This window comes from Danio rerio, chromosome 4 (genome assembly GCF_049306965.1).
Source record: "Danio rerio strain Tuebingen ecotype United States chromosome 4, GRCz12tu, whole genome shotgun sequence".
In the NCBI taxonomy this organism is placed as follows: Eukaryota; Metazoa; Chordata; class Actinopteri; order Cypriniformes; family Danionidae; genus Danio; species Danio rerio.
This window is the reverse complement of record NC_133179.1, coordinates 8480017-8552105: the sequence shown is the minus strand read 5'-3', so window position 1 is coordinate 8552105 and position 72089 is coordinate 8480017. Positions and strand designations below refer to the sequence as shown.

The following is a 72089-nucleotide window of genomic DNA, read 5'->3' as shown; positions in this document are numbered from 1 at the left end:
TGATAACAGACTATATGATAATGTTAAACATCTTGTTTTTGTAGAATCTAAGAACAGTTTAACTTGCTTTATGTTCAAGAGCTGCATTGTTTTTACATACTGTCCATTTTTAAAGGACCTCTGTTCTTAGTCTGTTTGAAGCACTCTACTTAGGGTGCTTTCACTCTTAGACATTTGTTTTGGAACCTGGCATGTTTGCCCCCTTTTTCTGTGGTTCGTTTGGCATATGTGATTTCAGCAATTGCCCTCTGATCTGCACCAAAACAATCGGTCCGAGATCGCCTGGATGAGGTGGTCTCGGTTCATTTGAAACTAACTCTAGAGCAGATTTATTGTAGCAAGAAAGCAATACGATCCATCGAACTAACGAATCAGGCTATCACACTGTATTATGGTTATGTAATCAGGATATATAGTTATATGAAGAGAGAATGATGAGTAGGACAGGATGTCATTCCTACTGATAAATGTGCTTTTCATGTCAAATATAAAAGTAACCGCATGCTGAACTATTAACGAGAGCTGTTTAGTCATTAGGAAAATTGACCAAACTTGGTCTTCGTTTATCTGTTATTTCTCTATATTGTAAAATCCATAATGCCTAATTGTAGCTTACGCCTGTGTATGAGAAAGTCCTATTTCTGATTTATATTTGGTGACTATGTCTGTGGGTGTCATCATTGCTCATCATCATAAATTAAAATAAGGACGCGGGACTCTGAAAAAATGACTTGTTTTAGCTATTTTGGTCTGTTTAGAAAGTTTGCCTCGGGAAAGTGAATCACACCAAGAACAAAAAGCAACATTGTCACAATTTGAATCCCCGTTTTGGAACAAAACAATCGATCTACAGGTGTGAAAGCTCCCTAAGATTTGATTTCAATAGGCCCCTCCTTAAAATCCCTAAGTGCTTTGATTGGCCTGCTTGACTCAGTGTGTTGTGATTGGCTGACCAGCTTGACTCCGAACACCTTAAGTGTGTCATAAATGTAACACCTTTGCCATAATCATGAGTTTTAGCTTCCAAAGGTTTCAATACAGTGTAAACACAAATGTTTTATATTGAAATCGGAATCCATATGATTTCGATCATGTAAAGTTTTGATTAGTCAGTAGGATTTTTTTTTTCACTTAGATTTTTCTCACCTCTAGCATCAGCAACTTTGAATCTGTTTTTGTCACATGCCTTAATATTTCTATATATGTTTGTGTTTTTTTTCCATGGTCTTCCAGCAACCAGCACTTTATCAGCACAGAGCGCCCCTTCTGTGTACCCAGCCCAGCAGGCCTTCCTGGCCCCCGGGGGGATGATGGATGGGGGGAGCAGCCCTCTGCTGCAGTCTTTCAAACCCTCGCCCTCCAATGACAACCTGTGCTCCACTTTCACCAGTGACGCCACGCTCTCTGCGCCCAGTCTCTGTGTAACCTCGCAAGGTAAAAATAAAGAGACCTAACACAACACAGCCCTCGCTTGATCCTGAGCTTTTTCTACTTGTTTTTTAATCCACTCCAAGTAGCACATATTAAAATAAAGTGACATTAGGAGACACTTTAAATGCAAGCAAAAATATTCAAAAAATAGAGATATTTAAATCACATTCTCAGTTTATGATTTATAGTTATGTGTTTATAGTTTGTGTATTGTTAATTACATTTAATTTTACTTAAATTCAATTATTTTATATTTATTACAATTAAATTGCAATAACAATTTAAGTTTTTTTTTTTTTTACAATTAAATCATTGTATTTACAATAAAATGTAAATAATGGTAAACTTCTCATCACATATTTCTTTCTAAATGTTATATAAAAAAGTTGTTCATTTTAAAATATCAAAAAATATCCATGTCTTTAGATACATGTTTAAATAAATTTTGTTCACATTAAATTTTGTGATACTTTTGTTCACAATAAAATACTAAAAAGGAGCTATGTATTTAGATGGATATTTATAGAAGTTTTTAGAAATCAATATTTAGTGGAATACCCACTTCAAATTATACATTAAATTATAGATTATATTGAATTTATAGGGAAAATATAATTAAATAAATACAGCTCTACATGTACTTATTTCCAATCCATGTCTTTAGATAGATATTTATGTTAATTTTGTTCATGTTGTATTTTATGAACGTTTTGCTCTCATTAAAATACCAAAAAGGTGCCATGTCTTTAAATATACATACTTATATAAAAATATTTAGACTGCACAATGACTAAGAAATCAATATTTGGTGGAATAACCACTACAAATTATACATTTAATTAAAGATTAAATCGATTACATGGGGGAAATATAATAAATTAAAGCTCTAAATATATTTATTTCCAATCCAAATGTATGTATACAGTGGTCCCTCACTATAACGCCATTCACTTTTCAAGATCTAGCAGTTTTGCAGATTTGACACGCAATTTGACATGCTTTTTTTCTACAGCGAGTTGTGTTCTGCGTCCTGATTAGTGCATTGTGTTCTGCATCCTGAGTGGCTGTAGACTATTGTAAATCAATCTATTCGTGCCGTGTCTCCTGTATAGTACGTAATGCGTTCAGCTTGCCAAATTCACATAAATCTTCGATCGCTAGTAGTACTCTGACTCTAAAGTGCTGTACTGTATGTTTGCAAGTTTTTCCCCATAATGTCGACGAAACCGTCAAAGGCACCTGCAGTAGCACCCAAAAGGCAAATGAAGATGCTAAACATCGCACTAAACTTTTTACTTCTGCGCACGCTACAGAAAGGTAGAAGTTACGTGGATGTAGGGCATCATTACAGAATAATTAAATGAAGATCAAATGGTTTTGATCTTTTATTTCATTCTATAATACTGAGCTTATTTTTCTACGAAGGTTGGAGCTTTGAGAGTGTGAGAAAGTGTGAGCATGTTAATGCCTGTCTGAACCCGAAAATAAATGAAAGACACTTAGAAAATTATCATTTTGAGACCAGGCATGATCAAACTGTCGAAGATGTCGAATTGGACATTCTAGGTTGACTCATTTGTATTTGTAACGAAGCACCACCTAAATGTCATTACTGCCAGGCTGCTCTTACCATGAAACAAAATTTTGTTGGAATGTGGAAGTTTGCATACAATTAGGCAAAAATAGGGAGTGTATTGATGGATATTTTAAAAAATCTACCACCAGGAAGATTTCTAAATTATTTATTAGAAAATTTGACCTGAAAAATCAAATTTAAAACTGAGTATATTTTTGTGTGAATTGTATTTATTTGATTTTATATATTTGTCTAAGTAACTTAAAATTATAATACGAATTTGTTTTTATCATGTAATATTTTATGTATGTCCATTTTGCCATGAAATAGCCATAAGTTGCTGATGTGGCAATAAATTAATAATAAATTTATTAATTAAATTAGATTAATTGAATTAATAAATAATGCCTGTCTGGAAAGTCTATAAAGTGATAAATTAATAATAAATAAATAAATGAATGAATGAATGAATGAATGAATGAATGATTAATTAATGCCTGTCTGAGAAAAGTCTATAAAGTGTGTAGTGTGGGGTTTTACAGCCCTAAAACATTTATAATAAAATAAATCTAGAAAAATTGATCTGAGTGCTTTGCGGATTTCACCTATCACAGGTTTTTTTTTTTTTAACGTTACTCCCGCGAATAACGAGGGACCACTGTATATCGATTTTAAGGAGGAAAATATAATAAAACAAATAAAGCTCTAAATGTGTTCATTTTTAAACCAAATAAATGTATATAGAAGAAGAAGAGACAGCAGTCTTTTAGTTTATTTTAGTCTTTCCAAACAATTGGTGTATGACTCAAATTAAACTCAAATTTTCTCTTAATTCAATTTTAATTAATAAAGGTTGGCTTTGTCCATTTGTTTTTACATAAAGCAAGTCTTTCATCTTTAAAAAAAAAAAATACTTCAGCTTGAATCTCCACACTGTGGAGTTCTCACAAAACAATCCTCTAATAGTTGCTGGTGTTTGGTGTATCAACCCTATTGGTGGTGGTACAGTACATGTGAATCAAACCTCGACGCAGGAATCTGCTTTTTGGGCATCTGAGAAAGCGCACGCTTTGATTTGATGACGCTCCAGGGCTGATGCTTGAGGCCACTTTTCCTCCCCTCCTCCTCCGCGCACCTCCTCCCTCCTCCCTCCTCCACCTCCGTCACTCTATCTATCTCTGTCAGGAATTCATGGCTTACTGACCTCTGTGACCATTCTCACTGTGTATTCGTGTACGTTTCCTTTACTTCTCTCTCTTTCTCTCTCTTTGCTCCATCTGTTTCTCTCTCTGTCTCTTTTCCATCTCTCTCTCTCTCTCTCTCTTTCCCTCTTTTTGTACCACAGGCTGTGTAAAGTTCAGCTGTGGCTCGGAGAGAGTGACCTTCAAACCAGGTGGCAGGAGGACGCGTTTTCTGAGTACGCCCTGCTTGGCTCTTTGTGTGTAACGCTTTTTTCTTTTTGTCTCTTTCCTACAATGTCATGTGATTTAGTTCTTGATGCCGCTGATTGGCTGAACATCTCAGACATTGTGTCGTGGGTATTAAAAAGCACTAGTGTGCATCGCTGTTATCACTCGTATCCCATCATTCTCTAGTTTAACCTAAGGAGGTCTGATAATTATTTCTAATCGACGGTGGTAATTTGTTTAAAGATTTTCTATATCGTTTTATTGCTTAAGTTTGGTTTAACAGTAACAAAATGACTAATCAGTTAAAATGTTAATTACATGCTGCATTTGACGGTGTTCTAAAGATATATGGCTTGTAGATTAAAAAATAAATAAATATTAAATAACATCATCTGTTGTATTTATAGGTACTTATTCTCATGTGCAGGGAAACGACATTACTTGCCTAACATTACATGTATATAATGTACTTTACATTAACAGAACAGTAGATGAATTCATTAATATTATTGTAGGTAAATATGGTTGCATGTGCTAAAATTGTTTAATCATTTTATGCTGTATAAGTCTATATTTGTTATTTTATAACTGAAAATGTAATGCGTTTATCCAAAACGTTAGCCTAGAATAATAATTATATATAAATATATTAAAATATTTGATAGTTGCAGTGTTATTTTAATATTGATTTTTTTATACTTACATTTATTCAAATGTATTAATTTTCAGCTTGTTTTAGTCATGTAGTTTTTATATCTTTATATATTTGGAATAGTTTTGAGTGTTTCTCAGTGTCAGCTTTAGTTTTTGTTTTAAATTCTAAGCTTGTTTTAGTTAGTGGTCAACTAAAAGTTTCTAACTTCAATTTTTAAATCTAATATTTACATTTTATTTTAGATTTCAGTTTCGATTACTAAAAGATACATACAATTATTACTTATGTTTTGTTGTCATTAACATAACTTTTTCACCTATTGTTTCATGCTGTATACATCAGTATTTGTTATTTATCAAATATGAAATGCATTTATCCAAAATGTTAACCTAGATTTATAAATGTTAAAATATTTTATAGTTGCAATAATATTAACTTTTAAAATGTATTCAACATGTTAACAAATTGATGTTTATTTATATCTTTATATATCAGGAATATTTTTTGAGTGTTTTTCAGTGTCAGCTTTAGTCATTTTTTAAACCCTAAGCTTATTTTAGTTTGTGGTCAACTAAAAGTTTCTAACTTAATTTTTTTTATTCAATATTTACATTTTATTTTAGATTTCAGTTTCAATTCCTAAAAGTTGCATACAAGTATTACTTTTTGTTTTGGGGTCATTAACATGACATTTTCACTCATAATTCCATGCTGTATAAATCAGTATTTGTTATTTTCTAAATAAATATGAAATGCATTTCCACCAAACGTTAACCTTCATTAATAAATGTAAACATATTTTATAGTTGCAATGATATTTTAGGATTGTTTATTTACTTTAAAAATGTATTTTAAAAATGTAAACAATTTTGTTTATTTTATATATTTATATATTTGGAATATTTTTTTCAGTGTTTTTCTGTGTCAGCTTTAGTTACTTTTCTAAACCCTAAGCTTGTTTTAGTTAGTGGTCAACTAAAAGTTTCTAACTTCAATTTTTTAAATCTAATATTTACATTTATTTTAGATTTTAGTTTCAATTACTAAAAGTTACATACAATTATTACTTTTTGTTTTGGGGTCATTAACATGGTCATTAACAGGTGTCAAAGGCGGTTCCTAGAGGGCCGCAGCTCTGCACAGTTTAGTTTCAACCCTTATTAAACACCCTTATTCAAACTAATTGAGTCCTTTTGGCTTGTTTGAAACCTACAGGTAAGTGTGTTGAAGCAGTGTTGGAACTAAACTGTGCAGAGCTGCGGTCCTCCAGGAACTGGATTTTACACCTGTCACTTAAACAGTAAAAATTTCTAATGTGTTTTGGCCGTTTATTTATTCAATAGCAGCAGTTTTTAATAACAATACAGTTTTTGTCTCCATATAAACTACAAAAATTCACTTCTATGGAAAAGTTGATATCAGTTTAGCGAGCTGTTTGAGTACATGACAACTAAACAACACTGATATGAACCTATAGTGTTTCCTCAGAAACATTATTATGATCACATTATAATGACAAGTCAATCAATCAGACTTTCCGGCACTGAAACATGCAGAGTCAACCTCCGACTTACTATTCTCATTTCCTCATATTAATTACCTAATAATCAACACACACTTTTCTATTAAAAAGGCTGACAGAAAGACTAATGATTGACCTAATTAAATAAACGACTGCATCCATCTTACAATCTGCTCAGTTTCCCTTTTAGTTTAACTATTTATTTTTATTTAAGTAAAAGAAGAAGCTCAGCAAAGGTACTTTCACACACCATCTCCTCAGCAGCCTTCCTTTACTCTCACAATGTGATGTCTTTGACCACAGACCACCGATATTCACAATCACAACAGAGCTTTCCTCCGCTGACCCCCTCCTTCACGTTTTTTTGCAAATACAGTACCAATGTATGAACAGCCATCAGGACTTGAAGTCAGATTTTAGCCTAGCATGTTCTGATACACTCCCATAATGCACTGTGTTGGACGTGGCATTACTGTAACCACTGATTCTCTCCAATCCCACCGTTCTCTCCATGCTTCAGGGAAGATGGTGAAAAAAGTCTGCCCCTGCAACCAACTCTGTAGTAATTATCTCTCTTTTTTACATCCTCCCACACTCCTTCCCTCTCTCTCTCTCCTGTCCGTCATCTCTCGCTTCATGTCCTGTGGCCTGTTGAAGCTGTTTTTTCCACTACGCTCTCAGGCTGACTTGAGCATTTCTTCCCTGTGATGACCCATTCATGTGTTTTATAAGTGTGGCATGTCGGTTGCGCGTCCTAAATGAATCTCCTTTTCAAGTTGGATAAAAAAATGCAGCCTGAAATCAATTAGTGATGCACAATATTGGATTTTTTCAGATATCTGATAAACCGATATTTATGTGATGACCCATTCATGTGTTGTATAAGTGTGGCATGTCGCTTGCATATCCTAAATGAAGGTTCTTTTCAAGCTGTATAAAAACACAGTCGTAACTGAGTAATAGATGCGCAAAATTGGGTTTTTACCAAAATCTGATAAACCGATATTTATATAATGACCTATTTATGTTTTATAAGTGCGGCATGACACTTGCACATCCTAAATAACACTCCTTCTCAGGTCAGATAAAATGTAATCTTAAATCAGTTAGAGCTGCACATTATTGGATTTTTGCCAGTATCCGATAAACCGATATTTTTGTGATGATGACCTATTCATGTGTTGTATAAGTGTGGCATATCACTTGCACATCCTAAATAAAATTTCTTCTCAAATTAGATAAATACGCAATCTTTAATCAATTAGGGGTAATCAGTAATGGATTTTTGCTGATATCTGATAAAAACTCCTTTACAAATTAGATAAATACGCAATCTTTAATCAATTAAGTATGCACAATGTTGGATTTTTGCCGATATTCGATACACCGATATTTATGTGATGACACATTCATGTTTTATAGAAGTGTGACATGTCACTTGCACATCCTAAATCAAACTTCGTAACTTAGATAAAAGCGCAATCTCAAATGAATTAGGGATGCACAATATTGGATTTTTGCCGATATCCGATAAACCGATATTCATGTGATGACCCATTCATGTGTTTTATAAGTGTGGCATGTCACTTGCACATATTAAATAAAAGTTCTTCTCAAATTAGATTAAAAACGCAATCTTAAATCAAGTAGGGATGCACAGTCTTAGATTTTTGCAGATATTCGATAAACCGATATGCATGTGATGACCCATTCATGTGTTTTATAAGTGTAGCATGCCACTTGCGCATCCTAAATCAAAATTTCCTCTTAACTTAGATAAAAACACAATCTTAAATAAATTAAGGATGCACAATATTGGATTTTTGCCGATATCCGATACACCGATATTTATGTGATGACCCATTCATGTGTTTTATAAGTGTGGCATGTCACTTGCACATCCTTAATGAAAGTTCTTCTCAAATTAGATTAAAAACACAATCTTACATCAAGTAGGGATGCACAGTCTTGGATTTTTGCAGATATTCGATAAACCGATATGCATGTGATGACCCATTAATGTGTTTTATAAGTGTGGCATGTCACTTGCACATCCTAAATCAAATCCTTAAATTCTTTTTAAAAATGCAATCTTAAATGTATTAGAGATGCACAATATTGCATTTTTGTCGATATCCGATAAATCGATATTTATGAATCCTTTTGGCCGATAACTGATTTCGATACCAATAGTTTTTGGGGTTTGTGTGTTTTTGGGTCAATTAAAAGTTTATATCACTTTTTTTAAGTACCAATTCTCACTATTAACTAGTCTCACTATTAACTAGCTTATTGTCTGTTTATTATTAAAATATTTGGCTGTTTATTAATTCAGATAAACTACATATTATGCTTGATTTTATTATACATCCATAATCCTACCCAATGCTTAAACTCAACTACTACCATAACTGCTAATTGTCAGCAAATAAAGGGGTTCAGTAAGCTAAAAGACATAGTTAATGGCTTTTTAATAGTAAAAATTGCATCTTAAATTTTCTATTTGACAGTCCTAAACAATTAGTCTAAACCACAATACAAGTAATTCACCTCAAGAATGCCCTGATCTTACTGCTAGCGCTCCTGGTGGACAATTAAGTTACTGCAGGCTCATTTTCAACACTTCATCTTATTGACAAGCCATCATTTTCCATATTTGGTCATTTTGCCGATTTATCAAGCATTCTGATAATATTGTGCATCCCTAAAGTAAGGCATTTACTGAACTTGCATGTGTTGTAATGATCGTCACTCTCGGCTGCGCAACGACGCCGCACTCAGCCTAATGCACTCTAAATGGACCCGTCTGAGCTCTCATCCCATTACAAACACAAGCCTCAGACTCCCTCCTGCACTCCTGCTTATCCCCTTAAGACTCATCCCGCTTACTGCACATCGACCTCATCCTGTTGAAATGGAGCTTCTCGCCCATTACCAGGGAATAATGAGGCCTGGCTGATTTTCTCCCTCGCTGTGCACAAGGCTTAATCACTGTACAAATGCGCAAGCCGCCGTATTGAGCTCACGCTTGGCACTTATAACAGTGGGTTTCCGCAGATGGGATATGAAGACGCTGTCATATTATTGAACCAAGTGAATGGAGGTCATCCAGTAAATGCTGAAGTCAAGCTGTGTGTGTGGAGCTTTTCCCTTACTCCATTTCCAACAGGTGGTGCTGCTGCTGCTGCATAGCCATTTCAATCTGTAGACGGCAAATCTATAGGTTTAGATATTTATTCTAACATTATTATTATTATTATTATCATTATTATCATTATTATTATTATCATTATTATTATTAATATTAATATCATTATTATTGTTATTAATATTATTATTATCATTATTATTATTATTATTATTATTATTATTTTGGCCAATTATTTGCACCTAATATATATATTTTAATTAATATTATATTAAAATAAATTTGTTATACTAATGTATTTTTATTTAGATCATTCTAATTTATTTGCTCGCTTTTTAACTATATCTTAAAGTTGCAGTCCAATATTCATATAAATAAAAAGTATATATTATAAATAATATATACAAAACCCACAACAAATTCCATCACACCTACTGTACATACACTTCAGTTTTGATACTTTTCCATCAGTGGAAATGCAATCAGATCAATTTGAGTACCGGCTTTGGCACCAGCACCAGCATGGTTGAAAAGGAGTTGCTCTCTTTCAAAGCATGGCTTGCCCTGAGCTTTATCGCCCAAAAATACCTTTTGGTGCTTTATCCTCTGCGCGATGTGTCACCCTTCTGTTGCTGCCTTCAGGAAAGGGCCGTGTTTACCATCCTAACAGGTCTTATATGTGTCACCGGGTGGCTGCCTGGGTAGTTGGCAAGATATTTTAAGTAACCATGCAAGATTTGACTTTGAAAATGTGCTCTCTTTTTTTTTTTTCTTCTCATCAGTTTCATTTTTGACTTACAGTTCCTCTCTAAATGCATCAGCTCTTTGTTACTCAACACACATGCATAGACAAATGGACCAATCAGCCTATAGCAGTGCATGTTGAAAGACTGTAATCTCTTAGTCATGACAGTGAAGTGTCTAATGAAGGAGCTGAGGCATTCCCACTCATTTTTGCCAATTTATCATCATTTAACACAGCTACTTTTGCTAAATAAGTACCATATAATCTTCACTGCAATGCTTGGTGTTCAGAAAGAGGCTTATTTAATGCTCTGATGCTCAAGATACTAGTGCTTATCAAACATATCTGAATAGCAGCTGTCAAATCTGTTTAGCCTCCTCCATGAATTTTGAGTCATTGCAGTTCATTTGAAACTAATACCAGAGCTTATAGTGAATCCTTTTGCCGTTTCAACAGCCTTTTGCTCCCTCTTGTGTTGCAAGAACGCAAGCAAGCATGTTAATGAAGTCCATGCTGAAGCAGAGCACTGCGATTGTGCTGTAATGGAAAGTCAGAGATGGTGTTTTAACGCTGTCATCGTGACCTGTTTTGCAGGTTGGAGTCAGAGTGATAAAAGTGTCACTTTAGCCTCAGAGCGGACGCCCAGGTGCTCGATAGGGCCTCACTGCCATGACTTTTGTTTTTATATATACACATGACATTATATATGCAGTTGTGCTCCGATGTTTTGCATACCCTTTGCATAATCTGTATTAAATGTTTAAGATTTCATTCAACTCTATTTAAAAGAAGGTTAAAAAGGCTTAATTTACAGTCGAAGGGCTTCAAATTGTTAAAATATGTGTACTTTTAAATTTAAGACTTCATAGCTTTAAATGATGCATGCACTGCAAAAAAAATGTTTTAAGATGATTTATTTCAGAGCAAATTTGAAGATCATTTATAGCTTTTCATCTGAGGAACTGAACTAAATAAATTGTATGCTTCAACAAGAAGAGACTACAGAACAGGGGTGCCCAAACTTTTTGTTAATAAGTGTCAAAAACCAAACTTCAATTGAGGCTAGTGGGCTGAAGGTAATTATAGTTGACTTGTAATTTCCAAATTTATTTTATAATGTTAAAAATGACTAGAAAACATTGTTTTATATTAACTAATAAAGTTTTATATATATATATATATATATATATATATATATATATATATATATATATATATATATATATATATATATATTATTACAGTAAAAACGAAACCTCGTTTATAACAAAATTACACCAGTTTTTGCCTTGATTTGCTAGTCGATGTCTTCTGTGTAGTCAATCTGTTGAGTGGCAGTATTTGCATTTATAAATATGTAAAAATAATAAATAAAAATATTAAATAATAAATAAAAGAAACAAAAAAGGTTATGTCAAATTAGAAAATGTACTCTCCCCCACCCCCTCCCTCGATTTTTCTGTTAGATGCGATGGTGGGCCAAATCAAAGGTTACAATGCGCTAACTTTCGCCCGCGGTTCCTACTTTAAGCATCTCTGCCATAGAATAAACACTGGACTTTTGTTATGAACAGTAGTAATTCCTTTTAAAAAGGTCTAAAATCTTCAAACCCACTAAAAACAGCGAGAGTTTTATTTTGTTGATCTCTAGAACCTGTATAAAAAATGTATATTGTTACATTACATCATTAACCTGTAATACAAGTATATTGTTTGGGCAAAGTAGCTGAAATTGATTAATTGTTAGGGTTTGTTTCTCAGATTGCAGATTTAGCTCTACGTCTGCATGATTTGAGAGAATCTGTGCTTCAGAATAAGCAAAAAAAAAAATAAGTACAAAGCTTTTACAGGTTTTAAATTAATTATTATTAATAAACAATATGAAAATGTTTTTAGAAAAATAAAGTATTTTTATTTTAATTACATAAAGATACATGTATTTTAAATCATTTCAATTTATTAGTTAGATTATTAAACTAAATTTTAAAGCAGTAATACAATATTTAAATAATGAAAAAATAAAAATAAAGAGAGTTGAAATGTAATGCCAGATAACTCAGAATCAGGCTAAACCAGGGTAAAAATAAAAATATGTAATCTCCTTTTGGACATTTAGCAGATTATGCAAGGTATGTGTAAAGTAACGAGAGTAACTGTATATGAAAACATACATGCACACATTGATATAGTCTGTGAGCTTCAGATGGTATCAGCTGTTTTAATGTGACCTTCGTTCAAATGACTTTCTTTTTATAATCGTATTTTCTCTTTCTCTTTTCCTCCTTGCTCAGGGACGAGCAGCACCAACACGGTGGCAGGACCCGGTCAGAACCAAAGCCAGCCACCCGTCTCTCAGTCTCAGAGCTGCAAGGGCATGTTCACAGACGAGCTGCACAAACTGGTGGACAACTGGGCCCGGGACGCCATGAACCTATCACAGGGCAAGAGAGGCTCCAAACACCAACAGCAAGTGGTTCCTCAGGGCCACAGCTACGAAGTAAGCCTTTTATAGAGATGTGCTTTTCTTTTTTCTTTTTATTCACAGTCGCTTAGGAGTGATACATAATATTCTGCATTAATTTGCAACATGTTTAATAGATATTGACTGTTTTAAAATGATTGAAATGGTCAATTTCAAATGGTTTTGAGTTTAATTCATTATTCTGTGATGATTTCAACAATGAGTATAAGATTGTAGAGATGGGACTTTTGTGTTTGGGCAGTAATTAATTTTCATTATAGCTCATGTTTAGGCGGTCATTTGGAGTTTTCATTTTATAATGCAGCCAGCGACCCCCAAAATAACAATGTGTGACTCGTGACACCCCCAATGTGCTGTAAGCGTGATTATAAATATACAAATCTTGCACACCTTGACCTGTATTTATTGCCGTATAAGTGTCAGAAAGTTTCAGGTTGTGTTGTAAAATTTTCTATATAAAGGGCCAAAAAAACAAATATAATTGAGAGCTGTGGGCTGAAGGTAAATATATCAAACTAAATTCAATTAAATTTGCCACAGGTAATTTCCTAATTTATTTAATAATAGTTTAAAATAAACTGAAAACATTACTTTAAACTATATTGACTAATGCAGTATAACTTTTCAAATGATAACTTAATGCAATCAAAACATAATCACATTTATAACACAATGGAGTTCAATTCTGACTACACTAAACATCGAAACATCCCCATCATTCTTCATCAAATTCATTCATCATCCATTACATTTAAACAAAACCTCATTAATTTACGCCATTTAATTCAAACACTTAATTTCAGTTTAGCCTTTAACAACTAAACACTGAAACATCTCCATCATCCTATCTTCTCTGATGGCCAAATCAAAGAATACCAAGGGCCAACTTTATAGGTACACAAGCTCTCACCGGGGTGGTACCTTTTCAAAAGGGACACATTTGTACTTGAAGGGTCCATATTGGTACGAAAGTATATATTAGTACCTGCAAATTTTAAGAGGAACCCTTGTATTTTTTAGGCACTAATATGAACCCTTGAGGTATTAACATGGCCCTTTTAAGTACAAATTTGTACCTTATGAAAAGGTACCACCCCAGTGACAGTTTGTGTACCATTATTTTTGAGAGTGTAGTTTGGACATCAGTAATCTAATGTAAACACCTCAGAAGTTGCAATCCAAATAATAGAAGCTGACTTTTTATTTGCATGTGGATTTTTTTAATGTAACTATTAACCACTATTTTTATGTTCTATAGACCTTTTTCATGGCTGCTGCATGGAGGGCGTCTTTCGGTAGAATGCTAAAAACTTCCGTTCACAGCGTGTACAACTGGTAATTTGCGCCCCGAAAATGGGTTTCAATGACGTTTTTAATGGATAACAGAGTGTTTTTGTGACACACAACTTAGAAATGTGTCTGTTAAAGCCGTTACAATCTGTCACATGTGGTTCAAGCGCGTCAGAAATACGAAAAAAACGTTCTCCTAGTTCACATGTCTGCCGTCAGAAATACAGTGTGTGTTCCCGGCCTGTCAGCTGCTAGCTCAGCGGCTCTTTAACACACACACAAATGCACACACACACACACAAACACACACACACACACACAGAGAGAGAGAGAAAGCAAACCAGAGTACTGGTATGTAACTTAACAGGTATGAAAGTCGTGCAATTTACAAAAATGACCAATAAAAGTCTGTTATTGATACTCTGCTGGCTGATTTGCTGTTCATTCTAATCGCGAGCCGTTTGTGTTTTATATCGTGTGTTGTTGTTTTTTTATTTATTTTTTTTTATTAGAATATGCAAAAATCATACAAATACAAGAAAAAGATCAACAAATAACAAATACAAAGCAACGAAACAAAAACAAAACAAAAACAACAACAATATAGTCATGTACTGGTATGTGCTTGGGTGTGTGCGTGTGAGTGTGTGTATGCATGTAAAGGTAACTTGGTGGACAGGTCAGAGTACATACATAAGGGACAATAACAGTCAATAAATGAAGCAAGTGTCACAGATATAGATAAAACATATAGAAAGAAACCAGTCAGAGGTAGGGAGTAACAACAATGCATATTAATGTATGATAGTAAAAATGAGAGTAAAAAAAAGAAAGAAAGGACAACAGTAATAAATGACAACAATAATAATAAATCACAAGTGCTACACCAACTACTACTACAGCTTCTACTACAGCCACAACCACGACTACTACTACTACAATGTCTACTAATACTGATACTACTACCACTACTGATACTACTATAGCGTTTGCTACAACTAATACAACAACGTCTACTACTACTACTGCTACTACTACTACTACCACCACCACAATCACTTCTACTACATCTACATCAACAACATCTATCGTGTGTTGTTTTTACCACGGTTTGTGTTTTTCTGTCATTTCGAAATGACACTAGCCTATATTTTCACTTTGTCACAGTTATTCAATCAGTGTGTCAGTGGCACAGTACAGGCTACATGTGTGTGTCAAACATTTTGGTGAATTACATTTGTTTGGGCTAATTATATATTTGAAATAAAGAGAAAATGTTGACTTTAGCGATGTCAAGGCTTCATTTAAACTGCAGAAGATGCCGTCTGACAACGAGGGGAAAACGCCTCACAGCAACTGTTTTCCATCCTATTAGATCGCATTTCTTTAAATGATCAGTCCAGGAGATGCTGCTGATGGACAACAGTATTAGTTCAAAGAGGATAAAACCAGGTAAAATAGATTAAAACTATAGTTTCAAAGCTGTCCAAATGTGACTGTTTACACGCATCAGCTGCCGACCGGAAGTTCTTCGCATTCTCCTTGCGCATACACGCAAAGCATAATGGGTAATTTTGCGTTACAAGAAAAAGGTCTATAGGTTATGAATAAAATATGCTCATTCTAATAGTGTTTAAAATTGAATTGAATTGCAAATGAATTATATCCCCACCTTCATTGTCCCGACCCCCACTTTAGGTACCACTGATATAATGCAAATAAAATACCAGCATAGTTGCTTAGATTCCAAATTTGTTTGTAAAACATCACTACATTTTATACTTTCTGTATAAACTCAGACCTTAAGTCCTGCCTTTCTCTAAATTCTTAATTTCTTTTCTCTTCAGATGGTTCCTCCAGTAAACATGGGCCGTAAGTACTCAGCTCCGGGTCAGCTGTGCCCAAGCATCGCTTCAACTCTGAGCGGCCATCCACCAATGCCCAACACTCCCGCTACCTCTCTAGGAGCTCGGAAGGGCTCCTTGTGTCCCACGCCGCAGTACGGCTACCCCTCCGCACCTTACAGCGCCCAGTGGGCTGGAGCGGCCACGCACACCCAGGCCGGTCTGCTGGCCACCTCACAACCCCTGGGCCAATATCCCCAGGTGCCCACCCCTTTACAGACCTTCCACATCAGCACTTTGCAAAAGTCAGTCAGCCACCCGGGCGGACCCAATCTGAAGAGCACGTAGGGCAGGGCCTAGCCGCGCCAGGCCTATAATAACTGTTGGGGATTGAGGCAAGGGTAGGGGTGCAGACTGAAAGTGGGTCTGGGCAAGCATCCTGCATGCTCACAAATATGCCACGGGGATGATGCAAGGGATAAGAGAAGACGAAAACAAAGCAACGGACACTTGAGTGCAATGTTACGTGGCCAAAGAAGGTGTGACCATTTTTGCATCCTTCACCAAACATTTGTCAAGGGGTTTGACTTGTGTTTTCAGACCGAATGAATGCCACCTCCATCCATCCATCTGTGATATAAGCATTCAGAGGTGGGGTGGGTGATGGTGAGTGGCGAAGAGATGAATCTAGGTGTCCTTGTTCCCCTCTTGCCCAAATACCCCCTTTGCTGCAATGCCATGGAATAATGCAATAATTACTTAAAGTGGTAGAAAAGCCCATTTAAAAACACAGGAAGTGGCCTTCATTAGATAAAACAAACACAAAAATAAGAGAATCCATGTACAGGTTTGCTTTGTTTTTAAGGTTACGAGGGTTTTGATTCCATTCATTAGGTTGGCTGGTGTGGTTTTCTTTCCTTATGCCCTTCGAGCCGGCCTTGTGTAGCAGTACGTTTAAGGGTCGTTTGTTTTGTCATGTTCAGAGGCCTTTCAGCTGCCCTCATGGTTTGTGCTACAAAGCTTCTACAACAGCTCCCCAGCATGCTTTGCAGCACTTTCACATGCCTACCGTCCTTTTCCGTGTATGTTTTTTTTTTACTGGCTACACCATGTGTAATTAGTTGGATCGAGCTTTGCGTATGAAACTGGGGATCGCTTCTGACACATGTACTGCCCTGAAGGCCTGTGAAGCTTTCAATCTACGACTAACGTAACAGCTTTTTTCTAAACATGGCAGCATTAGGGGCGGATTTAGCTCGATCGAGACATTCAAATAAGAAGTCGTGTTCTGTACGGACCTGTATTTACTCATCAGTTTTTGATGTTGAAACACTGTGATTATTATAAATGTTGTTGGACAACATTAGATTAAAAGAAAAGTAGACAAAAACGTAAACAACAATGAAATTTTGCGGAGGGTTTTGGATATATTCGCGTTCATGAGATGTAAGGCTAGCTATTTCATTATTCACATCTTATTGGAGACACTTTAATCCTTCCCCCCTTTGTACTTCCTTTGTATTATTATCATTAGATAAATGTGAATGTAAAATGGATTCAATTAATGTACTTGAAGAAACGAATCTTTCCCTTTTTCCCTACGCCCGATGAGCTTTCTGAAGATTCTAGTGCCTTGCTTTTCTTTATTTAAAAGTTTCTTTTTGCTTCTGGGGTTGATTTTTAAGGCAGCGGAGAGTCTCAAATTGGTTGAAGTGCTGGCCTTCGGACTCCGCAGAAGATGAATATGAATATTTTGTGGGAACGAGGTGTTGAATGAGTGGCGTTTTGACCATTTAATGGCGCAGTCCTACTCTCAAAAAAGCTGCACAAAACACCAGCCATTACATAGCATCCAAAGGCTGCTTGAGAGTTGAGTTTAGATGCTTAGCATGAAGCGTGCATATCAACAGCGCACAACTTTCGTGTAAACCTTCGACAAAAGTGGTGTTTCTGTTTTCCAGATGGATTCATAAGCAGTGTGAGCAGTTCTTGTGAAAGGTGAGGGATCGAGATAGAAAGGCAGGACGGGGAAAGTTAGCATGCATGGGGACGCAGTATGTTGTAAGTATTTCAAAACCTCCAATAGCTAGATGTTTTTGCAGCACTATTCAATCGGTTTTGACGCCATCCAGTGTCAAAGCCCATCCGATATGTGCAGAGAGGCATGTTTTTTACTCATTTAGCAACAGGTGTGACAGCAAGACGAGTGTTAAAAGGACCAGAAAGGTGAGAAGAGACGGTTAGCATCCCTCACCAACACAAGAACAAGCCAAAACACGACTAATACTCGCAGATTTTTCTGTTTGTTGTCGGCAATCCACATTTTTTAACTCACACTGCTCATATAACGCCACTGTACTGGCAACAGCCTTCGGTTTTACGGCAGATCAGTAGCTTCTTTCTTTGTAGCAATCAATCAAATCACTCTTGTAAATGCTTTAGTCTATTCGAAATGCTTAACCTGCAATGTCAAAACTACCTTATTAGCGTTGTTAAACCGTGCAGATGATTAGAGAACGGTCCTGATTCACCGGAAAACACATGTACAGCTCCTTTTGGGGTACAGAAACGTAGTGAAGATGCTCTTAACTACTGAAAGGACTTAGATTACAACTTGTTACGTACTGCTTAGCGTGCCGTCTGCGTGAAACAACCTGGTACAGGAACTTCACTTTAGGTCAACTGTACAGTTTAGATTTTCAGCTGGCTCTCTGTGTTTAGAGAATACCTTTATCTCTTGCTTTGTACACACCGCTTTACCCCACTTTACGTTGTTCGGTTCGTTCAAACTGTGAACACATCAAAAGGTCTTTAACAAAGAGGTCCAACCTGCTCAGTGTTCAGACTATTGGAAATCCGTGTAGTACTACCTTCTGAGTGCCATGTCCTCGTTCCAAAATACGCGCAAGTGTTAATTTGCTCTCGACTGTAAGAAGCAGGTTCATCCTATTTGACTGTAGAGGGCGCTAATGTAACTGCAGTGCAGGACGTACAACGTTAAAAAAAAAAAAACGAGATTCACCTCTGACCTCTGATGTAAATGATTTAGCACCTTTGAAAATACAACCTCTTTGTTTTTCACTTTACTTTGAGATAATAGATATGCGTCGGTAGCGAGCTGATGTGCGAACTAGCCATCCAGTATCGATAGACACATTGTGATGGAAAAAAAAACATGATAAATTTGTATTTTTTTTGCATGATATATTCTTCAGTTACACAAAAGAAATGCACACAGACTCACTCACTCACTCAAAAAAGAAACGTATCTAATTGAACGAATGAAACCCACCTTTCTAGTTGCTCTCCTGTGGAAAGAAATACAACAGAACAATGTTTACTTAATGCTACTGACCTGTCATTAAGTTATTTTGTTTTGTACTACTATCCGATCCGCTTGTTTTTGCTGTCGTTAGAGTCTCTAGATGTCCTCTGGCGACTTTCATTCAGTGTTTCTTTGTTTTGTTTTGTTGTTTTTTTTTTCTCCGTATGATATTTAACATTGTACAAAATGTTAAAAGAATTGCTTAACATGAAAACCAAACAAAAACATGTAGGGAATCATTGGCAATGTTTAACTGTATGTTTTGCACTAAGTATAGGATGTTCGAGCTTCATATAAAACTGCGATTTGCGCTCCAATAAAAACAGCATTTGTTACCTTATTTGTAAACTTAATAAAAGTCATTTAAATAAATAAGCCTGCGTCTGTCTGACTATCTATCTATCTATCTATCTATCTATCTATCTATCTATCTATCTATCTATCTATCTATCTATCTATCTATCTGTCTGTCTGTCTGTCTGTCTGTCTGTCTGTCTGTCTGTCTGTCTGTCTGTCTGTCTGTCTGTCTGTCTGTCTGTCTGTCTGTCTGTCTGTCTGTCTATCTATCTATCTATCTATCTATCTATGTTCATACACAAATCCAGTTGTTCAAGGAATATAGTTATGATTTGTATATAATCTACCTGTCGTCGATCCCAGTTGTAAGAGCAACAAATAATTACTTCACTTCTTCGTTTTTTGAACTGTTGTTGAACTGTTGATCTGTTAAACTGCATCACAAATACTGCAGAAGACCTACTGGAACCCACATGGACCCAATATTCTCACAGTTTTAGTCAAGTTTGGTGAAGGAAAAATCATGGTTTGGGGTTACATTCAGTAAGGGTCATGCAGTCCTCCAAGCTCATGGGAGTCATACACAATATTCATTCTGTTTCCACTGCAGCATGACTTTATATTCTATACTGGACATTATTTCTGTTAAGTGACACGACTTTTGTCTAAGCAAAGTCAGATTTTACTGTCCTAAATAAATCATTAAAAATCAAGGCATGATCATAATTTATTTTGGTAAAATAAGCGTAATCTAGAGGCTTTTGCCTTTCATATAAGCCACTTCTCATATCAAGTGATTAACTAGAAGTCAAGTTATTATTTGTTGTTCCTTAAACTTAAATAAGCAACAAGACTTTTTTCAAGGAGTGTCACCCCAAAAAGCAAAAAAGACGCATCACATCAGTGCAGTTTAAAAACAGAAACAAGGCAATTGAAAAGCACTTTTTTATTTGTATTTGCAGCATTATAGTATACACTTTACTTTTAGTTAATACTGTGTGCTTTCTATGTGTACAAAATCACTTGCGTCAATTTCATTTGATGCACTGCCAAAATGGGACTTTTTTAAAATTTGTATTTTAATACAGACGTTTGATAAGGGTGTGAATGACACCATGTGTGCCCTTGCACTCGGTGTCCTGTCCTTTCAAAATGAGTACATGCCCTACTCTTTGTGAATTTGCCAACACTCACTCCTCCATATTCAAATCTGTACTGGGTGACTAAAAAAACAAGTTTCTTTAAAAAAAATGAAGCCATTACACTTCTGTATGATTGTTTTTGACCAAGTCAGAAAAACAACTTTCCTGCAAAAAATATTCTTTAAAGTGCATATTAATATTATACAGGCTTTTGTTGTATAGTCCAACCAGTAATTATCATAAAAATGCATAAGAAAAATTATCATAAAATAATGACAAGACATCAACATTTGTAAATAGTTATATTCACCTTTTTATATTCAATTTAATATTTTTATTATTAATTAGATCTGTCTTTTTTTTAATGTTGGTGAAATTTTTTGAATGCCTTGCGTTTAGGCTTCCCACACAATGTTATGCTTTCTGTGCAACCTGTGAAATGCAAAACAACCAGACTGAAACTCCACACAGCGACTCCTGGGATTGAAGCACCTGTTGTTCCTCTTTTGAAGGATTTTTCTGACTGCACTGGCTTTATAAAGAGGGTGAGGTTTTGGTAACATTCATACGGACACCAGTGCGAGTGAAGTATGAGTTAATATACTATAAGTTCAATATTTCTGTCTTAAATCTTTATTATAATCCAATTTGTTTTGTTCCTCAGCCATGGGAGTCCTTTATGATCTTCGGCTGGTGTCTCTAGCCGTATTGATGCTGGCGTTTCACCTGGACTTTGGCAAAGCTGACGTCCGAGTGTTTGATATTCACGCCATGGACCTCTCTGGAGATGTCATCGGAAACAAACCCGATCCGTATATCAAGATCTGGTGTGGCTCTACTTTTGGAGGGATGACGGAGTTTCTCAACAGTACTAATAATCCTGAGTGGTCTGCAGAGTTCAGCTTCCCCATATGCAAAGCTACTGAGATCCTGAAGCTGGAGGTGTGGGACAAAGATCTGTTTTTTGATGATAAATTGGGCACGTGTACTAGAACCGTGCAGTATGGGTCATTTGACATTCCTTGTCATCTGTCGAAAGGAACTCTGTTCTACAAGTATGAGTTGAGATGATTTGTACCAAAGCTTATTTGAGACAAATTTCCACTGTAAGTAGATTGATGGTAATAAAAAAATGTCATGAACGCTCTGCAGAGTATGTTTTCGCATTGATATGCAAATTATCAGCCCTCTTCTTTTTCACATATTTTCCAAATGATGTTTAACAGAGCAAGGAATTTTTCACAGTATTTCCTATAATATTGTTTCTTCTGGAGAAAGTCTTATTAGTTTTATTTAGGCTAGAATGAAAGCAGTTTCTACCTTTTTCAATATTATTAGCTCCCTTCAACAGTATTTGTTTTCGATTGTGTACGGAGCAAACCATCTTTATACAATGTTATACCCTAGTTAAGCCTTTAAATATCACTTTAAGCTCAATACTTGTATCTTGAAAACTATAAAGCCAAATATTATGTCCTGTCATCATGGCAAAGATAAAAGAAATCCGTTATTAGAAATGAGTTACTAAAACTGTTATGTTCTTTCTATTAAACAGAAATAGGGGGAAGAAAATATACAAGGAGACTAATAATACTGACTTCAGCTGTATGCTTGGTTGAAATTTAATGCTAATGTATTTCCTCATTTGTTAAACGCTTTCAATCTGTTCATTAAAAATGCTGATAAAAGCTTTAAGATGATCAAGATAATCTCTTATTCAGTAGTTACTAATGTCAGGCAACAATTAGCCTAATTATCCAAAATAAAATTATGTATTTAAATAATATGTGTGTGTGTACTTTGTATATTTGTTATTGATATATAAATGGAGTATATGCCGAAGTATGCTAATAGGACTTTTAATTTGCCAGTAAGCTGGGTTAAGCGCTTCCGGCGATTTGAATGCCAATGCAAAATCCAGTGCGTTTAAGGTCTGTTTTCTTTAAAAATCAGCGATCTCCACTAGCTGAGTGATATCCGATTTAAAGTGGGTCTCAGATTGTACAAGAAGCACTGCATTAAATTACATTTCCCCCGCCATGTCTTTATAATATGAGCATTTATTTTACCCCAGCATATTCAATGGAGCTTCTGCGTTAGCCTGCCGATTCTGATGGGCGCGTGCGAGTAAACGGCTTTTTGTCTCGTTTAACGCTTGAGCAACTAAATAAATGCTAAAGTTTATTTAACTGAATGTATTTTAATGACATTACAACATCGATGCTGTATAAGGAACCGTATAAAATGGTAACAAGTTCACAATAACAGGTCACCGGACGTGTATCAGCATGGGAACAGCACTAGCTCGGCATATACCCTATACACATATACAATGTGAAAAATGATATGATCATGACGATATACTGCTTTTATATTAACCTAATTATATTTCTAACTTATTGTTTAAGTTAAACAAGATTTTTTAAAGTCTGTTTAAGGTGTTGTAAGTTAAAATGAGGATAATTTGATTTAATTTAAGAGTTCTCACTTGGATATTGCTTGATAATATTGGTTAGTTTGGCATGCTGTCCTGAGAGAGAACCCTGAGTTCGGAGATAGATAAAGCCAGGGCTCCAGCCTGGTCGAAAAGCATGTAGGGGGGAATACGAGATCAGGTAGTTCTCGAGAGCTCACCTGGTAAAAGAGGGAAGGGGGGAAGATGGGGTGGATGGTGAGGTTGGAGTAGTTTTAGACAGGCTACTTATAGTGAGTTTGGATTAATCTGATTACTTGCGATTGCAGATGCGAGACCTGCCATGATTAATTGATATAGCTCCTCTTGAAATTAGTTTGTGAAGGTTCACTTAAAAAAATTAAGGCAACCAGTAATATTTTACAGCACTGTAAAATAAAATAAAAACATTGACTCAACGTTTAATTTTAAGGCAACCAGCTTTAGGATGCTTTAGAGAATACTCCGTTTAAATCGAGTGGCAGTACTTGGGTTGAAAGTCGAGTATACTCAATTTTCTGAAGCTGGTTGTATTAACATTTTAATTTGAATCAATTTAAAATTGTGTAAAAAATGTTTTAAAAAAACACTAATATACAAAACTAAAATATGCATTCATGGATATTCATATATAATTTGAATTTCGATGATCTCTTGGACACTTGTACCATAGCGGTGCAGAATGGGTCATTACCGTTTCCTTGTCACCTTTTTTTGTATAGCGCTTTTACAATGTAAATTGCGTCAAAGCAGCTTTACATAGAAGATCATAGTAAATTAAAACAGTGTAGTTCAGTTTTCAGTGTTTAAGTTCAGTTCAGTTTAGCTCAGTTCTGTGGGGTTTAATAATCTCTACTGAGAGTCCAAACACTGAAGAACAAATCCATCGATGCGCAGCTCTACAGATTCCGAACCATGCAAGCCAGTGGCGACAGCAGCGAGGAAAAACCCTCACCAATTATGAGTTTAAGCAATACATTTATATATATATATATATATATATATATATATATATATATATATATATATATATATATATATATATATATAATAAAAACTCTGTAATAATATATAAGATATATATTAACCCTCAAATCTACTGTAACTTACTGTAAATCAATTACCACAAAAAACGGTATTTACATTTACAGTACTATTATATTGCTGTATTTTTGTTTACAGTATTGTATGTATATCTTTACTGTGAAATATTTTCACAATGCAACTTTAAAATACAGTAACATACTGCATAACCCTCATACATTATGATGGTTTATATTACAGTTAAATATTGTGTCATTCGTATATACTGTATGCAAAACAAATCTTGATATATATCAATATGTCCACTCTTGTGTGCATTTATATATAATAAATAAACACTGCTCACACATATACCACAGTAGATGTTCAACCATTAATAAAGACCAGATGGATTCACGCTTTCATGGTGTTCATGCCAAGTTTCGACACTACTATCTGAATGTTGCAGCAGAAATCGAGAATCAACGGATCAGGGAGTGTAATTCGTTACTGTGTTCTTGGAGACCTGACAAAAATAAACAGGCCAACACAGAAAATGAACACACATGGGAATTCACCACCTGTTGATCATCCTTTGTAAGATTTCAGCGACCGCATCGGCTTTATAAAGGGTTTGAGAATCCTAAAGCGTTCACACTGCATCCAAAACAAGTGAGGTAAGGCTTCTTGCTACTGTTAACATTGAATTTATGCTCTTATTTCTGTATTAAATCTACCATATTCTTTCTGACAGTCATGGCAGCCTTTAATCATCTCCGGCTGGTTTCTCTGGCCGTGCTGATGCTGGCGTCTCAGCTGGACTTTGCCAGTGCTTCTGTTCGGGTGTTTGCTTTATATGCCAGAGACCTCACTGGAGATCCTGCCGGAAACAAACCCGATCCATACGTCAAGATCTGGTGTGGCTCTACTTTCGGGGGGCAGACAGAATATCACAAGGATAACGCTAATCCTGTGTGGTCTGCAGAGTTCAACTTCCCAAACTGCAAATCGAAAGAAACCCTGAAGCTGGAGGTGTGGGACAAAGACCTGAATTTCGATGATAAGTTGGGCACATGTACTAAAACTGTGGAATATGGGTTGTCCTCTGTTACTTGTCATCTGAAAAAAGGATCTCTGTTTTACAAGTATGAGCTCAAGCAATAAATATGTTCTAATGTGTAACTAGCTAGAAAAAAACACTGAACAATATGCATTGAATATAGCCTTTTGAATATGCTCTGTATGCAATTGATATTCAATAAAATCTACTTGGAGAAATGCTTCTTGTGAGGGGTCTTTCAATGAAGCAAGATTTAATTTTCTGATCATGTAAACCCAAAATAAATAATTAACCAATAAATAAAGGTTACTGGGGTGCAGATGTTATGAAGATCCCTAACCAAAACAAAACCCATACTGAGAAAACCTACTGTATACAAACCAAAACCTGACTCCTGACCCCGCGGTGACTGCAGCTCTGCACAAAACTTTTGGCCAGCGGAGAAATTAAAATGGTCGTGCCCAACTGAGTCTGGTTCTCTCAAGGTTTTTTTTCTTCACTCCCATCAGGTGAAGTTTTTTTTCCCTCTCCGCTGTCGCCACTGGCTCGCATGGTTCAGGATTGGTAGAGCTATGCATCGATGAATTTGCTCTTCAGTGTTTGAACTCTCAGTAATGATTAAATCACACTGAACTGAGCTAAACTGAACTGAACTGAACTTAAACACTAAAAACTGAACTACACTGTTCCAGTTACTATGACCATTTATGAGAAGCTGCTTTGACACAATCTACATTGTACAAATATACAAATAAAGCTGAATTGAATTGAATTGAATTAATACGAAAGGGGGTCATTCTAATTCACACCAAGAATTAACCTTGTTTTTTTTTTTTTTTTTTTTTTTTTACATTATTATGATACAATGTAATAACCAATTCACCATGATGTTGAACATTTACAACAGTGAAAAAGTGTAGTAAAACTATGGTTAGGCAAATCAAAGCAGTAATAAAGCCCCATTTCTTACTATAATAGCTAATGTAGGCGCTGTTCAGAGTTTAAAATAAATAAATAAATAAATAAATAAACTGTCATACTGTATAGCATAGGCTACTTAAGTCAATAGTAGCCTACTTTATGAGGTAAACACATCCATTACGTTTCAAGATTAATGCCGTCACGTCATTATTACAATAACTCCAACATCAGGTTAACAAGTTTTATTTTAACCTTGGACACACACAATACACGTGTAATACCTTTACATTCGTGTCGTGTGGTTATGTTCAATTATGCACACCAGACGAGTCGTTTATCGCTTCATGTGAATCGTGTGAATGAATGAATCGATTCATCCAATACACAAGCCAATCACGCATAACGCAACGTCAGGTGAAGATCATCAGGTAAAGTGACTTTTATTTTTAGTTTGTTTGGGCGCAGATAATACTCTATAACTTACAGTAAATTTACGTAACTTCTTTCCTTCCCTCAGCATTCTACATCACGAACAGTAAACGTTAACAAAGTACTCCATGTCTCCACAGAAGAAAGACGCGATGCGACACGAGGGTGAGTACATTTCATTGTGAGCAAGATTGTCCTTTTATTTGTTACAGAAATTAGTTTGTTATAGTAAATGTCATGGTGGGGGTGCACTACAAATGTTGGGTTTGTTGTTGTTTTATTTTTTTATGTTTGTATTATGTTTGTATTTGTATGTATGTCATTACACCACCTAAATAGCTACCCTGGTTAAAATGTGTTTACTGTAGCAAAATCATGATTTATTTTTGGTTAGCCGAGGTAAAGTGATTAATATTTTTACTATTTATCCTGGGGTCTCTGGGGTTTAATTCGGGTCACTGTTCTTATGTAATTTGAGCAGTTTGTCAATATTTATCTGACCCTGATCTTATTTGATAAAGGTGTGTGAATTACTCCACATGTGCACATGCACTCTGTGTCCCCCCAAGTCTGTACGTGCACAACTTTCTTTCAGCAACGAATCCATTTATTCATTCATTCATTTTCTTTTCGGCGTAGTCCCTTTATTAATCAGGGGTCGCCACAGTGGAATGAACCGCCAACTTATCCAGCATATGTTTTACACATCGGATGCCCTTCCAGCCGCAACCCATTACTGGGAAACATCCACACACACACACACATTTACACACATACACTACGGACAATTAAGCCAACCAAAATTCACCTATACCACATGTCTTTGGACTGTGGGGGTGACCGGAGCACCCGGAGGAAACCCACACCAACACAGGGAGAATATGCAACCACTTAACATGCAACTGATCCAGCCGAGGCTCGAACTAGCGACCTTCTTGCAGTGAGGCTAATGTGCTACCCACTGCGCCAACGTGCTGCCATTATACATAATTTATAGATATAATTAATACTTCTAGGTATTTATTTGGGGGCCCTTAGATTTTCTGGGGCCCTAAGCAGCCGCTTACCCTGCTTATTGGTGATATCCGCCCCTGAAAACGAGCTGAAACAACACAATTCTTGAGTTTTTTTTATTTTATTTATTTATTTATTTATTTGACATGGACATCACAATTACACTGGGCAACCAGATGCATTGGTTTAAGTGTTTTAGCGAACTTGGTAATCCTCAACACCTGTCTAAAGGTGGCCTAAAAAAACCTATATACAACATTATAATTCTTTACATAAAATTACTGAAGGCAAAAGCAAAGGCGACATGATCCAACAAACTAACAGTAGACTATTTGTGCAAACACTGCTGTTTTGTTTTTAAACACTTTTAAAAACACTACTAATAATATTTATATTACTTTCTGATTTTAGGCTAACAGGTAAATAATTCTACAGTTTGGCTCCCTTTACAGAGAAGACAGATTAACCAAATGAGGTCTTACACTTTGGCACTAGACAGTCACCATTAGCAGTTGCCCATGTAACTCTGTGAGAGGTTTGATGCCGACTGATTAGATCAGAAAACAGGATTTTTTGGGGGGGCAAACAATTGTTTTATGTTCAATACACTTAAACTTGTAAAAAAAAACTAAGTTAACATGTTGTCCCAACACTAATCAACTAGAATTCAGGATTTTTTACAGTGTATATTTTTGCCAAGTGCTTCCTTTTTTTTCACTCTTCTTAATCCTTTGACTGCCACTTTACCAAATGATTGACCACTGTTTTAAATAATGACTGTTAGTAATTTAAAGAATGACTGTTTTAAATAATGGTTCACACTACACAGCATTGTTGGCTTACAAAAATAAAAAATAAAACAAATCAAAGAAACATAATCCTGTTGCACTGTTACACTTGATTTTGATTTTATTGTAAGAAAAAAAGGAAAAAACGAAAACATGTTAAATAAGTAATATTTCCATGACATGCCTCAAAAAATAAAGGTGATTTCGTATCAAAGAGCATAGAATCACCAAGAGGCGACACTCAAGTGCAATTTGTGAAACAGCCACTAGATGGCGGCGGCCATTTTTGAATGAAAACTCCAATAGAACAACAGCATATTATGAGTCTTTAAAATAAACTATTAAGAGTGCTGATGATTGTGATAGTAAGTGTTGTATTGTCGTCTTTTAGGTTGTATCTCAGCTTTAATGCGTTTTTTTAAATAAATAAATAAAAAACAAAGAAGCTGCTCGCAATCACAACAGCAATAAGATCCAATGGACAGCCGATCGCTTTCACTCTAAAATGCCGGAAACCAGGGCTGTTGCTGGGCGCTGCTGTTACAATAGAACATTCTATTGACTGTCGCCTCTTGGTCAGTGTAAGCTCTTTGTTACTAGTCAAAGGCGTTTCATTTTTAATAAAAAAAAAAAAAAATAGGCTTTCAATTCTTATTTTCAGATTTTTCATAGTATATGTATTAATTATGGTACTTTTACCATAAACCGACATATCAACGATTTGGTAGAGGCTGATATTTTATAAATTACTGTATAGCATCTTTTCCCAGAGATGGTTTGCGGCTGGAAGGGCATCCGCTGCGTAAAAACTTGCTGGATAAGTTAGCGGTTCATTCCGCTGTGGCGAGCCCGGATTAATAAAGGGACTAAGCCGACAAGAAAATGAATGAATGTATGGCAACTGTTGAAAAAAAAATGCATTAACTAGTGACATAACGAGTTTTTTCTATGTTTTTCTAAACATTTTTTTCTCTTGATGGGGGAGTTAAAGGGGTTAAAATGCTTTTTTTTATATATATTAAAGTTTAAAACCAACAGTTACACAACTATACAACAGACACAACCCAGTGTTTTCTGCATTTTAAACAAATAAATTTATCATTAATTCACGTACATGATTAAAAGCTGTGTCTGTTTTTAGCAAATGAACTCTTCTTAAATAACAGGGCAGATAATTACTCTGAATATTTGAATACGTATATATTTTGGAAACATTTTTGGGTGATCCGTGGAAAGTAGGCCAACGCAGATGCTCATGGGATTTTCGCACCTGTTGATCAAGGAGATTTTTGTGATTATATCGGCTTTATAAACTGGGTGAAGATCATAAGGAGTTCACACGGAACCCGGAACAACTGAGGTAAGGCATCTTCAACACTAAATTGCCTCAGCTTCTTGTTATTATCTTTTATTATGGGCTTTATGATAACATTAATGTTTACATTAGAGCTGCGCAATATAGGAAAAAATGAACATTGTAATATTTTGTCTTTCTGCAATATGTATTGCGATTATGAATATAATTTAACCAGATAACTTGAACATCTCTATTGGGAAAGAATTAATAATTTTAGATTAATTGCGATGATTGTATAGGGGAGTGAATCATGCATAACATATAAAAACCGTGCATAATCATAGATAAATACAATATAAAGATGCAAATTAGATAAGGTCTAAGAGAATTCAGGTACATTCAGACAATTAAATATTCACATGTAAAATAATACTGTCTTCACTGAATAAAAAATCCATGACAAATAGTCCTTATTAAAATTACAAATGATACAATTGCTTATGCCTCAAAAACACATGCAAATAATTGCATATACTGCGATGTAACTACTGTATCAATGCTGAAACGATATATTGTGTGGCCCTAATTTGTGTCAACCTTTTCTCTTACGACAGCCATGGCAGTCTTCACCCATCTCCAGCTGGTGTTTGTGGCCGTCCTGATGCTGTCATCTCAGCTAGACTTTGCCAAAGCCGCTGTTGTGCTGTCTGGTTTAAAAGGCAGTAACCTCCCTGGTGATGCTTTGGGAAACAAACCAGACCCATACGTCAAGATTTGGTGCGGTAGCTCTTCTGTGGTGACGGGCTATTTCAAAAACAACGCTAATCCTTCTTGGGATGCAGAGTACTACCTCTCAGGCTGTGTTTCCCGTAACACTATAAGGCTGGAGGTGTGGGACAAAGACGCGAAGTATGACGATCGCATTGGCTCGTATAGTGGAACCGTGGCATCAGGAACTAACAATAAGGTTTCTTTCTCTGTGGGCAAAGGAACTATGAGTTTCAAGTATGATGTGAAATAAATCTGTTCCACATTTGTAAGGGTGTTCGGTGGAAATAAAATTGAACAGCATACACTATGACCTGTGTATTTTGACTTGTGAGATGTTATTTCAAATGTACCAGCTGCTGACTTTGCTTTAAAAATATATATGTATTTTATTCTAATAAAATAAGACAAATTAAGCCTTTTGTGAGTGTCTTTAATGTTGCAAGAAATTCTATGCAGATTTGGTGGTTATGAAACATTTATTACCATCACTGAATGAAATAAGAATTGAATCAAACACTTTTTATTTAATTTAATTTAATTTTGTTTCTTCAATGGAAAGGTACCAATGTCTGTGTGTTTTGGCCTGGGATTAGATGTTTGTCATTATTTGTTCAACTCCTATTGGTGGCGCTGCAGAAATGACTACATTAATACATATAGCTGAAGTTGGATGATGAAACTTTCGTACAGTACATTCATTCATTTTTCTTCGCCTCATCTTCGGTCACACTAGAGTTTGAGCTTGCCTAATTCTGTGAAAAGAAGCGGGATTAAACAAGATGATTAGACATTTAAAAAGGTGAGCGATTGGTCCATATTGTTCATTTCTGTCTGGAGAGGTCATGTTTTGATCCTCGATTGGTCTCTTCAATGGAAAGGTACCAATGTCTGTGTGTTTTGGTCTGTGATTAGATGTTGGTCATTATTTGTTCAATTCCTATTGGTTGCACTGCAGAAATGTCTACATTGGTACATACAGCTGAAGTTGGATGATGACACTTGCGTACACTACATTCATTCATTTTCCTTCGCCTACGGCACAGGTGTCAAACTCAGTTCCAAAAGGGCCGCAGCTCTGCACAGTTTAGTTCCAACCCTAATTAAGCACACCTGATCAAACTAATTGAGTCCTTCAGGCTTGTTTGAAACCTTCAGGTAAGTGTGTTGGAGCAGGGTTGGAACTAAACTGTGCAGGGCTTCGGCCCTCCAGGGATTGAGTTCGACACCCCTGGCCTACGGCTTCGGTCACACTAGAGTTTGAGCTTGCCAAATTCTGTGAAAAGAAGCGGGATTAAACAAGAAGATTAGACATTTAAAAAAACTAGTGATTGGTCCATATTTTTTATTTCTGTCCAGAGAGGTCATGTTTTGATCCTTGATTGGTCTCACGCAGTTAAGTGATGCGATTTCGTAGGTCAAAGTTCACCAAGCTTGAACTTTGCAATGCAGCGAACTGCTAAACTTGTCGCACGAGCTTGCATTTTTCGGTCTGACGCATTCGCGTGTGTATGAATGGAAGTCTATGGGGAGAAAAGTCAGCTTTAGTCTCTTGCCTTTGTTTATCAGGGGTCGCCACAGAGGAATGAACCGCAAACTATTCTGGTATATATTTTATGCAGCGAATGCCCTTCCAGCCTCAACCCAGTACTGGGATATCTTAAATACAGTCAAGCATAAAATTATTAATACCCCAGGCAAATTCTGACTTAAAGTTTCTTTTATTCAACCAGATAGTTGTTGCTTTTATTAAAAATTATGCAGGCTTCTCCCCAAAAATAATAGAACAATGCACAACAGGTACCATTGTGAAAAAAAAAAAAAAAAATATATATATATATATATATATATATATATATATATATACTGTATATAAAAACCTCTTAAGTGCCATCTAGAATTTTCTTCTACAATGAGAATTTTTCTCTGCCTCCTATGTTTATGTTCAGTTATTTCATGTTAAAATTGCTGAAAACAACCTTTTCGTTGTCATAAAAGTGAAATTACTGAATCAAGACATAGAGGTCGTAGAAGTCGCTCAAGTCACTGAAGTGTTTTAGCCCAGATGTCTATTAGACGTCTATTAAACACAAAATTGTTTGCTGGGAGGTTACTGATCGCAAATAGTCTGGCACAGGAAAATTTGATCTCCACAACTCCCTTTCTTAATTGCGGGTGCTTGAAGAAAACAGTCAGGATGGGTCTTACAGAAACATTTACATAGACCATTACATTATTTACTAAATGTACCACAAGAGGGCACTGACTCTCTACTTTTGTATTAAATACATTCAATGCAGAAAGGTATAATATATACAAGCAGTTATTAACTTGCAGTTATATTTGCCCCAAATTGCCTTTATTTGTTTATTTTTTACTATGTCTAATGTTTTAAAGGGATAGTCCACCCAAATATTACAACTTGAGACTATACAAAAAAGGTGACTTTTTATTGTTCAGTAGAATGTTAAATAAGTATGGTTTTTTTTTTTTTTTGTTGTTGTTGCTGAAATTAGTCCTTAGGGATTCCTAAAACTCAAGTCAATGGCTATTTTATTTTGAGAGTAACATAAAAAATTCATAAGAGCAATACAAAATTAATACTTGTGGCTCTTGATGCTACACTAAGGCAGGGGCGTCCAAACTCAATCCTGGAGGGCTGGTGTTCTGTCCATTTGTCCTCCCATGTCAGATTAGGTAGCACATTTTGATGATGAAATATGCTACCCATCAGATTTTGCTACCAGTGTAATTTTTTATGTGGTATGAAGCTGTAATATCGCCCTAACCTACCTAATCCCTAACCCCAATCTCAGAACCATTCAAATACAATGTTGGTAGCATAATCTGATGGGTAGAATAAAATGTCAGGACACCGGTGTCCTGGAGAATTTAGCTTTAAGCCTACTCAAACACACCTGAACCAGCTAATCAAGCTCTTACTAGATATACTAGAAACTTCCTGGCAGGTGTGTTGAAGCAAGTTGGAGCTAAACTCAACAGGACACCGGCCCTCCAGGACCGAGTTTGGACACCCCTGCACTAAAGCCTGTAAATGAGACCATAATATTGCGTATAATGTTCAATCTCATGCGCAAATCACAGGTATACACAGTTTTTGAAAATATTTTCCTATTCTTTGGCTCTCAAACTGATTAGCAGTATAGTATGTATCACAGTCTTGGCTTAAAAACATTTACTGAAAAATTCACCTGCATATTTTATAGCCTGAGAGCATGCAAATTAGTAGCAGTGTTTTTATTGCTTTGTTATTGTTTTATTATCATCATCATCATCATTATTATTATTATTAGTGCGTGACCTATCCCTTTAAAGGATTGTGCTAATTTACATGTGCTCTGTGTCCTGTCCTTGAGCAAGACGCTCCTCTGCATATCAGTCAGATTGTGCTTTGACTTGGAGCAGTTCCATAACAATGTGCTTTCCAAAATATCTACAGCTTAGCAACACACAAAAACAAATGTGCCCACCAAGTGAATTAAATATGTGACACATTTTTACAATGATGCTAAAACCTTTAATGTACATGGCACAGCAGCTTCTCAAAGAGATAATATAGTAATATATGCCACCTGTATTTGGCTGTTGGGCCTTAAGCACAACAATTAAAAGCAGTGAAACATGTCATGGATCTTAAATTGTTGAAGCGATCAAACCAAAATTAAATGATGTTTGCATGAAGATAACAGGTTTCTTGAGTGTTAATAAATATAGGATGAAATTAACTGCAGTGTCAGGTTGTTTATAAGTCAAAAATAAAAATGAAAGCTGTTATCTGCTTATGAAACAATTATATTGCTGCTTGTTCAAACTACTTATTTAAAATGAGCTGAAATAACACAATTCTTGAGGTTTTTAGACGGGGCAACTTAATTGCTTCATGTTCAATCCACTTAAATTTGTAAAAACTAATAAGTTAATTCCTACATGTTGTGTAAAACCCAGCATTTTAACAGTGTATATAAATGAAAAATCAGTGTTTTGGTAGCTGGCAAAGAGCAGTGGATGTTTAAGATCACTTTGAACTCGCTGAATTGACACATTTAAATGTGCCAACATAAAAAAAAAAGTTGGTTCAGCAAATCTGATAGCAGATATGCATGGGATTTACCCATCTGTTGATCAGCAAATGAACAAATTTTGCGTTGGTGATTGCGTTATAAAGGGGGCCTGGATCAAAAAACAAGCACACGACACCTAACACAAGCAAGGTAAGACATCTTTAACATTGGAATCACACCTTAGATATAATCCAGGTATTTCTGTATGTGTTAAAGTGACACTAAAATGTAACATATATATTGTTTCTCACAGTCATGGCAGTCTTTTGTGATCTCCGGCTGGTTTCTCTGGCCGTGCTGATGCTGGCGTCTCAGCTGGACTTTGCCAGTGCTTCTGTTCGGGTGTTTGGCTTGCATGCCAGGGACCTCACCGGGGATCCTTTCGGAAACGAACCCGATCCCTACGTGAAGGTCTGGTGTGGCGCTGTTTCCGGGGGGCAGACTGAATATCACAAGGATAACGCTAATCCTACATGGTCTGCAGAGTTCAACTTCCCAAACTGCAAATGCGGTGATGACGTGAAGCTGGAGATTTGGGACAAAGACAAGACTTTCGACGATCATTTGGGCACTTGCAACAAATTAGTTCAGTATGGGTCTTTCGCCGTTACTTGCTATCTGAACAAAGGAACCTTCTTTTACAGGTATGAAGCAAAATAAGTTTCAACTTGTAAAGCTATGCTCTGAGACAGCCTCCTTTGTGTGATGCTCGATAACAATAAAGTTGAACAGCAATCACTGAACCATCTGTGTGTGTTTTGCATTGAACATTGACTTATTGAAGTGTGTTTAGTGCGTGTCAAAATCATACATTCATTCATTTTCCTTCAGCTTAGTCCTTGATTTATTAGGGGTCACCACAGCGGAATGAACCGCCAACTACTTTGGCATATGCACAGGGTTAGGTTAATCAGGGTTAGATTAATCAAATTCATGCCTTGTGGTCAAATCCTTTTTTTTCTTTTTTTGAATATTTATTTATTGAGTTTTTTTGCATCTATAATTCAAAGCATTACATTACCCCAACCACAACCACAGCATTGATAGAAAAGAAAATTAATAAAAATTAAACTTATACCAGTCCAGAGTTTCTGAGTTGACAGTGAGAAAACAGTACCATATTTGTTCAGTCCATAAGTTACCATTTAACACGAGAGGCTTGGCAACATCTAAAAGAAGGAATATACTAAATAGGTGCATCTTACATTGTACATCATACATTGTCATATTTTTAGCAAGTTTGTTATCATTTGACATGAAGAGTATGGTGACATCCAAAGAGCACAAAATAGACATAACAGAAGAAAAAAGAAAAGAAAAATAAACAAATGCATTTATTCTAAAGGCCAGGGAGCTCCTCAAAGTATTTAATAAAGGGGGGCCATCTGTCTAGGAACTTGCATTTCGAGCCTCGAATCATGTATTGTATCTTTTCCAATTTGTGTTGCCAGCGTGTGTTTAGGGGTCTACTCTTTTCCACTTGAATAATATTAAATGTCTTGCTAGTAATGTAGTGAAAGCAATAACCGAATGTACATGTATATCTTTACTGAAATATTCTCAGGGACGACACCAAAAATGCCCATCAATGGATCTGGCTGTCAAATCCATTTTGTTATTTCTGCTCACAGATTTATTCCTCACTTGTAGCACTTGATAAATTCCCCACTTTATCTGCTAATCACATATGTTATGCCTGTAAACATTCGTTTATTTGGACTACAGATCATTTAAAATATTAAAGTAGGCAAGGATATGGACTGCAGTGTCCCCCAAAAAAGAACATATGTATACATAAAATGAGAGAGTATTACAAAATACGAGCATACAGTATTCTCAAGGGACTCCTCTCACCCTGGTCACAGACTGTTTTCTATCCTGCCCTCCAGCAGGTGCTTCAGGTTCCCCCGGAAAAAAAAAAAACAGCAGACTGAGGAACAGCTTTTCCCCCAGAGCTGTCTCCCTTTTGAACTCTGCTCCTCCACTGACTCTTTTGCCCCCCTCATACACCCCCTTACTCTCATCATAACTTACTGTACCATACCCCATAAACACTATATCATTTATTAATTGTCATTCAAGTCATCTTGAATTGTACATACCCACTGTACATAAACCTTTGTAATTGTTCATATGTATCTGCATACTTCTCATTATTAATAGCAGCTCTATTGTAAATCTCTGTTCATAGTTAATACAACCTGTATATAATAACAATAGTACATCCATCTGTAAATATCACCATAGTTTTTTCTATAACTGCACTTCTTATACTAACTTATACCGCTATCCTGCACTTGCTGCTGTTGCACTCCTGATTAGACCTGCATTTCGTTGCCTTGCACTTGTGTAATGACAATAACGTTGAATCAAATCTGAAAGGAAGATAGTAGACATGAAGCAAGGGGTATTATGGGCTTTATTCTGGGGAAACAACCCATCTGTATGTACTTTATCCAGCTTATTACATGGCTATTTGACAAAATATAACAATTTGACACAGAACATTGTACTGAGCAGCAATGATTTATTCAATCTTTAGTTAAATGCAAAGTTAGACCTAAACTGCATTTCGTTGCCTTGTACATGTGTTATAACAATAAAGTTGAATCTCAATCCAATCTAAAATACTTTAATGCTACCTTTAAAGTATTTAAAGTCATTGTTGTGGCCTAGCTAAACATGAGATTGGCTTGATTGTCACATAAAATGATCGCTTGACTTTGTAGTAAAAATAAAAACAGACAAATTGTATATCGTCCTTATGATTTTGGAGCATAGCAGTAGCACAAGTTGTGTTTTTTTGTTTGTTTAAAAGATAACTTTATGCAACATTGGACTACCTCCATATATATATATATATATATATATATATATATATATATATATATATATATATATATATATATATATATATATATATATATATATATCTGTCACTTTATCATAATTTTCCTGTTTACAAGCCTTTTTGCACTATATACGGTTCTATCTGCACAACTCTGGTTTGCACTCATTGCCAAATGCCCTTAATGTTTTTGTATTGTATTGTATTGTATCGACTACAATTTTTATTCTTTCTTTTTTTTTTTAATTTTCTTTAATACAGATTATGTATATATTTAGATCACATTTATGTATATATTTAGACTAAATTTTAGGCATATATTTAGATGACATTTTATGTAAAATTGTATTTATTGTAAATTCTTTCTTAAAACTCTACTTTTTGTATTAACGTTATATGTTAGGCAGCTAGGGTCTGAGAGTAACGTAATTTCGATTCTCTATATGTCCTGTACATGTTGTTGAATTGACAATAAAGCTGACTTGAAGCTGACTTTGATAACCATATGATGGTCTGAAGGTAAATAAATAATGACAGACTATTCAATATTACACATATTTGTTTTTTATTACGCACCAAAGTTATGAAATCAACTCGAAAGAACCTTACTGAGAGAACCCATATGTGATAGATAATACAGGCTGGAGCTTTATAAACTTATTTTAATTATTTGTATGTACGTATAAACAAAATAAAGTGCGTTGACATTTTTACAGTCCCAACAAACAATCTGTTGCTCACTGTTTATCGCAGGGCATTGAAAATATATTATAAATTTAGCTACAACTCTTGCTTCACTCAAAAATATTAGAGCTAATCTTAAAAATATGTTCGCAAACAATAATGTAATTCACCCACAACAGATATTACGTCACACTGATTGCCCACCTGCAACATTATATATTCATACTCATAGTATTTGACATTGGTCAAGTGTCTTGAATCAGCTTAATGTCACATTTTCATTATACAGGATGCAGCTAGAGTATATCCAACCAGTCAAAGCTACACATTAAGTGCTCATTCTCATCCTCGACCGATTGCAGCTATAGTATTAATCTGAAACCCTCCAGACTGATAAATAACAGTATTATTAGGATGCACGGTTCGTAGACCGGTGTTATTGAAGCAGTATATTTGCAGGGTGCTAGAAGGTAAAGCTATCAAACCACTCATTCACATATGAGGGGATCTGGTAAGGTTACTAGGCAACAGGCTCAGATGATGCAATCCATGATGTGGATCTGCAGGGAGTCCAGGTCAGGTAGGACTTCCCCACATTTAGGACAAGCGTGATCTGGAATGTTCTGCTGCTGCCATTCACCTAAGGAAAAAAAAAAAGAGGTTGATGTTAATTATGTTCCCAATATGTTAGGGATAAAGTAGTTCTCGGAGAATACAGTCTAATCAGCAAAAAGGTAGTAAGCAAGAAGCGAAGGGTTTTATGGGGTTTATTCTGTGAAAACAACCATCCTGTGTGTACTTTATCCTTTATTACATGGCTACTTGCCACAAAATATAGAAATTAGACACAAAATATTGTACTGAGCGGTAAAAATTTATTCATTCTTATGAATTAAACGCAAAGCTGACAGAAACAAAAAAAAGCTGATGGACGGAGTATACCCTAACCTGCGCATTATTTTGTCACAAGAAGGCGTCAAATAGTCAAACTCAAAGCTTACAGGAAACAAAACAGCTGATGGAGTATACACTAACCTGCACATTATTCAGTCACAAGATGGCGCCAAACAGTCAAAAACACAAAGCTGAAAGAAACCAAACTACTGATGGAGTATACACTAACCTGCACATTATTCAGTCACAAGATGGCGCCAAACAGTCAAAAACACAAAGCTGAAAGAAACCAAACTACTGATGGAGTATACACTAACCTGCACATTATTCAGTCACAAGATGGCGCCAAACAGTCAAAAACACAAAGCTGAAAGAAACCAAACTACTGATGGAGTATACACTAACCTGCACATTATTCAGTCACAAGATGGCGCCAAACAGTCAAAAACACAAAGCTGAAAGAAACCAAACTACTGATGGAGTATACACTAACCTGCACATTATTCAGTCACAAGATGGCGCCAAACAGTCAAAAACACAAAGCTGAAAGAAACCAAACTACTGATGGAGTATACACTAACCTGCACATTATTCAGTCACAAGATGGCGCCAAACAGTCAAAAACACAAAGCTGAAAGAAACCAAACTGCTGATGGAGTATACACTAACCTGCGCATTATTCAGTCACAAGAGCCAAACAGTCAAAAACACAAAGCTGACAGAAATGAAAATAGCTGATGGAGTATACACTAACTTCTAAATTACTTAGTCATAAAATGGCGAAAACAGCCGATGATATACTATACACTAACATTAACCTGCGCATTATTCAGTCACAATATGGTGCCAAACAGTCAAAAACACAAAGCTGACAGCAACAAAAACTGCTAATGGTGTATGTGCCATCAATCCATCTCTTCTTGCCTTATTTCTTTCTTTGAATAAGCACGATTTTAACACGAGTAACATAAGACAATCCAGTGATGTTGTTTAGAAAAATGTGTAATAACAACTTAACAGAACTATAATACACGATTAAAAAACTGTCTTGCTTCCAACTTCTTCCTTCCCAGAAATGACATCAGCATATACTCTATATTAAAAAATTGTATTACTTGGTACAATATTTTTGCTTTTTAATATTATTATTATTTTAACATAAATAAAAACAATGAACTTATGGCTCTTACAGATGGAGTAAACACTAACCTGGGCATTATTCAGCCACAAGATGGCGCCAAACAGTCAAAAACACAAAGCTGACAGAAACGAAAACTGCTGATGGAGTATACACTAACCTGCACATTATTCAGTCACAAGATTGCACCAAACAGTCAAAAACACAAAGCTGACAGAAACAAAACCAGTTGGATGAAGTATGTACTAACCTACATTTTATTTAATAACAAAATGGCATCAAAGCAGATCCATATGCATGTGGCTCTAAGTATATGGATGTCCACATATCGACTGATGCTCAAGTTGATTTGAAGTTCCTGGTTTAGCCTGTGTTATTTAGCGGTTGTTTTCTCAGAATAACACACCTTGGAATTTTATAATTGACTAGTCAGAATTGAGTAAACAGGCTGAAAAGCAAAGTGTCCAAAATGGATTTTTTAAGGTAAGGTACTACCTCTACCTCCAGGCAGGTTGTTTGGAGCTGTGGGCCCTTGAGGATTGGCTCCTCGTGGCACATGCCTTCTTTGCATCTCGCTCATTGAATGCCTGATTCATAAAAAAAGTTCTCTTTTTCAGTATATACAGAGAGTTGGTAAGTGTGTGTAAATTTGTAATATCACACCTCCCAAGTGACTCCATCTCCTCTTGAAGCTGGCTGTTCTGCTTTTTCACATACTCCAGCTGAGTGGCCAAACGCTCTTTCTCCTCGTGAATCTTCTCCCGAGCTGCTCTTTCTGCGTAGAAATCTGAGGAATAGATTTCTGCCTGTGTAGATACACATGGAAACACACATTAAATAATGATACAGACTGCAAAGAGATTGAAAAAGTGGGGGGACACTAGAACAAATGGAAGGATTGTTAACATGACGTGATTTTACTCCAGTCTGTCATGTCAACATTCAATCATATGTACCTGTGCCTGGAAAACAGAAATGGTTTCCAGATCCTTTTCCTTCTGGAATAGTTCCATCTTCATCTCATCGATTTTCTGCTGTTTATCTGCAAGTGCCTTTTCAGCAGTTGCAAACCTGGTTTGGAGTTCATCATAATCGTCCTTTGATACACAACCCTGGTCATTCACATGCACAATAAGGCACAGTGTGTAAGAACAAAAATGAACCACCAACAAAATTACAACCCAAAGTGAACTGCCTTTTTTCCTTCTTTCTTTTTAAAATTGCATGGACATCACTTAATACCCTTAAGTTCATTGCAATTTAATCAAAATATATACCTCTCTCTTCTTCTTTTCCTCCTGGAGCTCACTGTAGTCTTCAAACAGCTTGGTGTACGCATCTTTCAGCTGGTTTAGATTGTTCCTGGACAAGAGAGATAAGAATACCAGATTACCATGAGGATATTATCTTGATAACACTCGCAACTTTCTTTCCTCCACCTTTAAACAACGTTATCAGATGGAGGTAACATGCGACACTCACTTCTCATCTTGGGTTTTCTTCTGTTCCAGTTTGATCGCCGCTTGGAGGCTTTCCATCTGAACCTTCAGACAGTCGTTCTCAGCCTGGACCTTCTGTTTGTCTCCGAGCTGAGTCTTTAAAGTGCCCAAATCCTGCTCCAAATCTTTACATCTGAAGACAAAGCAGGAGATGGGATGGTTAGGAAAGATTGTGGACTTTAAGCCTTGTGTCATTAATCTGTTGTTAAATGCAACTAAAAATCTGGGGGTGATTTTACATATTATTCAGGTAGAATTGCATTTAAAGAAGTAACATAAACACTTCAAAGCATTGAGGAAATAAATCAAAGTTTCATCCTTAAAATATTAAATAATAGATAGAGTAGTTCAGTATATGTCTATATTTTGTTAAATGCAATTAAAAATCTTGAGGTGATTTTACATATTATTCAGGTAGAATTGCATTTATAGAAGTAACATAAACACTTCAAAGCATTGAGGAAATTAAAGTTTCATCCTTAAAATATTCAATAATAGATAGAGTAGTTCAGTATATGTCTATATTTTCATTTATAATTGTTACGAATTAAATTAAAAATCCTTAATCGAAAAGAGGTTTAACTAAAACATAACAAATTAACAGGGATTAAAAATATAATCCCTGGTGCCCCCGCGCTCTCTCTTCCCAAAATATAAACCAAAAACACAACCACTGAGAATTAACAAGAAAATATGATTTATTTACAGTAATAAGGAGCAAAAATAACAATATCAGCCAAAATAAAATAAACCAAGCTAACTAAATTAGATCAAACTTCCCTAGAAAGTAGATAATAAAATAAAATACAGAAAACTTTCCTCCCTACTAACAAACACAGGAGAAATTGAAAATAATAAACGAAAGGCACCAAACCTCCATACTATGCTCCAAGCCAGACAGGGAGAAAGAAAAATCGGGTATATATATATATATATATATATATATATATATATATATATATATATATATATATATATATATATATATAACAGAAATATAATTCTACTGAAGATATATGCATGTTCCTTTTTATATTTATATAATAAAACTATATTTAAATATATTATTGGAAGCAGAAAAATATGTAAGATTGTTGATGATTTCTGACCTGTCCTGCAGGTTTCTTTTCATGCTCTCAGCCTCGTCCAGTTTAATCTGAGCTTGCTTCAACTCATTACAGAGCTTCAACAACTGATCTTCCAGATTCTTCACCTCAGTGCTAGCCTGAGAAAAACACATTTACAAAATAAATGTTAGCTTAGAAAGTGGTTGCCACGTTCAAAACAATTCCCCCATTCCAGCTTGTCTTTAAAAACCCACTCAGAAATTTTTTTCTAAATATTCAATGTATAATTAACAATCATAATCATTTCTAACATTCATCGTACAATAGAATATACAAATAACTGATTAATTAAATAGATGTTTTTCAATTTGATCAGCGATGAAAACTCTAAAATCCCCCTAGAAGAACATTTTCCCCCTTTTAAACATTTCCCTTAAAATATGTCCTGTATAAAAACATTCTTTATTAAATCTAAAAACAAATATTCTATTAAATATGTCTTATCGTCTAAACATTCTTACACAAGGCACAAATACAGTAGATTTTTCAACAAATATGTGCGTGTAAGTCCTGAGCGGCCAATTCTACCTACCTGATCATGTCTATTTTCAAAATGATACGTATTTCTTACATTTACAAATGAAATTACTTCCTACAATTTGTAGTTCCTACACACATCCCATTGCATTTGCCATTTCTCATTTATTCATGTTACAGTACACAGAGTGTGCTACAGTATATTATCCTACATTGGTTTCAGCTGCAGAGGGTAGAGATGTCTGTGCGCTGCTGTCAGCATGTTCCAGTTTGCTCTCTAACTCTGCGATTCTGCAAATATTAACATATGCGCATACAGTAAAAGAAGCTTAAGCACTTTAAGTTGTGTATGCTGAGAGGGCACGCCAAATTGTGGCTTACCTCCCACGAGCCTCCTGGAGCGTGAGCTGCAGTCTCTCCTTCTCATCAGTTTCTGCTCGGAGCGAGCGAAGCAGCTGCCTCACCGTCTGTTCCTCTGACTCAGCCTTTGGCCTGTATACACACACACACACACACACATATTTACTAACTTATCAGACGAGCTTCTACTACACTGTAGGCTTTTGTTGTTTTCATATATAGCACTGTGCTAAAGTCCTAAGCACTATACCAGCTTTGTTCAATAGTATCTGGATGCATACTGGATGCAACCCAGTACTGGGAAACACCCAAACACACCCATTCACACACTCATACACTACAACTAATTTAGTTAATCAAGTAAAAAGCATTAATGCGGCTTCCCGTATTTTGTTCTAATTGTTCTGACTTTTTTGAAAATAATGTGCTGTGTAATAATATCAGGCCTCTTTTATCCCTTTCTATAGTCCTTCTGGGTTGCAACTGAAATCTGCAGCAAGGTGGCTCTCCAGGAATAGGGTTGGCCACCCCTGGTATAGAGTGTTTTATCTTTCGTTTTCTGTCCAGGCGATCTCATACAGCCTGTATAATATTCAGGTCTGGACTCTGTGCAGGCCACTTCATGACTGTCTGTGCTTCATCAGCTGTTTTCTTTCTCCAAGTATGATTTCACTGCAATTATCAGATCATTATCATGCTATTACCACTGAAGTCCTTCAAAATTCTATCAATTCAGACAATATTGCTAATAACACTGGTAGAAATGCAGTTCAAACCTGCACAAACAGCCTCTGTCCAACATTATCCTTCACACTTCTTAAAGAAATAAACCAAAATAATTCAAACTCCTATCCTAACAATTCATACATCAACTGAAAGATCATTTATTAACCATGTATAAATCTCAATTAAAAAAAAAAATGACTAAATAAAATTACATTTATGATTGTTTTGTGGTAAAGGGTCACGTATATCCATTATACCATCAGTAAAACAACAGATTTAATGTTGGGCTGAATGTTTTGCACAGTACTGTAATAACTTTAGGTCAGTCATGACATGCAATCAAACCTTAAAGGGAGAGTTCACCTAAAAAAATAACTTACTGTTTACTCACACTGAGTTTCTTTCTTCTGTTGAACACAAGAAAAGAAGATAGTTTGAAGAAAGCTGGAAACCTGTGTTTCCATAGTGTTTGTTTTTTCTACTATGGAAGTCAGTGGTTACACGTTTTCAGCTTTCTTTAAAATATCCTAATTTGTGTTCAACAAAATAAAAGATTAATAATCATAAAGGTCTGGAACTTCTTGAGCACAGGTCTCAAACTCAATTCCTGAAGGGCCGTAGCTCTGCACAGATTTGCTACAACCCTAATCAAACACAGCTGATCCAACCAATCAAGGTGTTCACGACTACTAGACACTACTAGATCAGCTGTGTTTGAGTAGGGATGGGGCAAAACTGCAGAGCTGCGGCCCTCCAGGAATTGAGTTTGAGACTTGTGATTATTAATCTTTTATTTTGTTGAACACAAATAAAGATAGTTTAAAGAAAGCTGAAAACGTGTAGCCGCTGACTTCCATAGTAGAAAAAACAAACGCGATGGAAACACAGGTTTCCAGCTTTCTTCAAACTATCTTCTTTTCTTGTGTTCAACAGAAGAAAGAAACTCATAAAGGTTTAAAATGAGTAAATCCTTTACACATTTCAAGATTGTTTTGGTTGCGTTATAAAAGGCCTGTCTGATTAATCATGAATCAATTTTCTACACAACATGAAATTGTGCATCGCTCTATTTACAGGCAACTAATTAATAAACAACAGTTGGTTGACTGAGATTTTAATCTACTGATCTTTATGCATAATTCTGCAATGCTTACATGGAGAACGCCGATGCCTCTGGCACACTGGATAAATCTTTGGTCACTTTTAAGTCATCATCCTGTGGAAGAAAACACATGTAGTGACAAATAAAGCAGCATACTCTCTCTTTATTATATGTGTGTGCGTGCGCGCATACTTACAGCTATTCTAATCTCAATGAAGGAGTTGCTAGGTGAACCTTGACCCATTTTGAGTTGGAGTTCAGAGTTCATCGCAACTAAATCATTCTTCTCTGCTTGAATGCGAAGAATCTGACCTCTCAGGGCCTCCAGTTCAGTGTGCAAACACTAAAGCAGATATTCACCTTCATTTTAGTCCACTTTTATTGATTATGTATTTCTGAGTGGACTGATTTGTCCACTTGTGAAATTTCTCTCACCTCAGCTCCACTTTTTTCCAGCTCTTTCACTTGATTTTTCAACGCCTCGTTCTCCACGTCCATAGTGTTCAGTCTGGTTCTGGCCTCCTCTAATCGTTGCTCCAGGAAGTCTCTTTCCTCCTTCTGCTTCTCCTTCCAAGCAGAAAGACCCTCAAATCTCTCTTTCATGGACAAGTTGGTCTGTTTCAGAGCCTCTGTGGGATGCATATAATGGCAGAGTGTTGTCATAAGTTATGGTGCATGAGTATGTATTGTGATTATGGCTGAAACTGGAAAGATGAGAGGCTATGGTGTAACCCGCACCTTTCAGGTCTCGGTTCTCTTTGATTAGCGTGTTCATTTGCTGGAGGGTCTCCTCTAAACTGCCCAGATTCCCTGGACCAGACCCACGTGGGTGACTAATGTCCCCATTCATCATCGATGATCCAGATGCCATGCTTTCTTTCAGAATCTGTTAAACTAGAGTTATGAAATACCACAACATGACTCTTATTTCAAGAAAGGTGTCTTGAACAGCACAGAATCAAAAGTGAAATCTTATATGCATGTTTTTACAAGATAAGTAAAATAAGTCTCTGATGTCCCTAGAGTATGTGAAATTTCAGCTCAAAATACCACACAAATATTTTTCTATAACTTGTTGAAAGTGGCCCCTTTTAGGCTTTGATACTAATTGTGTCAATTTGGTGCCTGTCACTTTAAATTCAAATGAGATTGTGCTCTTTTTAAAAGAGGGTGGAGCTACAATCAGCTATGCGTCAGCAGATTTAAAATAGGACTAACGTCCAAAGAAGTGGCTCAGAAGAAGGCGGTCTATTGAGACTAGTGTGCATCCTAAAACTCCACATTTATAATCCTTTTAGTCGCTGACTTTATCTTCAGCAGGTAAAAACTCGGCCGGCTGCTTCTCGCTCAAGGCTGTTTATGCTAATTAGAGAGAGATCACTAATGGGCGGGGCTTTCCCCCTCTGATGACATGTACAAAGGGGGAATGTCAATCAAAGTGTTTTGACAGACTGTTTTTATCAAGTGTGATTATTTAAAACATATTTAATTCATTTTTACTATTAGAGGCTGGATATATTTACGCACTGTTGCAACACAACTGTGTTTAAACCCCTTATGAATGAGGTTTTTGCATAATAGGTGCCCTTTCAACTTAAACAGGCAAATATATGCTTAAAATAACTTTAAAATATGAATAGAATTTTAATATTTTACAATAAACCAAAATAATCTATTCGAAAGGTATCTATAAACATTACTTTTGCATTTTAAAAATACCAACAGGAATTATATAATGCTTAGTTATTGTGTTCAGCAATTTACAAGTGGTAAACACTAACATGCATTATGATCCTGTTAACATGTTTTTCATGCTAAATATGCAGTGATATTAAGACTATCCTGCAAAGTATGTGCTGATGCTAGTTTGCTCAGTCAGTTGATCTAATCATTTAGTGATTCACATTAAAGGAAAAGTTCAATTCAATTCATGTTTATTTCTTTAGCGCTTTTACAATGTAGATTGTGTCTTCCTGTAAATTGAAACAGTGTCAGTCCAGTTTTCAGAGTTGAAGTTCAGTTTAGTTCAGGTCAGTGTGGGTTAATTTCACTTAAAGTCCAAACACTGAAGAGCACAACTCCCAAAACAAGCGAGTCAGTGCTGAGGAATAAACTTCACCAATTGACGAAAGTGAAGGAAAAAGAAAAACTAGAGAGAAACCAGGCTCAGTTGGGCACGACCATTTCTCCTCTGGTCAGATGTTGGTTTTATATTCACACATTGATTCATTGTTGAACACTGAAAACTTGTGACAGCCTCCCTATATTGTTTTTTCCAAGCTACTTTTAATATTCGGTCTAAAATTGCATGCAAGTATGACTTAAAAACAAGATTAGCACTAATTATTTAATTGTGAACAATGTTGTACTTTGATAGTCATTGGCTGCAAATATGATATTTAGAATTTTCAAAGAATATTTTTCTAAAATTACATTATTAAGAAAGAAGTGCGAATATTAAACCAACTTTACGCCAATATGAATCAGAATTAATTTTATTGCCAAGTGTGCTTCAGTTCACACACAAGGAATTTGTTTTGGCTACAGAAGCATCCAGTGTACATAAAGTGACAACACGAAAATAAATATAAATAAAAGACAATAAACATTAAACAGAGATGCAGTTGGTCAAAAACATCTGGATGTTGAATTGTATGTACAGATTTGTTATAAATATACAGGTTGCTGTGTGCAGACGCGTATGGAGAAAGTATTGCATTGTATATAAGGTGATATAAAGTGGTGTTATTCGCTGACTAATCAAATATGGATTTACTCGAACTTCGGATAGATGCTTTGAAAGATTGGCACTATGAGTAAAGAAGGCCATTCAAAGCTATTTTGTAGCTCCAAACTACTTCATAAGAGTGCGATAAGATCACGAAACAGTTCTCTATAATCTGTCATTTGGGGAACATGTGGAAACACACATACATGAGTGGTAAACAATGCTTTACTCAGGTTTCCTCATGAGACTGTCCGCTTATCTAAATTCTGACAGTTACAAAATCTCACCGAGACGTTTCACAAGACAATTGGTCACGAGAAAACGAAAGTTAACAAGGACATTTGCGATAGAAATTAAATAATAGTTAATCTCCGCTCCAATGTGTTTCATAAGTGCGCCGCATATTATAGGCAATATATATATTGATATTCGTTTATGTCAAGTTTTAAATAACTTTTTGCATTTAATAGCACTGTCATACTCACCAGGCGATCGCGTCTTGTGTACAGCAACTTGTTTTGGGAAATGCTGCTCTTCCTGATCCAAACGTCAGTGGAAAGCGCTAAACGCACATATATGATATCAAGAATGATTGGTGCGTTACAGTCAGCCTGACACAGGTTTATGTCTATCCACCTTCATATGGATCTACTGTAGCGCTGCTTCCATTCACTGCATTGAATCAGCTGACGGAGTGCGTCATGACGCGGACGGGATTTCCCTGCTGAGGTCATTCCGCGTGACGCACTCAGATATAGGCCGAATCGAGGGGCTTTTCGAGACCCCTATATTGATTTTAGTATGACAGTCATCATGATTTCCTATTTATGTGGAAATGCTGTGGGTGAAAAAAAAAAGCCTGGCACTTTCTTTCCATAACTTTTATAAATAGCTTTGGCATAATGTGCTTCAATACAGAAAACATAATAATAATAATAATAATAATAATAATAATAATAATAATAATAACAATAATAATAATAAAAATAATAATAGCAATAATAATACATTTTATTCAAAGCGTCTTTCAAGAAACTCAAGGTCACTGTACGACATATATACAATTATTATACAATAATTAAAAAAATCAATAAACTAACATGGATATATAAAATAGAGAAGATGATCAAATACAAAGACCAAAATACTAATTGGAGCAGTGCAGTTATGGTATTTTAATACACAATCATTAGTATTTGTAAGATAATGAAATGAGGATGCATTGAATTTTCATGGAATGTATTGACTTTGTTTGTGCACTAGATGGAGCCACAGAAACAGATCTAAATGCACATGGGTCAAGGACGTCCTTTTTAGTGTCCAAATAAAACTTTGAGGAAGGCCTAATACTTTTCAGGGATATTAAATGCATGATCCATCATCCATCAAATGCATTCTTATTCTGATTTGTAGTTATTAAATAATAAAAAAGTGATCATGCACTAAAAACATAATTATTCATTCATTTTCCTTAGGCTTAGTCCCTTTATTCATCAGGGGTCACCACAGCGGAATGAACTGCCAACTTATTCAGCATATGTTTTGCTCAGCGAATGCCTTTTTAGTTGCGAACCAGTGCTGGGAAACAACCATACAATCATTCACACACTTACAATACAGCCAATTTAGCTTATTGAATTCAGCAGTTTTGGTGTAAAGTGAATTCTCACAGTCGGTGGTCTGTTACAGTATACATACAGAGTTATTTATATAAATCGTCACCTTAGAATTATAAGGTTGACTTTTTGACTTAGAATTATAAGGTTATGTGACTTTTTTTGTCAAAATTGAGTTATTAACATATTTTTATTAAATGACACCTTATTTACATTATGGGATTTTTTTTACAAGTTGTCTACATTTTAAGATGTTTTATTTTGAAAACAAATGGTACCCACATACTGTTTGCTAAATGGAATGCAAAAACTTTAAAGCTCAATATCTCAATCATTCAGAACACAGATAGAACCGTATAATTCCAAGGTGCATGACGAAATGATGATTAACAGAGCAAGGCATTTTTTACAGCATGTCTGATAATATTTTTTTTCTTCTGGAGAAAGTCTTATATGTTATATTTTTGGCTGGAATAAAAGCAGTTTTTAATTTAAAAAATGTAAGGTCAAAATTATTAGCCCCCTTAAGCAATATATTTTTTGATTGTCTACAGAACAAACCATCATTATGCAATGATTTGCCTAATTACCCTAACTTAGTTAGCCTAATCAACCTAATTGAGCCTTTAAATTGCACTTTAAGCTGAATACTAATATATTGAAAAATATCTAGTCAAATCAATCGTAATCAGTAATCAATTCTTAGAAATGAGTTATTAAAACTATTATGTTTAGAAATGTGTTTCTTTGCATTAAACAGAAATTGGGGGGAAATATACAAGGGGGTTAATAATCCAGGAGGGCTAATAATTCTGACCTTAACTGTATATAAGGACAGAAAATTAGTCCAAAAAGAGAATGCAGCTGTGCGGCTGGTGATAAACGCAGGACGCAGCTCCTCTATTGGCTGTTTAAACTCCAGCGCGTCCGATTGGCCTGAGACAAACTTTAGGGGTGATGGATCGAGGAGGAGCAGGACGTGGGAACTTTTGCTCCTGAACCCACACCAGTCCGGACAGGTCAAGACTATGCGAAGTGGCCCTGGATAAACCTGCATGGGCGCCTTCACTTTCCACTGAATCTGTAAACTGAGCACTTTTTACGCGCGCGTATACTTACTGGCACGGGAAGCATGCACCTTGCGCTTCTGCTGACGCTGGGTTTCGGGTTCGCGTTTGCATGCCAGCTTCCGAGCGAGTGGCGACCCCTGAGCGAGGGTTGTCGGGCTGAACTCGCCGAGATTATCGTGTACGCCAAGGTGCTGGCCATCCACGAGGAGCCGTACGCGTCCAGTCTATATAACTATCTGCCGTACCAGAAGCACGAGCGCGCCGAAGACGCGCTGCTGTACGCGGCGGAGGTGGAGTTGCTATGCGACCAGGCGTGGGGCAGCATGCTGGAGGTGCCCGCGGGTTCACGCCTCAACCTCACGGGACTCGGATACTTCAGCTGTCAGTCACACACGGTGATGGAAAACAACTCCTACATATTCTTTCTCAGGTGGGTTCACTTTATGTGCAACCAATAATCAGTTGCATGATTATAAGTTTTAGTTGGGTGGATATTGAATTGAAACAAATATATATATATATATATATATATATATATATATATATATATATATATATATATATATATATATATATATATATATATATATATATATATACTCTATATATAGCCTATGTATTTTGTTATTGTTTTCTGCGTTAGACACTATACTAAATTATATTTAGTGGAATAAAGCATTCTTAAAAATGAATTGAGAGCTACTTTAGCCCGAATCCCAACAGGTTATTTTACCTGAATCAAAACTTAAAGTGATGGTTCATCCTAAACTGAAAATTCTGTCATTGTTTACTCTCCACTTGTCTGGAGTTATTTATTCTGTTGAACACAAAATAAGCTATTTTTAAAAATGCTGGAAACCTGTAACCATTGACTTCCATAGTATTTGTTTTCCCTACTATGGAAGTCTATGGTTACAGGTTTCTAACCTTTTTCAAAATAGCTTATTTCGTGTTCAACATGAAAACCAAAAAATTTGAGGGAGAGTAAGTTGTGAGTAAATTAAAATATTTAGGTGAACTATTCCTTTACTGGATCATGAGATTCCCAAACAACAGAGTGGTTTTTGAATCAACCAACTCACATACAGGCGACACAGTGGCACAGTGGGTAGCACAATCGCCTCACATCAAGAAGGTTGCTGGTTAGAGCCTCGGCTGGGCCAATTGGCCTTTCTGTGTGGAGTTTGCATGTTCACCTCTTGTTCACGAGGGTTTCTTCCGAGTGCTCCGGTTTTCTTCACAATTCCAAAGACATGCGGTATAGGTGAATTGGGTAAGCTAAATTCTCCATAGTGTATGAGTGTGATTGAGTGCGTATGTGTGTTTTCCAGAGATGGGTTGCAACTAGAAGGGCATCCGCTGCGTAAAACGTTTGCTGGAATAGTTGGCGGTTCATTCCGCTGTGGCGATCCCAGATTAACAATGGGACTAAGCCGAAAAGAAAAAGGAATGAACATACTCAGATATTCCTTTGGACTTCCAACTTGAAACAAACTGCTAAAGTAATAGTTAATTTATGATGTTAAATTAATGCCAAGATTCAGACCCATATTGGGATAATCAGAAGAACCAAATATACATTATTAAAATTAAGTATAGATAAAATTAAGGTTATAAATATAGTTAAGTAAGAAAATTAAGATGGTTATTTTAGTTTAACCATATAGTAACCATCAATTCACCATGGTTTTGCTACACAAACCATAGCTTAACTATGGTATTTCATTTATTGATTTTCCTTTGGCTTAGTCTCTTATTTATCAGTGGTCACCACAGCAGAATGAACTGCCAACTATTCTGGCATATGTTTCACACAGCAGATGCCCTTCTAGCCGCAACCCAGTACTGGGAACTATGGTATTCGAAGTAAAACTGATTTCATGTGCTAGAAAAGCAATGACTCCAGTTTTACTTTAATGAAATGTTTAACTATTCATTTTTGTAAGGGATTGTGTGCACAATTAACATTAGGAACTGAATGGATTTTGTTTTTTAAATTTCAGTCTAAGTATTTTTTTATAATCCGTTATATTCAAGTTAAGTCATCATATCAGCCATTAACACATTCTCACAGGTACATCCATACAAACATTGTGTGTGTGTGTGTGTGTGTCTCCTAAACAGGATGGACGAAAACTACAACATCCTCCCGCATGGAGTTAACTTCCAGGATGCCATATTCCCCGACACGCTGGAGAACAGACGCCTGTTTTCCAGCCTCTTCCAGTTCTCAAACTGCTCTGGTGGACAGACAATGCACAACTTTAATAGCGATTGGGAGAGCCAGGAAGACAGCAGGGTACGGCACCAATAAACACACACACACACAGATGGGGTCAACACGCACTGCAGTGGGAGGAGTAAATGAATCTGCCCTTTCCTGTGGTTTGTAATGTAATGGGCAGCACAAATATCTTGATACCTCAGGCTGTTGATGTTGCCATCCACCCTGTAGATCTCTCACACTCCCCTATACATGAATGTAAACCCAAACCATGATTTTTTTCTTCACCAAACTTGACTGATTTCTGTGAGAATCTTGGGTCCATGTGGGTTCCAGTAGCAGTATTTGTGATGATTGGGTGCAGTTCAACAGATTATTAATCAGAAAAATCTGCCACTTTTCCAAATGATCAACTAGAAGTCAAGTTATTATTTATTGCTCTTACAACTGGCATTGATGACAAGACTTTTGTATTGCGATCTGAATATAATTTCACTGGATGACTTGAATAAATATTTGGGAAAAAATTAATAATTTAAAATTATTTAGGATGATTATGGTTCTGTAGAGGAGTGCATTTGCGTAAAATTTAATAAACAATCTACAAGCATAGATAAATACAAAAAAAAAAAATAAATAACAATCATCAGCGTTTGATTGTTTCCAAGGAGTCTAACAGCATTCAGTAAAATACAAAAATTGAATAATCAAATGTAAAATAATACTGCATAGTCTTCGTTGTATGAACAATTCAATACCATTTATCATTACTAATTTTTTTAAATACAATTTAAGTACAATTTTCTATGCCTAAATGCTTTCAAATTCCTCATGGCTCAAAAAACACATGCAAATGATCCATTATAATACAGACTCATATCATGCGACTATTGCGAATGCTCACATTGCGATATCGATGCTGAAACTGATGCAGATTTAACATTTGCAAGCAGAAAGTGATCCGTCTTGTGAAGACGAGGCATAAATCTGCATGCATACGATTGAGTGCATCATTAGGGGCAGACGTTCAAAGCAAGTTCGGCCTTTCGAAACGACTCCGTTGTAAATTCAAGAGGCTCGTAAAAGGCTTTTTATGAACGCCACAGTGTCTGCATGCACAGCTGTTTTATTTTTACCTGTGAAAACACCAGCCCCATTCTAATAGTGCGTCTGATATCTAGAGACGAAACAACTAAAGCTGCAAAAACGAATCAAGGATTCTGATTGGCTCCAGCCGAAAAGGTGCAAGTAGCACAGGAAGTGAGAATAACACGAAAGTAACATGTTCCAGTTCTCATGGGTGATCTGGTTCATAAAGTGCACACGTAAACACACAACTCCCTTTCTTTGGTGGTCTTTTGTATTGATGACTGTGACTGTTCGGGAATTCAAGAGCTCATTCGGCTTGATAGAGACCGGATTAAAGACCTCCCAGCTAGAGCTGCTTTACCTTACACACACACTCTCTCTCTCAGAGTCAGCCTGTCCCACCTAAACCCACACATCTGCCACTGAAAATATAGCTGAGATAGAACATAAAGAAAGAAGAGACGTCAGCTGGACATCCTCTTGGGGAAAGGCGGTGGGTTTTGAAAGGAAAATAAATCAGGCGTTTGATGTGGACGGTTCGAGGCAGAATGGGAGGAATGTCAGGGGTCCTCGGGGGTTATAGAGGATGAGAGCATATAAAACACACACACACACAGACACACAGTATCACTGTTTGCCTTAATGAGATTAGCCTGCTGTACATTCACTCACATCAAACACGAAGCCGCTCATTAGTCGGACTGTGGTCTGAGAGGAGAGGGGTTCATTTTAAGGCAAACACAATGAGAAGCCAGAATGTACAGATAAATAGGCACTGAAAGCCGAAAACAGTGATCAGCTCTGGGTCAACGCTTTCATATTTGGTAATATACAAACATGAGGGGAGTGGGGATCTCCCTCTTTATTCAGTTAAACATATACAGTAGTACAAAAAGGACTTGGCCTGTAGTAAAAAGAAACAAGTAGTAAAATAGGTTTGATAAATAATTAATTTCAACCGGTAAAACAAGAAATCTACTGTTCAAAATAAAGATAAGAGTCTGAATTGTTTACTTATTAACTAATGTAGATTAATAAAGATAACAAAATGATTAATTATATATTATTTATTCATTTAATTATTAGTGGTAGGCTGCACGGTGGCACAGTGGGTAGCGCTGTCGCCTCACAGCAAGAAGGTTGCTGGTTCGAGCCATGGGTCAGTTGGCATTTCTGTGTGGAGTTTGCATGATTTCCCCGTGTTCACGTGGGTTTCTTCCGGGTGCTCCGGTATCACCACAGTCCAAAGACATGTGGTATAGGTGAACTTGGTAGGCTAAATTGTTCGTAGTGGATGTGTGTGAATGAGTGTGTATGGATGTTTCCCTGTGATGGGTTGCAGCTGGAAGGGCATCCGCTGTTTAAAAACATATTCTGGATAAATTGGCGGTTCATTACGATGTGGCGACCCCTGATTAATAATAGGAATAAGCCGAAAAGAAAATGAATGAATCAACCTAAATAGCATTTGCTATTTAATAAAAATACATTAGTGCTCAGATATTTTGTTGGATTACTGTAAGTAATATTATATTGCACATTAAGTCAGATCTTATTGATCTTTATTTGTTTATTTTTGTTATTGATTTCAAAGCACCGTTTAATAGAAAATAAAAATAGTAAAACTGAAAATTATTTTTTTAATGTAATTTATTTGTGTTAGGGCAGAGCATCTTGGGTATAGTCTATGAACCTTTGGTTAATTCATTTTTAATTTATATAATAATTGACAGGCGTCAATTTATGGTATTGCAAACGAATATAAACAACTTGAATGCATCATAAACTGCTAGAAGTGTCTGTACCTTGTATTCCTTACATTGTGGGGACCAAATATCAAAAGTATAGTAACACTAGTACATTTTGACCTTGTGGGAACATTTTGTGGTCCCCATGAGGAAAACAGCACATGTAAAGTATTCTGAAAATGTAAAAATGCAGATCTGTTTGTCTGTCTCTGTCGGCAGGGTCCATACGACCCTGGAAAAACATGAAATAAAAATTATCTGGCATGGATTAATTAATGTCTGGCTACTTGAGCATATTTGACATGATAATATTGGGGAAAGTTTAAGTACAACTGCGCGGATTATGTCTTTACGAGATGTTCATTGCGTGGGGTAAAGAAAAGCAACTCATTAATTGTAGTTCAAGTTACATTTTGAGCCTGCTGTCTAGAAAAAATTTAACTACAGGGGTAAAAAAATTAAATAAAATCTTACTTTTGATTTTTTACAACTAAGGAAAATGTATTTTCAGGTATATACACGGTATTGCAAACAAATATATACAACTTGTATGGGTGAGGGTGGGGTTTAGGTGTAGGGGGATAGAATATACAGTTTGTACAGTAGAGACATCAGTACGTCCATGCATAAAGTCCCCATAAAGATAGCTGTACAAGTGTATGTGTGTGTCTATGTATGTCTGTGTTAGAGGCATTGACTTGTGTGTGTCGGTGTTAGAGGCATTGACCTGTGTGTGTGTGTGTGTCTGTGTTATAGGCATTGACCTGTGTGTGTGTCTGTGCATGTTTATGTTAGAAGCAGTGACCTGAGGAGGCGCAGGATTCTTCTAACAGGTGTTTACTGCTTTAAACAGATGTGACCGGCCCTCGGTCTACATGCAACGAGGAATATTCTGGTTCAAAACAACTGAAGCTCTATTAACAGCCTCCTTACTGAACCCTGAACTTTCCATCAAATACTTTCGCGTTTATACAGGTATCGCAGCTCATAAAAGACACGCATGGACACTTCAGTAATCATATCTCTACAGAGAGAGAGAGAGAGAGAGACAGATAGAGAGACAGACAGATGCAAAGAGAAAAGATAATGATGGAGTGTGTGTGCTGCAGGAACAGGTGGGGGTGATTATCAGGCCCGGGAACCTCAGAAAGATAATGAGAGTGCTTTTACACGGGAGCTTTCCTGTGGGAAAAGGATTGCTCGAGGCCGCCTCAGGGACTTTTGTGCTCTTGTGAGTGTAGCCAGTGCAGTGTCTCCCCCTGCTTCCTTTACCATCCATCTTAAACACACATTATACAGTATTAAATGCTAATTAGATTCAGACGAATGCAAAAACACCACTGCTTTTGGTACACACTGCAAATCATCTGAATGAATGTTCCCAACGTTCTGTCTGTCTGTCTGTCTGTCTGTCTGTTTCTGTCTGTCTGTTTCTGTCTGTCTGTCTGTCTGTCTGTCTGTCTGTCTGTCTGTCTATCTATCTATCTGTCTGTCTGTCTGTCTGTCATTCTATCTATCTGTCTGTCTGTCTATCTGTCAATCTATCGTTCTATCTGTCTGTCTGTCATTCTATCTATCTATCTATCTATCTATCTATCTATCTATCTATCTATCTATCTATCTATCTATCTATCTATCTATCTATCTATCTGTCTGTCTGTCTGTCTGTCTGTCTGTCTGTCTGTCTGTCTGTCTGTCTGTCTGTCTGTCTGTCTGTCTGTCAATCTTTCGTTCTATCTATCTATCTATCTATCTATCTATCTATCTATCTATCTATCTATCTATCTATCTATCTATCTATCTATCTATCTATCTATCTGTCTGTCTGTCTGTCTGTCTGTCTGTCTGTCTGTCTGTCTGTCTGTCTGTCTGTCTGTCTGTCTGTCTGTCTGTCTGTCTGTCTGTCTGTCAATCTTTCGTTCTATCTATCTATCTATCTATCTATCTATCTATCTATCTATCTATCTATCTATCTATCTATCTATCTATCTATCTATCTATCTATCTATCTGTCTGTCTGTCTGTCTGTTTCTGTCTGTCTGTTTCTGTCTGTCTGTCTGTCTGTCTGTCTGTCTGTCTGTCTATCTATCTATCTGTCTGTCTGTCTGTCTGTCATTCTATCTATCTGTCTGTCTGTCTATCTGTCAATCTATCGTTCTATCTGTCTGTCTGTCATTCTATCTATCTATCTATCTATCTATCTATCTATCTATCTATCTATCTATCTATCTATCTATCTATCTATCTATCTATCTATCTATCTATCTATCTATCTGTCTGTCTGTCTGTCTGTCTGTCTGTCTGTCTGTCTGTCTGTCTGTCAATCTTTCGTTCTATCTATCTATCTATCTATCTATCTATCTATCTATCTATCTATCTATCTATCTATCTATCTATCTATCTATCTATCTATCTATCTATCTGTCTGTCTGTCTGTCTGTCTGTCTGTCTGTCTGTCTGTCTGTCTGTCTGTCTGTCTGTCTGTCTGTCTGTCTGTCTGTCAATCTTTCGTTCTATCTATCTATCTATCTATCTATCTATCTATCTATCTATCTATCTATCTATCTATCTATCTATCTATCTATCTGTCTGTCTGTCTGTCTGTCTGTCTGTCTGTCTGTCTGTCTGTCTGTCTGTCTGTCTGTCTGTCTGTCTGTCAATCTTTCGTTCTATCTATCTATCTATCTATCTATCTATCTATCTATCTATCTATCTATCTATCTATCTATCTATCTATCTATCTATCTATCTATCTATCTATCTGTCTGTCTGTCTGTCTGTCTGTCTGTCTGTCTGTCTGTCTGTCTGTCTGTCAATCTTTCTATCTATCTATCTATCTATCTATCTATCTATCTATCTATCTATCTATCTATCTATCTATCTATCTATCTATCTATCTATCTATCTATCTATCTATCTATCTATCTATCTATCTGTCTGTCTGTCTGTCTGTCTGTCTGTCTGTCTGTCTGTCTGTCTGTCTGTCTGTCTGTCTGTCTGTCTGTCTGTCTGTCTGTCAATCTTTCGTTCTATCTATCTATCTATCTATCTATCTATCTATCTATCTATCTATCTATCTATCTATCTATCTATCTATCTATCTGTCTATCTGTCTATCTGTCTGTCTGTCTGTCTGTCTGTCTGTCTGTCTGTCTGTCTGTCGTTCTATCTATCGTTCGTTCTATCCATCCACCCACCCATCCACCCATCCACCATTTTATCGTTCTATATATCTCTCTCCCTCTCTCTCTCTCATTCTCACTCGTCTCTTCTACTTGTTTGCCTTCTTTTTCTTTTCTCAAAAACAGTCTATTGTTATAGATGACTCATTGGCCATCACATCTGGCTCTAGTTTGGGTCTGAAAGCAAAATAGGCTATGTGTGGCTCTTGTTGCTATAAATACACATCACTCACATTAAGAAGAAACCTTATTATGTCAAATACCTTCAGCAAATAGCTGTTTACATAGTTTTACAAGCAAATGATCGACCGTAAGGTCTTGTGAATGAACAGAGATGTTTATTCCAGTGTGTGTGAGAGTGTTGTTTTAGGTGTGTGGCTCTTCACCTGTCAGGGTGTCATGTAGTTTGGTGAAGCTGTCATTTGGAGAGTGCTGGTGTTGTTACACCAGTGGGTGTTCTGTTTGGACAGTAGGACACAATGATAGTCCTTCTCATGACTTCTTATTTGCTGCATACATTTATATCTGGGAAAGGTTTTAAAAGGCTGCATTTTTTCTTCACTTTATATATATATATGAGCAATATCACACGAGTAGCAGTGCGATATGGCTGTATATCGGCACTGGTGGGAGGCGTGCGCCTTAGTGCCCCTACCAGTGCCGATATACAGCCATATCTCACTGCTACAAGTGTGATATTGCGTTTATACAACAGTTTGACGGCATAATTGTGTATATAAAAACTAAATCAAACATGGACTCAAAAACATAGTCTCAAAAACCCTTTTGTATGAGGAACTACTTTCTTCCGGATTCAAATCATAAGCTGACAGTTAAACAGTTGAGTGTGCATCTTTTAAAATTCAGATCTGTAGTGTCTGCTTTATGCTGGTTGTATGTGGGCGAAGTAATACACAAAGGGTAAAGAGGCTGTAGGAGTTCTGATATTGCAGAATATCGCATTACTATCAGCCAATCAGATTTGAGAACCAGACAGAACTGTTATATATATATATATATATATATATATATATATATATATATATATATATATATATATATATATATATATAGGTCCAAATAATTAGCCCTTCTGAGTTATTAGACCCCCGTATATATAACAGGAAATATTTTTTTTTTCAAACACATTTCTAAACATAAAAGTTTAACTAATTTCTAATAACTGATTTCTTTTATCTTTGGTATGATGACAGTACATCTTATTTGACTAATTTAGCTTAAAGTGCAATTAAAAGACTTTACTAGGGTAATTAGGCAAGTCATGGTATAACGACAAGTGTTGTAGTGTTTTATAAATCTTGCCACAATGAGGTAGCATTATTCTCACAACTCGTCAATTAAATATTAAAAAACTATTTATTAGAATCAACAAATTGCTTTCAGCAGAGTATGAATAATCTCAAAAAACCTTTACTGTATAAAATATAATCTGCAGGAACAAAAACAGAGTGAACTTGAAAGAGCTTTGGCCACAGATATGCTTGTAATACTAGTGCTATGTAAAAATACCAAGCATAACGTTATCACAACTGCCATTCATGTTTACATTCATTTGCTTTGTGCAATTAGATCATATGGTGTCCGTTGACATCATGTACCACAAGAAGAACTTATTTACAATGAGGATTTGGGACTTTCCGCTGTTCAGAGTGAACATACGGCCTCCCATCGCTCAGATACACACAGAAGCAGCCATGCAATCACACAAGCTCCACATGTGCACACACACACAGCATGCCTCGGCTTGTGTCTACTGTGGGCATGACAGCAGGCCACTTTTGAAATGCCTCCTTCATACACATACACACACTGACATATGTGCGGGCTCAGAGAAGAAAGACATGGCTTAACTAGAAATAATAAGGTCTGGGATGAGGTCGCATTGTGTGTTGACCTTTTAATTATTATTTTTTTTGTTTAGAGGTAACTAAACAAAAATTTTACAGAACTCTAAACAATTTTTTGTTTAGAGTTCTGTATAATTGAGATGGCACTGCAGTTATATTCAACATCTCATTTAGACTAATTTGTCTCTAAGTTCTGTTCATTTTACCTTTCATTAACAAGTAAGACCAGCAGGGGGGCGCTTAACCTGCAGCCTGTGTGGGTCTTAATGCCCTAGTATATTGATGAGGACTCTATACTGCTCAGTGAGCACCGTCTTTCAGGTTTAGACGTTTAACCAAGGTTCTGACCCTCTGTGGTCATTAAAAAATCCCAGGATGTCCTTCAAAAAAAGAGTAGGGGTTTACCCCAGCATCCCAGTCAAGCGCTATATAAATGTAAGAAATTATTATTATTATAACAAACTTGCACAACAGAAAGGGCATTGGTGAGAAAACAGCAATCGAAAAAGCAACTGTTCATAATCTTATTTATTTACCATGCACTTCATATAAATAAGAGCTATACAGTATGTATTTTCAGTCCTGAAAATCAGAAAAATTAATTTTTTCTGCACTGATTTTATTTGAAATTACATCACACCAGTTGATTCTTAAATTCAATTTGTATATATATATATATATATATATATATATATATATATATATATATATATATATATATATATATATATATATATATATATATATTTAATTTTATGAGCTGAAAATCTAACACAGAATAAAAATTAACACATATAAATATAAAAACAAAACTATCAAAATACTATTATGCCCCTCGCTGCTGGAATCAGCTTCCAGAAGTGATCAGATGTGCTCCAACATTAGGCGCATTCAAATCAAGACTGAAAACACATCTGTTTAGCTGTGCCTTTACTGAATGAGCACTGTGCTGCGTCCGACAGATTGCACTATTATGTTTTTCTCTTCTTCTTCATTCTTTTATATTACATTTTACCCGTGTTTATGTTGTTTTTTTTACTCATTTTTATTATTTGTTTTTATTTATTTTTTCTTGTTTCTTCTATTCTTGTTTATGTAAAGCACTTTGAATTGCCACTGTGTATGAAATGTGCTATATAAATAATCTTGCCTTGCCTTGCCTTGCCTTGCCTTGCCTTGCCTAATAAAACCACTTGTTTGGTAAACAAAGCTATGTTTTTCATATAATGCACCCACTAAAAGACATAAAATATTACTTTACGTATTGTATATAATTTATCTAACCATTTGCATATTATTCAATATTATTACTAAAATGATTATAAAAATTGAACAATAATATGATTACTCAAATTTACAGAGATACATAAGAGGTTCAATGATTAGCTCAAAAATCTTCGGATTTCTGCACGTACTGTGTGTGGGTCTACAGTACTCACAACTAGGGCCAGACAGAATCTATTTGGCATTTTTTGCTATTTCTGAGAATTTTTTTTTTAATTCTGCGGATTTATGCAGAATAATTTTGGGAGTATCATAACTAAAAAACTAAATATAATGTGCTAAATATCTGTGGAAATCTGCAAATTTTTGCGCATGCAGATTCCATGTGGGCCTACAATACTCATAAGTGACCATCCCTCCTTGTTTTTTTTCATGTTTTAGCTGCTGTGTTCCTCCATGCAGAAGGTTTTGTTTGAGGAGGAGGAGCGGGTCGGACAGCTTGAGGAGCGTGTGGCCGAGCTGGAGAGGAAGAACCAACAATTAAAAGAACGAGTGGGAAAACTGAGGCATTCTCTGAGGAAAACCCGGAAGGTGCTGCGCCGTGCCGAGCGGGAACGCCAGGAGTTTCATGAGCGTCTTAAGACGGCGGAGAGACATGCAGGACATCACCTCAATGCCATTCCACCCCAACACAGCCCTTCACAACACAGATACACACATGGACTGTGAGCTTCAGCATACACTCACATTTACAAAATGGACTCATGGGGCTGCAGGGCAGTCTGCAAAATTCATTAAAAACTTGTACATAATTTGGTAACACTTTATTTTGATGGTCCACTTGAGTATTAGTAGACTGTCTGCTTAATATCTGTTGATATGCTCCTTCAGCAGACATTTAGCTGACTATAAGAAACTTATAGTCAACCCCATCCTAACAGTCTACTTATAATCTAATGAGAATTAGTTGCAAATTTAACAAAATCAACAAACAGACCAACAAAATAAAGTGAACCATAATTTTTATGTTGAAAATTGAAAATGAAGACTTTATGACTTACAAATGACTTCTTAGTGCAACCTAATGTAATGGTGTAGACTTTTATAGGGAATTAAAGCAGATAACTTTGATTAGGTGAATGTTAAGAGCCGTAAAACATATCTACAGTGCTTAACTTTAACATTTCAAAGGCACAGTTCACCCAAAAGTTTTATATTTTTGAAAATTTGAAGAGTTCAGAAGCAAAAAACTCCAAGTGCCAGCTGTAATCTTCTTCTACACTCTCAGAAAAAAAGGTACACGGTGGTACAAAAATAATTCCTTAAAGAACAGTTTTGTACCTTTGTAAAAATTGTACCTTAAATAGTACAGAAAAGAGCTCTTATGATACTGTTCTGTACCTTTTATGGTACAAATTCAAATTGAGGTACACAACTGTTCTCATTAGAAAGGTACATAAGTGTAGGACAACTCAGTCTTTATTACAATATCTATGAAAATAAATATGACTGGAAAGGCAAAGTGATTTATGAATAATTTCCATATAAAACATGTGTCATCCTTTAAAAGCACATGTTTAAAGAAACTCAAACATTAAGTTCGATAATACAAAACAACTGGTAAAACAAAAATATAGGTTTTGTAAACTAAACATATAAGCATTTTTAATAAAAGTTTAGTAAGTATTTTCTAATAGATACATTTTCATTATTGATATCCACTATCAATTTGCTTTCCACTACACACACGAGCTAGCAAAAGTCCTGCACATATAAAGTGTTCATGCAGGCATTTTATTATTGTAAAACTAATCAAACATTGTGCATATGTGTCAATACTTCTGCATAATTCTATTTCTGTTTTAAAATTAGGTCAATTAAATTAACTTTTAGATTATTACAAAGGTATTGTGTGAAAATTGGAGGAAAAAGTTTTATATTGTACATGGGAAAATGTACTGCTGTAACATTTTTGTGAAAAGTGTTGTGAAATGCTTAGAAAAAATTTACCTTTTGATTTATGTTAAAGTATTTTTTTATTCTTTATTGTAAATTGAAAATAGGTATTTACACAAAACACGATGTTTTGTAAACTAAAACATTGCTTAATAAATGTGTTTGATGTTTTATATTTACTAAAACTAAACTGACACATTTTGAATATAGCAAAATGCCTTTAAATAGTTCTTGAAGGAACACATTTGACACTGTTAAAGTACAAAGTGTCTTGTCACTGTAGTGGTACCTTCATGGATTAGATTTGTGCCTTTGATGAAGGTACCATATTGTATCTGCAGGTTTTAAAAACTAAAGAGACATTTTGGTTTCCCATGGCACAAATCATGTCCTTAAAGGTACAAACTGCAATGGTACAAATTTGTTTCTTTGTCTCAAGGTACAATTCTGTTCCATAAAAAGGTACTGCCCCAGTTACAAGGGTTTGCACCTTCTTTAGTACAACATTGTTCCATTTTTTCTGAGAGTGTACAATGAGCATTTTCTCAGCCTCCTATGTTTATGTTCAACAATTTCATGTTTAAAGTGATGAAAATAACCTATTCTCTGACATGAAAGTGAAATTACTGAATCAAGACATGGGAGCCTGAGAAAAAAGTTAACATTAGAAGAAAATTTCAGATGACTCTTAGAGGTTTTTGCATCTGAACTCTTCATTTGTTTTTGTTCCCTTTGATTTCTATTGGATTTTTGTCCATACAGTTGGAGCCAAAAGTCTTATGTTACCACAATTCTTCAAAATATCTACTTTTGTGTTGCACTGAAGAAATAATACATATTTAGGAGCAAAATGTATTCAGTTTTGGGTGAACTGTGCTTCTTAAAGTCTAAGATGTTAGTTTCAATATTGTTAGTTTTTAAGATATCTATAAGCTAGTGTATCCAAAACAGTGACCGATATTGCGTTAAGAACAAATAAAACTGATTTAAACACATAAACATCTCCGCTTAAACGGTTTTATTCAGGTCACCTCATACTAAAGTTTCTCATCAAATCGTGACCGATCACATGCTCTCTAATATCTGACATCAATAACATCACCCTGTCTGCTTACGTCCAACAACGCAACATTAAGCGTCTCCGCCCTTCTCTTACCCCTCATGCCACTACTGTTCTCATCCACAGCCTTGTCACATCTCGTTTAGATTACTGAAACTCCCTTCTCTTTGGTCTCCCTCATAAATTCCTTCGTAAGCTTCAGTTGGTCCAGAACTCAGCCGCCTGTATCATCACCAGAACCCCTTCTTCTCATCACATCACCCCTGTCCTGCAGCAGCTTCATTGGTTAACTGACTATTTTCGAATTGATTTTAAAATGTTGATGTTAACATTCAAAGCCATCCACAATCTCACCCCTCCATATTTGTCTGCCCTCATCCACATTTCTGTTCCTTCTCGCACCCTGCGATCTTCTTCCTCCCTCCACTTGTCTGTTCCCTCTGCTCGTCTATCATTCAGCCGCTCTGCTCCCCGGCTCACTACCACCTGCCATCAGACACATTGACTCCCTCACACTATTCCAATCAAGACTCAAAACCCACTTATTTAAGATGGCTTTTAATACTTAATTGATTAATTTTATCTGCACTATTGCTGTGCATATTTTTATTATTTCTCTTGTTGTTTTATTGCTCTTGTTTTATTGTACGGTGTCATTGAGTTGCCAGAAAGGCACCTTTAAATAAAATGTATTATTATTATTATTATTATTATTATTATTATTATTACGTTCCGCCGCCTTAAAAACACTTCTCAATTGATGCACTCAAGCTCAACCACTTTCACTGGCAGAGCAGTGATAAAACAAAATGCCATTGGCTGTTTTTTTAAAAAGGGGAGGAGCTACATTATGTCCCACCCACTTGTCATGTTAGAATAAAAAATACACATTTCAAAGCACTTCACGACACCTTTAAGGTTCGTCCATTCGCCTGTCCGTCCATTCCTTCGTCCGTTCCCTCATCCATTCCATCGTTCGTTGAATAGTACAATAAGACAATATCAGTTTGCAACATAAAGTATTAGAGCGAGCTGTTTTTAATGTCTAAAAACCAATGAAAGTGAATGAGAGCGGAAGGATTCCAAAATTCCAAAAGGATTCCAATGGTTGTGGCCACTCTTATGTAAAGAATACGGTCAATAAGAAACTCTTAAATAATACTACAATTTGAATGTAACAGACTCATTATAATAGTATTAAACTATTCAGCATTAAAGAATTTGAACTGTCTTTCTCCAAAGTGTTTGACAGTTTAACTCTACATCTTTAAAAACAAGTTTTATTACAAACATGCAATACTTATCTGATGTTTAAGACAGATGATACTAGTTTGGATAGCAGATGGTTGGATGGAATGAGTAAACAAGCATACTATGAGAAAAACAAGTGTGTTTATAGGGAGCAGAGCTTGGTTGCCCTCTTAAATATTAACCATTGATGCTATTAAAAATAATTCAGATAAACTTTTGCAAAAAATCAACTCCAAAAACAAGTCATAAGTGTAAAGCAGGCTCATTTTTAATAGTTTTTAATATTCTAGCAGAAAAAGTACAGTTAAATCGACCACATAAACACACATTTTGATCAGAAGCGTGAAGACACATGCTGTGATTAAACTGAATGGCATTACTTTACATCTGATAGTTGCTTTCTGCTGTGGCTGATAGTGATGCATCACAGGTTCAGTTATCAGGCAGACAAGCCAGTGACGGCTTTTCAGCAAACCCTCACTCACCGTCTCCTTTCATCTGTTGAGCAGATTAAGATAAACAGCAGAGGAAGGCCAGAGAGTGTATGTCTTGAACATGTCCAGTTCTGAGAAATGATGGCCTCCCCCATATTCCCAGTTGAGGAGTCCACAGTCATGCAGGATCTAGTAAGTTCTGAAAAAATAATGTCTCAATGGTTATTTAATTAAATCATATTTCCGTAATGAGATGAGACATTGTATATGAGTGCTCTGATAGGGATTATCGTATCCTATTTAGTATAATTATTTTAAACGTTGAATATTTAATATATATATATATATATATATATATATATATATATATATATATATATATATATATATATATATATATATATATATAATTATATATATATATAATTTTTAAATGTATTTGTATATATTCAATGTATAAAATATAGAATGTAAATTATATACAATGCTCAGCATAAATGAGTACAGCCCACTTAGAAAATGAAAGTTTTTATCCATTTCTCAGTCAATTGGTTATATATTTTGTGTATTTAAACAAAACAGATATGTTAAACAGATTTGTTTATTAAAATTTTATTTTAGTGACCCAACATCTTTAGAAATAGAAAGATAATACATTTAAATTTATGCAAAATACTGCAAAAAACAATTACAAACTATAAAATTTCCGAAAAAACTCATATATTTTTGGCTTCTTTTGATTTTTGCTCTTTTTAAAAATGGTGTTTAATATTTTCCCCTAACATATAAATTTGGGTTACTACTTTTGGACGGGTATTTTGTCATATTAGCTTCAGATTTGGCCTCAGTACTGGCTAATCTAATGTATATGCACAAATATAATATTGTAAAGCATCCTATGTTAATTTAAATGTGGGATTTGTGGGGGGTGTACTCATATATGCTGGTAGATGTTTACATTAGATGTTGCCTAGGCTGTTGTTGTCTATGCGTCAAAAGAGCCGCCATTTTAGTTCATGGTAGCGCTCCTTTGAATGAAATGTGGGATCAAGGTGCAGTGGAGGACTGGCCATCCAGAGCCAGAGATATACAGAAATATTTACGATCTGGAGTTTTCCCAATGGTCAGTATGCAAATATTTTATTTAAATTACGAAAATTATAATTTGACATCACTTTTCAGTGTCATGTTATCGGACACCCTTATAACCTAGCCGTTACTTCACACTTAGCCATTTTTAGCACCGCAGCATCTTGTTTTCATATTTAATTTACATTGTTTTCTGATTTTATTCAATGAAACTAGCATAAGCCTAGAATTTAGTGCAACTTGGTGCCTAATTTGCCATTTGGTCAGTGCAGTAAGTGACTGTGTTATCATCAGTAAAGTGACTTGTTGAGCACAAAAGTTCGTAACATACAAAAATGTAAAAAAAGAAATCTTACCTATGAAATGTTCAGCCTTTATGCTTGGTTTTCTTTGTTTGCTCGTTACTACACCCATACACAGCGAAAAGCATTTTCAAATTGGCTTTAATCTTGATTAGTGCGATTGAATGACTTTTTGTTTTGGGAGCACTGTACAAATGTGGCGGCAGTAATTGCGCATGCTCAGGGTCCGTATGCGATATCTAGTGTATATTTCTATGATATATGCTGAGCATTTATATATATATATATATATATATATATATATATATATATATATATATATATATATAGTTGAAGTCAGAATTATAAGCCCCCCTTTGAATTTTTTTTCTTTTTTAAATATTTCCCAAATGATGTTGAACAGAGCAAGGACATTTTCACAGTATGTCTGATAATATTTTTTCTTCTGGAGACAGTCTTATATGTTTTATTTAGGCTAGAATAAAAGCAGTTTTTAATTTTTAAGAGCCATTTTAAGGTCAAAATTATCAGCCCCTTTAAGCTATATTTTTCCCCGATAGTCTACAGAACAAACCATCGTTATACAATAACATGCCTAATTACCCCAACCTGCCTAGTTAACCTAATTAACCCAGTTAAGCCTTTAAATGTCATTTTAGGCTGTATAGAAGTGTCTTGAAAATATGTAGTAAAATATTATTTACTGTCATCATGGCAAAGATAAAATAAATCAGTTATTAGAAATGAGTTATTAAAACTACTATGTTTAGAAATGTGTTGGAAAAAAAAAACAGGGTGCCTAATAATTCAGGGGGGCTTATAATTGTGACTTCAACTGTGTATATATATATATATATATATATATATATATATATATATATATATATATATATATATATATATATATATATATATATATACATGCACACAAAATGTATAAAGTGATATATTATTATTATACTTATTAAATTTTGCAACTAGAGTCTTTATATAACCTCTAAACAAAACGTATCCCAAGAATTTTTCCCCAAGTCCTCGCAGGAACATCATGAAATTTCATCAATACACCCCCAGCTCTTCCATTAATAAATCTCCGCAGGCATTGTGCAACAGAAAGAAATGTCAAAACCATCCTGAAGCTTTAGAAAATATTTCTCATATTCCATATGACAGAGACCCTGTAGAGTCACATCACATGTGGCGTCATTACAGAGTGTGTGTCTTCTCCTTTGAAAACACATTAAGGAGACAGTAGCTTTGATTCCTTGTCTCTAGATAACTGTAGGCTCGCTAGATCAACAAAAATTGCTCAATTTGAACCGCTATTGAACTTTGCTGGACTCTTTCAACTGCTGCTACACAAAACATTACCACAGCATGCGGACAATGGCGAGCGTATAGATCTGAGGCAGTTCAATCTCACTCCAAGCCAAACAATCATTATCCGGTCAGCGCATAAACATTAACCCTAGCTACAAAACACACCAGGTGGAGATGTGTGTGTGTGTGTCCACTTTCAACACAGGCTAAGTCTGTTATCAAAGACTTGGAGTGGCGGATGTGATCAAATAGCAGGAAATGAAGATAAGAATCAAACAGATTAAATATATCGTCAAAGCCACCATATGAATTAAAATGGATTTTCTGTGGAGGATTATTCATTCATTTAGTCATTTTCCTTCGGCTTAGACCCTTTATTCATCAGGGGTTGCCACAGCGGATTGAACCGCCAACTTATCCAGCATATATCATGCAGTGGATGCCTTTCCAGCTGCAACGCAGTACTGGGAATCATCTATACACACTCATTCACACGCATACACTATGGCCAGTTTATTCAGTTCACCAATACCGCTTGTCTTTGGATTGTTTGGGAAACCGGAGCACCCAGAGGAAACCCACGAGTACACGGGGAGAACATGCAAACTCCAGAGCTCTAATAATAATCAAAATAAATCAAGAATTCAAGCACATCTCTCAACTAATGATGTGTTTATTAGTGTGAGGCCGGGATTAACCGGTCATTCAGATGAAGTCAACTCATGAAGTCAAATCAATCAATTTCAATAGACAAAATCAAGTTGCGCCCCACATTTTCTCATCCAAGTTGCTTCATTCAGATTTACGTTGCTTTTGGGAACTTTAATTTTGTCAATTTTAGGTCTATAATGACTGATAGTGTCTATATTAGATCACACTGCGTTACAAAACGAGAATACCAGTTAATTTTAATGAAAAGTAATAATTAAACAATGACAGAAGACTTGTTTAACCTTTGCTAAAGGCTTATTTACTTTTTTGCAAGATGTCTATGGTTTGGAAATGCTGCTTGCTTATATGTAATGTGGTATATTTGTGGGAAAAGCCAAAAATAATGTACTCGTTGAAATCATGGACTTTTGCTTTATGCCAAAAATCATAAGAATGTCAAGTAAATATCATCTTCCATTAACAAATTTTAATTTTCCTTGTGTAAGTGTATCAAAACTTCATTTATCATTCATTTTATTTCAGCTTAGTGCCTTATACAGTTGAAGTCAGAATTATTTGCCCCCCTGAATTATTAGCGCCCCTGTTTATTTTTTTCCCCAATTTCTGTTTTATGGAGGGAAGATTGTTTCAGCGCATTTCTAATCATAATAGTTTTAAAAACCTATTTCTAATAACTGATTTATTTTATCTTTGCCATGATGACTGTAAATAATATTTTACTTGATGTTTTTCAAGACACTTCTATGCAGCTTAAAGTGATATTTAAAGGCTTAACTGGGTTAATTAGGTTAACTAGGCAGGTTAGGGTAATTAGGCAAGTTATTCTATAATGATGGTTTGTTCAGTAGACTATTGAACAAAAAAATAGCTTAAAGGGGCTAATCATTTGTCCCAAAAATAGTTTTTAAAAAAATCAAAACTGTTTTTATTCTAGGCGAAATAAAACAAATAAGACTTTTTCTAGAAGAAAAATATTATCAGACATACTGTAAAAATGTCCTTGCCCTGTCAAACATGATTTGGGAAATATTTAAAAAAGAAAAAATAATCAAAATGGGGCTAATAATTCTGACTTCAACTGTATATCAGTGGTCACCCCAGTGGAATGAACCGCCATGCTTGAATTAATATGTTGTGGTAATCATATATTTGCAATGGTAATACAACAACTATGGCTCATTCATTCATTCATTCATTCATTCATTCATTCATTCATTCATTCTCTTTTCGGCTTATTCATTTTATTAATCCGGGGTCGCCACAGCAGAATGAACCGCCAACTTATCTAACATATGCTTTATGCAGTGGATGCATTTCCAGCTGCAACCCAGTACTTGGAAATACACATTCACACAACCCAATACCCAATTCACCTATAGCCCATGTCTTTGGACTGTGAGGGAAACCGGAGCATTGTAGGAAACCCATGCGAACATGGGGAGAACATGCAAACTCCACTCAGAAATGCCAGATGACCAGGCCGGGATGCGAACCAGTGACCTTCTTGCTGTGAGGTGACAGTGCTAACCACTGAGCCACCGTGCCACCCTATATAAAAATTTCATTTTGTATTGGTAATATTCATTGCTGAGAGATTAATTCGAACTATATGAAGGCAATTTTCTCGAAGATCTACCCACATATTCCAGATTTTATGTTAAACACATATTATCCCATATAAAAACAAACCACATATCCATG

General features: G+C 35.7%; 7 protein-coding genes across 61 annotated transcripts in view; 6 read left to right on the top strand and 1 right to left on the bottom strand.

The window, feature by feature from the left end:
- wnk1b (WNK lysine deficient protein kinase 1b) overlaps positions 1–17481 on the top strand; it is a 107810-nt gene extending 90329 nt beyond the window's left edge. For 31 of the 50 annotated variants that reach the window (XM_073947012.1, XM_073947010.1, XM_073947011.1 and 28 more), the window contains 5 exons: positions 1234–1434; positions 4353–4445; positions 7114–7155; positions 12778–12983; positions 16106–17481. In XM_073947012.1, the coding sequence (XP_073803113.1) occupies positions 1234–1434; positions 4353–4445; positions 7114–7155; positions 12778–12983; positions 16106–16450 (887 nt within the window). In that variant the 3' untranslated portion in view covers positions 16451–17481. The remainder of the gene's footprint in view (positions 1–1233; positions 1435–4352; positions 4446–7113; positions 7156–12777; positions 12984–16105) is intronic. The other 19 variants (XM_073947018.1, XM_073947021.1, XM_073947017.1 and 16 more) reach the window with 3 other exon arrangements.
- Positions 17482–21401: 3920 nt separating this feature from the next.
- Positions 21402–22558, top strand: si:ch211-240l19.5. Its single transcript, NM_001030152.3, is given in 2 exon segments — positions 21402–21454; positions 21531–22558. A coding segment is annotated over 1 exon segment (405 nt). The 5' UTR covers positions 21402–21454; positions 21531–21532; the 3' UTR covers positions 21938–22558.
- A 2415-nt stretch (positions 22559–24973) lies between these two features.
- On the top strand, positions 24974–25619 carry si:ch211-240l19.6. Its single transcript, NM_001082928.1, is given in 2 exon segments — positions 24974–25018; positions 25096–25619. A coding segment is annotated over 1 exon segment (408 nt). The 5' UTR covers positions 24974–25018; positions 25096–25097; the 3' UTR covers positions 25506–25619.
- Positions 25620–26472: 853 nt separating this feature from the next.
- si:ch211-240l19.7 lies at positions 26473–31030 on the top strand. Of its 4 annotated transcripts, none has more exons than XM_073946726.1 (3): positions 26473–26750; positions 26840–26916; positions 30465–30928. In XM_073946726.1, the coding sequence occupies exons 2-3, from the start codon at positions 26880–26882 to the stop codon at positions 30869–30871; spliced, it is 444 nt and encodes a 147-aa protein (XP_073802827.1). In that variant the 5' UTR covers positions 26473–26750; positions 26840–26879; the 3' UTR covers positions 30872–30928.
- Positions 31031–34827: 3797 nt separating this feature from the next.
- Positions 34828–35443, top strand: si:ch211-240l19.8. Its single transcript, NM_001082930.1, has 2 exons — positions 34828–34850; positions 34954–35443. Exon 2 carries the CDS (start codon positions 34956–34958, stop codon positions 35358–35360), a length of 405 nt encoding a protein of 134 aa, NP_001076399.1. The 5' UTR covers positions 34828–34850; positions 34954–34955; the 3' UTR covers positions 35361–35443.
- Positions 35444–38231: 2788 nt separating this feature from the next.
- Positions 38232–48956, bottom strand: optn (optineurin). 3 transcript variants are annotated; one of them, XR_012401446.1, is made up of 14 exons: positions 48769–48816; positions 46294–46449; positions 45991–46184; positions 45752–45898; positions 45608–45669; positions 43749–43859; positions 43580–43658; positions 42873–42988; positions 41747–41896; positions 41542–41626; positions 41221–41376; positions 40928–41070; positions 39708–40851; positions 38232–39443 (listed from the first exon to the last, which is right to left on the bottom strand). XR_012401446.1 is itself a non-coding variant. In NM_001100066.2 (14 exon segments), coding segments are annotated over 13 exon segments (1575 nt in total). In that variant the 5' UTR covers positions 46427–46449; positions 48769–48956; the 3' UTR covers positions 38232–38765.
- Positions 48957–51030: 2074 nt separating this feature from the next.
- ccdc3a (coiled-coil domain containing 3a) lies at positions 51031–63036 on the top strand. Its single transcript, NM_001025510.1, is given in 3 exon segments — positions 51031–51399; positions 53094–53268; positions 62746–63036. Coding segments are annotated over 3 exon segments (831 nt in total). The 5' UTR covers position 51031; the 3' UTR covers positions 63034–63036.
- Positions 63037–72089: the final 9053 nt, after the last annotated feature.

Excerpts from the sequence above, each read along its gene's own strand:
- optn (XM_073945627.1), bottom strand. The coding sequence starts at position 46,426 with ATGGCATCTGGATCATCGATGATGAATGGGGACATTAGTCACCCACGT. Across the intron at positions 43,860-45,607 it reads GAGGCATCGGCGTTCTCCAT|GCCAAAGGCTGAGTCAGAGG; the intron begins GTAAGCATTGCA and ends GTGTGTATACAG. Across the intron at positions 41,071-41,220 it reads TTTCTGTTTTCCAGGCACAG|GCAGAAATCTATTCCTCAGA; the intron begins GTACATATGATT and ends GTATCTACACAG.
- si:ch211-240l19.8 (NM_001082930.1), top strand. The coding sequence starts at position 34,956 with ATGGCAGTCTTTTGTGATCTCCGGCTGGTTTCTCTGGCCGTGCTGATG.
- si:ch211-240l19.7 (XM_073946726.1), top strand. The coding sequence starts at position 26,880 with ATGTCTCCACAGAAGAAAGACGCGATGCGACACGAGG. Across the intron at positions 26,917-30,464 it reads AGACGCGATGCGACACGAGG|CCATGGCAGTCTTCACCCAT; the intron begins GTGAGTACATTT and ends CTCTTACGACAG.